Genomic DNA, 63,149 nt, shown 5'->3' on the forward strand with positions numbered 1-63,149 from the left:
GGGCTAGCGTAGGTCAACGATCGGCGAACAGAATCACAAGGGCGAGACTAGAGGGATAAATCCAGGAAAACAGGCAAAGATCAGAAACTGAGAAAACAGACAAGGCAAGGCAAGACTAGGCTGGGCTAGGCTAGGACGCTAACGAGGGCTCTGTAGAGTAGCTATCACTGCTGGCGATAAGCGCATACAATACTCGGCAGTTGAAGGGAGTGAGATAGAGTGTTAAATAGTGAGTGAGTGATATGAAACAGCTGTGTGCAATCAGTGCTGTGTGCAATCAGTACTGTGTGCAATCAGTGTAATGAATGATGGGATATGTAGTCCGGGGTGATATGCAACGGTGTAGTGCGAGAGTCAATGAAGTGGAAAGGGTGACCTCTGATGGCTAGCAGACGGAAGTTCATGGACCGGATACGTAACAATAATTATAACTGTATCATTTCCAGCTATTATTGCAAACATTTGATGAATGAATACATTTACTGTATTTGTGCATTTTTAAACATTTATTGTTTAATAATAAATTGTTTTAAAATATTTATATATGTATATATATATAAAAATGCTAAAATTAAAGAATTAAAATCAGAAATTTGAAATCAGAAATGTGAGTAAAAAATTATTAATTTAAATTCATTCAAAATATTAATGATATTTTTTCTTTTTTCTTTCTTTCTTTTTTTTTATTTATTGACTACTGTCCTGTCTGGGCAAGCAAAAAAATGTGTACTGTTTTTATACCTCATACTGTGTTATTTCTTCGGTAAAAGTGAGCTATTTTTTCTAAGCCATCAGACTTGCAACTTTTGCTTGGTGAATAATAACATTTATTTTGTTTAATAAAAAATTATGTTTAAAAAAAAAAAAAAAAGAAAAAAACGAATACATGGAGAGAAAAAAAACATTATAAATTGTAATTCATTAAAAATGTGAATACAATACTTATATAAAAATATATACTGTAAGTAAAATACAATAAATGTTGAACCTACTGGCCAGTCTGGGCAAATAAAATCTTTACTGAGACCTGAAAGTAACCTTCAGTTTTTACCTGGTAAATGGACCCGAGCCACATCTACGTATCAGAAGACAGAGACTTTGAAGTAGCCTCTTCTGACTTAAGTCAAAAGTAACACCTAGCAACCACATAGCGACACTCTATAGAACACTCAGAACCCCTTAGCATTGTTGCAGCAGGTGTTGCCTGGACAAGCACTGCTCGTGTTTTTTATTATTTTATTTTATTTATTTATTTATTTATTCAGAAAAAATATTAAATTCTAGTTATTGGGTGCTTTTGGCCAAAATGATTACTGATCTCTCAAATACAAAATAGGGCTTGTGAAATTACAAGCCTTGCACAATAAATGGCATTAAAACTAAACACATTTTGACTGACAGCATAATAACAAGCAGACAGTACAAATGTGTGTGAGTGTGTGTTTAATGAGAGGGGTCATGCTTCCCCAAAGTGCTTGGATTAGTTGTGCAGGAGCCTTGTATTACATTTATTAGTCTTAATACATTCATGGAAAGACGCCACGTCCCCACAGGTCCATCCTGGTGCAGCTCAGAGACCCGACCAGTCCCAGGAAAACAGGGGAAAGGTCACACCGGCGGAGGCATATCTGGGAAATATGAAAATATCTCACTTGTCACCTTCCCCTCTAAGAAGAGGAATCACTGTAGGAAGGGACAATTACATGTCTGATTACAAAATCAGACCTAATGTAGGAATGAGAGCCACCCATCAGGCTTCATTGTGTTCTGTGTGAATGGGAGATGCCAGTTGGTGGGATATATACGTGAATATTTATTGTTTTGGAGAGTCCTTCCCTTGCAGTAGTTGTATATCACCAGCTCTAACTAAACAACTGTTGGTGGAAACTGGATCTCTGGCTCTTTACTGTCAGGCAGAGTTGCAAATCAGTGCTTGTTTACCAAGCCTGCTGCAGAGAAAGCTGATCTTTTGTTTAGCCATTTGATGAAGTTTGCCACAGGCTGATGTATTTAGGTCAGAACGCGTGGCTTGAGTCATTTGTCTTGTCGTTCTGCAGGGAAAGGATGAAGATCAGGGTTATCATGCCAATTGTGGACAAATATTTTGGTAGTGTCATGACCTCTGTCCATGACCTCAAAACACATGAACGTGCACACAGGCAGATCAGAGGTTAACAAGCAGTATGATGAGAGACAGTGTTGATGGAGCATTGAACACAACGCTGTCAGATTACCTCATGTCTCATTCACCGGTGAGTAAACTTTACAGTATAAAGTGCGTACGTTGACAGGCAGGTAGGACAGCCTATCATAGACCTCAGGCCGAGGAATATGATTGGACGAAAATGTTATGGCTCTATGCCTTCCACAGATGATATAAATATATATAAATACATTTAGACCACTTAACTTAGTGATTGCTATTGGGATGTAAAGAGACTTTCAACCAGCATAACAAAATTTTTTTTTGAATCAAATCACATACCCTGCCTTTAACAGGATGAAATAAAAAGCAAATCTCCACATAGTTCCTGCATACATGTTTAACAAAATGTGTTGATTTTTCTTGGTGTTTTTGGTTATCGCCTTTGTTGCCATTATTTTATACATGGGCAGTTGCAAGGTGAACCTGTTTTGATATTTGTGGTGAAGATGCCTATTCTAATAAAATTTGAATTACATTTTTTTTTTTCAGGTTTATGCATATAACAGTACTCTAATTAAAGTGAAATATTTCACTTAATTTCAATAATTTCACTTATTTTCTAAATACATGTTATTGATCTTATAGTGAACAATTCATGGATGCATTACATTTTTAACATTATTTTTTCCTCATAATTTTTAATCATAACTCAATCTTTAGGTGAAACGACAGACTACTCTCAGAACTTCAGTAAATTTTGAACTTCCTCCATGCATTCGGCAATCAGTGGATAGAACCAAGACTTTTTTTTCTTTTTAGATATCCGTTTTACTGATCTTTAAAAGAAATGATCTGTCGCTACTTCTGTTTCATCATGACGTTAAAGGTAGAAAAAGATGTACTATCTAACTGCTATTAAGCTATTCTGTAAATTTTAGATTTTTTATTTTTTTTTGCTTGGCTTTATTATAGAAACAATATAAAATCCATTATGCAATGCCCATATTAAAATCATTTAATATTGCAAACAAAACTGTCTATAATATCAGTCTTTCTCTCACACAGAGAAATATGTATGCATGAAATATATAGCTGCCTATATAACACCAAGGTTATGATATTTGGGGATCTTTCAAAAAGTTTATAGTATATTTTTATTTCAACATTGATATATTATTTCTATAGTAGATTTTATGCCAGAACTATAGAATACTGTGTTGCGCAGTAACGATGAAGGACATTCTATATCAATAATAGAGATTCTGAAACGCTGCAACAACAGATTCTAAAATAACGATGGAGAACGGTGGAAGAAAATGTGGAAGAGTAAGATGCTAGAGGATGTGTGTGTGAAGGACGGTCTGTGAAGCGGCAGGGCGTGACTGTCAGGAAGACAGTGAGAGTGACAGCAGCTCCAGTGGGCTGAAGGTATTCCAGCTCCATCTTACAGCTGCTGTCCTCGCTGTGATGAGGACGTGGGCACTGCCTGCATAATCACAATTAATGGACTAACAGCTGGAACAGAGTGTGTGTGATGAAGTCAGTGAGTACAGAAGTGTGTGAAGTGCACGTCTGTCATATCTTCTGTGAGTGTGTGTGTGTGTGTGTGTGTGTGTGTGTGTGTTTGATGATGGCCTTTTGTCAGCTAGTCTGGAGTGTGTATGCAGCTGTCAAGGGGTGGAAGGGATGCAAGTGTGGCTGTCAGTCGGTATCCATGTATCTGTGTGTGTGTGAATAGAGAATCCGGAATGTGCTTGTGTGTGAGTGTCAGGCAGGCTAGGGATCAGAACAGCCTCATATGAATGCAGTGAGGCTTCCTTAGGAGCAACAGGAGGCAGCGTGAGAGAGAAACGCAATTTGCTATTATGTTTTGTAATATTTACCTTGATTTCATCACAGGTAATTGCTTTAGCAACACAAATACAATGGTCATGATTACAAAGCCTTTCAATCTTTTTTTTTTTTTGGCGAGTATGACAGAGAGAAATGGAAAGCCGAAGCTAATGCAAATGTAGGCGAGTAGGCGTGTTAGTACCCCGGTCACAGGAGCGACTGGAGTCCCGCTGGAGAGAGCGTCGAACCACCGCTGCACCGCTAATGAAGATCTGAGCAGCGGGCTGATGGGAGTGTTCGCAATAAAGATGCAATTTATGCAATTCGAATCTCATCATCAGTTGCTTTGTGTGCCATTCACCTGAATGTACAGCCCATTAGTTGTTTGTGGCAAAAATGGATCAATAAATAAGCGAGGGTTGTGGATGTGAGTCGGTTTGTGTCGGGTTGATGCTTTTGTGGGGCTGTGGGATCGTCTGCTGTCTGAAGCTCCAAGAGGAGATGTAAGCGGCTCTGACAGCAGGTGTTCATCTCCTGTTCTCACTCTCAACGCCCCAGAGAGGAAGCGCCCTGTCAAGAACACCAATCAGATTAAAGCATCCCATTCAGATGGGGACATCAGATAAGAGCGGTGACGAGAACGTTCTGTCTGACAAATATTTATCGAATAGTTAGAACTAAAATACTTGGAAATGATGATAGAGAATATTCCTTGGTCTCTAAAAATGTTTTTGCTGTTATTTTAATATAGTTGTAATGCACAATTTCTAAACATTTAGTTTTAATTGTGTCCAATTTATGTAAATATGCAAAAGTTGCATTGGAATTTTTAGTTCCCAGCATGCTTTACATATTGCTGGATCAGGAGAGTAACTGTAAGTGTTCTTCAATGTGTATTTAAGTAAAGGTAAAGACCTGATAATGTTCAGTTATATCTGACATTTAAAAAAAGTTTGTCAGGATGAATTTTACTCATTGTGTTGAAGAGTAGAACTTATTGTTAGGTTGTGGGCTTAACATGTTTGATTAAAATTTGTAGTGTTGCTTCTCTCTATGAGCAGATGCTGTATTAATGCTAGTGCAGTGACAACCCTAGTGAAACATAAATATACTAAAATGTATTTTAAATACATTTATTTCATGTATACTGCATGTATACTAAGTATACTACAAGTACATTTACACATTTGTGTACTCAATAAAATTACCCTGCAGTTTTACTTTTAGTATAAACTAGTAACAATTTGCTAAATTGGAACAACTAATTTTGTACTTAATGCACTTTAATTGTGCAGAAGTAGTGATGATGTCCAACTAAAGACATACTGAAGTATATTTGATTGTGCTAAAGTGGAACTATTGCAAGTGTACCTCAGGTACACTTTAAATATATTGCATTTAAAGACCAATATTACTCAAAGATCATACAATCCTCATCAATAGTGACATTAAAACACATTTTAGGCTTAGTATTAAGAAATGTGCATTGTGCACAAGTAGGACTCCAAATAAAGTTTAATTGTTTCAGTCTCAAGCGATATGTCAGTAAATATGTTAATGGATTTGAATTATACTTAGTATAAAATAAATGTATTTTAAATATATTACTTTTTACTAGGGAAGTAACTACTTGTCCATTGCAAACATTAGCTATGCTAGCTACCAAAATGACAATATGTTCATATGAATCCGTTTTTGTAAGCCATTAGTGTGTCATAGCCGTTGAATGTAATCTTTACTCAACACATGGGATGAAATCAACCCAAACAAATTGACCTCAGTTTTATTGAGTATATTCTATAGGTTTGTTTTTACAGTATACAGACTAAAGGATCAAATTAAATCAATTAGATTTGATTTGATTCATTTTCTATAGAATCTTATCAGATCTGAGCCCCCTTGAAGTTCCCATCTGGCACTTTCATTGAACTGTAGGACTTTAATGAGCAACTTTCTGTAGACTTCTGCTTATTGGGGTATCCATCAATATGGACAATATTTTGGCACATTGTCGTGTTGATTGCGTGGCACAATCCTTTTCACAATCTCTCTCTGTCTCTCTGCCTCCTGTTGTTCCTTGGAGCATGATGGAGCGATTTCATTTTTCATCTCGATCATCATCAGAGAAATGCTGCTCATTATAGGCTTTGTTTAGCCTAGTCTTATGATAAATGGGAACACAACTTCATATTTTATGGGAAATCATACAGCAGTCCATCTGGTAAAAATCTGGTCGGTCTCTTTCATGCCTTAGTGGTGGTGTAGGAATAGTCCTGATGGTTTAGCTATCCAAAAAAGATCTCATCTGGTTCAATCTATAGGAAAAATATGAAATGTTAGAGGCTACCAACAATCCTGTTCACGAAATGCAATTTTCGCAAATAGCGCTGGATGAATAGGACGTTAAATAAATGATTTCAAGAAATAATCAGCAGTAATATGCCAGCATTACAGTGCTTTTCTTTTTTGAATGACTTTTATTTTCAATATCATTGTCCCAGTCCAAATAACACCCCATAATCATTTTACAAACATTTGATGGTGTTTATAGAAAGACAGCCCATTTCATTTTAACATCTTATTAATAGCAACTTGAGAGAGTACTAAATGTACAGATTCATTCTGATGACAGCTGCATTTACAGTGGCCAAAACACAGAGAGCTTTAGAACAAGAATCAAAATCAATGTCACCTGGAAATGTAACTTTACCAATACCTACAAAAAGAGAAAGAGAGAGAGACTCAAAGACACAAAATAAAAGTACACAGCACTATTTCGACACAGAGACTGTTAGTTCACACAGCATCCGTGTATGTGTTTTCATGTGTGTTTTTTCTCGTATATTGTGTTGTGTACTATATTCATAGATCTTATATAAAAGAAAAAAGAGGTACTCATCGATATATTAGACACAAATATAAAAAGTTAAGGTACACAAAGTACAAAGTTTTTATTTCTATGGCAACAACAGGACATGTGTCAGGTTGTTTTCGCATGGAATATTGAGCAATGTAATTGTACCTGCAGCAAATCAAAAGCCAAAGACCATCTCAGATACTCCCTGACTAAGCCTCAGTAAAGAGTTTCCGGTTTCTATAAATTTAAACGGTTTTTACGGATCTCTGTCACACAAGGAGGAATTTGGCGTAATCTCTCCTGACAGCCCTGTTTTTTTTTGGAGGGGACGTTTAGGAGTACGTTCTGCATCATATGAAACCTGTCATCATGAAATGTGCGTCGCTTAAGAAAAAAAAAAAAACTAACAGAACTGAAGCCAACAAAGATTTGTGTCCGTAAACATTAGATACTTGCCTTTTATAAAATAACATGTTCATAGATAGATGATGCCTGAGTATAGTACCACATGAAAACAAAAAAATACAACACATGACACAAAATAAGCCTTTACAATAAGCAGTGTGTAATTTACATGTCAACAACAAGGAGGGCTCTGATTTAGAAGTATTTGTCCTATAAAAAAACATCATATTGCACTGGATTCAGCAGGTTTCATTCAGTGAAAGTTCTGATAGACTCAAAATGAATGAGAAAGCACATTCAGTTGTAACGCACAGATGAAAATGCCAATTTTCTATTCCCCTAACCTCTGTCCCATTGGTACTGTTGTTCCCTTAGACAAGCCTTACAGAATATACAATCGGAAATGATAGGAGATGTACATAAAAAGCATGACTTACAGTAAAATGTGCCCATAAGTGTTTAAAAAAATGCATTATTCTTACGTGGGATGGAATGAAAATTACTATCTTCATTTTTTCTTTAAAGATATGTTTATTTAATAATATTAAATCCAGGCAAAATAAACAGACCTATTAACACAATTTTAATAATATGATATAATATAATACAATATAATGTGTCTATTATATTATATTATATTACTTTCTATAAAATTGCATTTAAAACTATTCAAACACTCTTACATAAGCTTGTCTTATGATATGGCAAACTGTTGGTAAAGTACAGTAGGATTGGTCAGTAGTGTTTTAAGGCGGGGCTTAGCACAAAGTCAATTAACCTTTTATTCAGCAGATTTGTGTTCAACTGATTCTGAGCTCTGTCAAGACTGAAGAACAAATCAACATTCCACACTCAGTCAAACTCCAGACATGTTTATCAGACTCACAGCACAAATCTTCTCCTGTGCCGGCAGTCACACGGGCCAGTCGTCTGTTCAGATTTATTGTGTTTTTTAATTGACGTTCAGTTTATTGAGCTGTCGACTGAGATGGTTTGGAGCTATTTTCATTCTCTGAATCATACTCACTCTTGAAACCCACAAAATGCCTGAAATGCATGATTTCCCATAAAGTTTCCTTGTATTAAAATATAATGCAAATGACCTGGAATTTCCTAATTATTAGGAGAACTACAGCTACAGCAAAAACAACTGTTTTTTTTAGGCTTGGCACAATAAAAATGTGTATATTTGTCTTTCTGTAACCTCTGCAGCAACTTATTCGATGTAAACAAAAAATCTGTTTCAAACTTTTCCACTGATCCTGTGAAAAAGAGGATTAAAAAAAATCACAAGATAGAATAGAGGTAAATATATAGAAAACACATTTACACATGTACATAATACAGAGCTTAGTGTTCCAGTATATAATTAGTACTTTTCTAAATATCTAACATGATTGGCCAGTGTGGTTCACATGATCTCCTAAATTGGTCAATTGTAGACAGTTGTGGAGGGAAAAAAAGTAAAGAATTGACAAAACGTCATATGTATTGCTGTCTTCCAAGGATGAAAACAGGAATCACAATTCTCTACTGCTTATATAAACATTTTGAGGAACATCTGAAAACCTATGATTAAATTTACTCCAAGACGTTTCACTTTCAGTGACAGACTATTGCAAACAACTGTTTTCCTCGTTCACAGTGTTTGCCTTTGTACAATATGTAATTGTAAGCATTAAACATCTGTTTTGGGATAAAATAACAGTTATCCTCTCTCTTATTTTCTTTCCTCGTCATATACAGAATAACTGTCCTGGTCTGTTCATGCACTGTTTCCCACAGCGGAGCTCTTTGGTCTAGAGACACACACATTCTCTTTCTCACACACACACATACACACACTAATCCAAAGTGTCATTTATTCCTGCTGACTTTATCAATAAATGAAACTGATTGGCAAGTTTCATGCTGTTTGTATATTACTGCATTTCTGATTGCTATTAAAATGATTGGCACTAGACGTTTCTGCTGATGGAATATTTGCCTCTGAGTCAGTTCTGCTCTAATAAATCAAACTGTGAAAAACGATAAATAATAAACTATTAGCTTAAATTAAAACATAGCACACAATAAAAGGGACATTCATGGTTTTGTTAGTAAGTAAACGCAAATGAAATCAAGTTGGCACAAATTACTAGGCACGAAAATAAAGTAACACAATATTTTGTCCTTTATGAGTCTATGCACGAGGCTGATAATTGTCTGGTGATTTATTCAAATTAAGCTTTGTAATTAAAACCTAGAGGAGGTTTATTACCTATTTTGTAATGTTTTAATAGATAATTGTGTTATTTAGGCTCGACCCACAAACTAACAGTTGTTATCAAACACCTCTCTGAGGGTCTGTGAGTCCGTAAACATGATTAACCCGTACATGTAATTTCTCATCAGTGATAAAAAAAAGAAAAGAAAAGGAAACTCAACAAGCGTCTGAAGCATGGCTTTGGCAAATCAAATAAGCTGTAAATGAATACTGAATCTGGCTTCCACATTGTTTGATAGCTTTAAAAACATTTCAACTTTTCATTGAACCTCCGCTCGCAGATTAACAGTCCCAAGAGTCCAGTTGAATTGGGTCTGTCTGACTCATAAGTAACCTCGTTTGTATAAAAATAGAGACTATTCCTTTAAAACGGGGCCTAGTAACAATGTAGTGAAATTAAAACCTGGGTATACTATTCCTCACTGGGTTCATTTTTTTCCCCCTCTAAATGAATAGTGCTCCATATAAATATTTTTTTGGACATTTGTAACACATTTCCTCAGCTATTTCAAAACATATTTCAAATACATATTCATACTTTTTATACAAAAACGGATGACAGATTTATATTGGGAGACAGTCACTGAAATTACTTGATGTGTCTGTAATTTTCCACAAAACTGAACGCGTCCCATCTATATATGTAGTGGCACATAATGGCATTATTGGCACAAAGTTCAGGAGAGTCTTTTCTCCACACAAGCAGACGTATCGTGTCAGAGAGCGTCCCCGCAGCCTCTCCTCTCCAGCACACCCACATGTGCAGTAATACACGTATATAATATATCAACTCTAGGTATATCATCTCTAAAATGATCACATGTCTATGGAAAATAATTTGGGAGTGGTATCCATAGCACTGCATCAGTCTAGAAAAATAAACATCTTCAGTCTGCTTCTAGAGAGATCCGACATTTGTACAAAACTGCCTGTTCGTCTCGCTTCCCGTCTCTGTAATTGCTTGTCGTTGTTGTTCTTGTGGTTTTGTTTTGCTTTATTGTGTTTTAGTCTTTTGTGTTCGATTCACAGGTTTTCCAATGAGATCCTGAAAGTAGAAAAGATTCCATTTAAGTATTTAAATATTAAAGTTATATGACTTTTTTTAAATAGAATAAGAACTGATAGTGTAACTTTGTAAATAAACTACTCTGAAGGTATATAAGAAACAATAATGCATTAACTTTATACAACTTGAAATGTTAAAAATATATTAGTACATATAGAAATTAATATTAACCTAGATTAAGTAATTGGTAACACTTTACAGTAGGTTGCATGTGTCGTTAGTTAACTACATTATAGTTAACATGAACTAACAATAGAAAAACTTCTGCTTCTAATCTACTTCTGCATTTTGTAATCTTAATTAATGTTAAAGTCAGTATTTACTAATATAAGGGTTATTACAGTTAACTAAAACTAAAACCGGGGGGGAAAAATCTGTTACTTTAATAAATGAATAATAAATGTTAACTGAAAGTTTAATTCAGCTATTTCCCAAAGAAACATTTTAGCTTAACTTGATGTACTAAAATAAAAGAATGAAAGAAAATAAAAACATTAAATAAAAAATAATTAAAACTATGTAGACGGATAAAAAACACAATAAAAATGACAAAAACACACAAAAACCAAAATTTTTCACAACAATTAAAATAGAAACAGAATGTATAACTAATTCAATCTATTAATAAAGACTACCGTAGTATATCATGATAGTAAAATAACACTGACTAATACAATATGAAAATTTAAAAGTTGTAGCTGTTTAATATTATTTAGTGGAACTGAGCTAACATGAACTAACAGTAAACAGTTGTATTTTTATCTGAGCCACAAGTCTGCAACTCATTTCAGTTCCATGACTAGTGAAATATCGCTGTTAAACCCTGAGGAACGGTGATTTTCCAGTAAGTACACAAGCACTGGAAAAGCATGTCAGAATTACACCATATAGACTTCAGAGCCATTAGAAATACAGTACATACCAGGGCACAAATTGAAGACGTGGGCTCAACCCAAAGGTAGTAAAAGGGCCTCAACAGGAGATCTCGAACCATTTCTCAGACACAAAGGCCACAGGGATTAGCTGCCTTTCAGTGGGCGACGGTCTGGAATAGACAGACAGATCAGCTCTTCAATCCTGCAGATATAAGCACTTCTGTCCCACTCCCTGATTCAAGACTCTTTTTTTATGTGGCGACTGCATTATACCACAAACAAAGCGCCCACAGTTACATTTCCCCTAAACCCTCTCATCTAGGCTTTTCTATTCAGAAGCATACAGTATTAAATGAAGCAGCACTGAAATTATTCATACAATTTAAAGCTCATACTCAATCTTTTATAAAGACAAGGGCAATGGAAGGACAAAAACACGAATACACAACTGTCACAACATACTTATCTGAAAAATAATGACTCTCTGGCAGATTCAACTGGTTATTTTCAAAATGCACATTAAAGGCTAAATTATTCTATTATTGAAGATTGTAAAACATATTAAAAGCAGCACTTTAAGAATGGTGAAACGATCACATTCTTGCGTTCAAAAACAGTTCGAATGGAGCAGAATGCAGGGGTTTTAAGACCACTGACATTTAAAAGTTGGACTATTATTAACTTGACAAGCTGTCATAAATAGCTCAAAAATAACTCATAACTACAGGAAAAAACAGCATGAGACATGATGCAACTGCCAGAGAGTCTGTCTTCGTGTGAATAGCTGTGCATTATACAGGATGAATTTAAAGATGCAACTTCTCTAAGAATGTTTTAATATGGAAACTGTCTGTCAGCTAAAGTACAGTTCAGAAAAAAGGTACAAAACTCTATTCTTACACTGTAGGCACTAATAAAGGTACTACTATGTACCATTTAGGGGTTAATAAGGTAAATTATTTTTATTTATTTATTTTTTTACCTTTTTTAACTTTGTACCTTTATTCTGAGACTGCACTGTTATATAAAAAAGATATACGAAAAAAGATCAATCAAGTAGAAAACAGAAAAGTTTTCCTTTGCATTTTTGAAAAGTTTTGCAAACAGACAACAACGTATTCCAAATGTTCCGTTCACATGGATCTACGAAAATGACTAAAACACTGTATTATGCATACCAGTAGATGGCGATGTCACTTTGTAAAGAAACATTTCAATTTATTTATTTATTTAATATAGTTTATATTGTGACAATACTGGTATCGTTTTTAAAAACTTGCACTTTGAAACTGGTTTTCAAAAGTTTCCATTTTCAGGTGTCGTTTAAAATGCCGTTGTCGTGTGAATAAACAGCCAAGACGCATAAAAGGTTTTCCGTTTTCAGTCGTGTAAAAGGCCCCTTTTTAAAATGGCAAATAGCCTCAACTCAACTAAACTCAAACTTTATTTATAAAGCACTTTCAACACCACAACTGGATCCAAAGTGCTGTACAGAGAAAGATAAGAGAAAAACAAAAAATAATAATATAAAAACAAATGAAAAAAAATAGTAAAAGAAAAGAAAAATAAATAAATAATAATAGTAACAACAAATATCATACACAGCTAAAAAACATTGTCAAAAGCTAGAGAAAACAAATGAGTTTTAAGCGAACTCTGAAAAACACCCAAGGTTGGAGAAGCCGGGGTCAAATGTGATGTGCACTTTAAACAGCATGTTATACATTGGTGCATAATGTTTCTTCTGCTGTGCTTTGGTCCAGTGTTCAAGCTTTTCAGAATGAACATTGTTTCTGACAGCACTAAACCTACTCTATGCTACGAGGAATGTACAGAATGTACGGACTGGGCTGTCAGTGCAGTCTCTTCGTTGTCCCAACTACTTGGTCAGCAGTAGTAACATCCAGCCCAGTTTTTTTTTTCTGGAGAACATATATTAATGTTGGACTCTTGCCTGTTTCCATTGTAGGAGGTCTTGTAGATGGGTGTGTGCTGAATCATCTCGTCCGTGTACACCGGTATGCCGGCCCGCACACACTCGTGCGAGCACTGTAAACTGTCGTTGTAGGCAGTGAAGATGTCCACCTTACTGGGCACGCGGGCGGGCGTGAAGTCAGTCAGGTTTTGACAGCTCTCCTCTTGCTGGTTGATCTTTCTCTGATGGCTGCTGTGTCGGCCATTCCCGGACTGCGCACAACTACAAAAACACGCACCAAATTCACAAAGCCAACATAAAATCATACCTTGAACCGCTGTGTCTGTCCTACATTTAACATGGACTGGGGAGGCAGACACAGACAAATTTAGCTCTGTTCGAAACCTAGTGAGCCTCCTCGCTGTGTTTCCTAAATAGGCATTCTGATTGAAATGCAACCTCATAAATGGCTGATCTGAAATGCTCTACATAGGCAGCAAAGTGCAGCAAAATGGCTTGACAAAAGTTGATTTCAATGTGAAGATCAACTCGACATTTTAGCATGAATATACATAGTACACATACATTTGGGGTAAAATAGTATGTTTCTAATGATTATTTTTGAATTATTTTATGTATTTTTATTTATTTGTATTTTAAAAATGATTAATATTATTACCATTTTTCTGCAGTATCTTGGATAATGAACATTTATTTGTTTTATAATTATTTTTAATTAATTAACATTTTATTTTTATTGTTTTTATTAACATTTTTTTTAAATAATTTTCAGTATTTTATGGATCTTGAATAATTAACATTTCACTTAAATCATTTATTATTATTATTATTATTATTATTACAACTACTACCACTACCAACTGCTTAGCAGTATCTTGGATAATGAATATTTGAGTTTTTAATTATTTAAAAATAATTTTTAATTAGTAACATTTTATTAATATTATTTTTATTACCAAAGTTTTTTTTTTAGGAATCATTTTCAGTATTGAATGAATATTGAATAATGAACATTTCTCTCACATCTGAAAAACAGTCAGCTCCTAATTATTTATTATGTTGATTATTATTATAAAAAATTTTCAGCAGTATCTTGGATAATAAACATAAATATTACATTTTTATTAGTATTATTTGAATTTGTAACATTTTTTTCAAAATAATTTTCAGTATCTAGAATAATGCACATTTCTCTTACATCTGTTTGTTTACGTTATGAAAAGAAAGCTCTCACATTCATGTTGCAATGCACTCTGGGATTGCTCTCTCTGCAGAAGATTCATACAATTCCAAAAGAAGGTATCTTAGGTACCTTAAAATGCTGCCTACGGAGGAAGCTCAACAGGTTTGGGAAAAAGCTATTGTGTACAAGTGTCCGGATTGCTTGGCGCAATAAGGGGTCACTGTCCACATTGACAGACAGAGTGATAGAGAAGGACAGATTGAAAAGATAATAAACAGACTGAGGGACAGGAATAGGGAGAGACAGACAAGAGGAACACAGACAGAAAAATCACTGAGACACAGTGCTGAAAGAAAAGAATGTTTCCTACCAGTTTTTAAGGACTAGAGTAGTGATCAAGGCTGCAACGATCATGATGAGGGACACAGTGATGGTGATGATCTGGTGAACAGCCAGACCTAAGAAGAGAAAAACAAAAAAACAAAGACAGCATAGTTATCAATGTCTCCATGGCAACTAATGTGAGCTCCAGTGCCTTTTGTAAGGTATTTGATTACAAAAACACTGATTCTGCATCTTAACATGCTCCGCTCTATCTATGCCAGCGTAGCTTCTTCTAAGCCCCGTCTGCCACCGTTACAGTAATTCAATTGTTCATTTGACCATTTCAAAAGTCTGGAGCATGAAACAGCTTGACTGGGAGAAGATGGCAAGCACACCAGCTGGCTAAAGGTCAGCAAACGACAATTAAGGCAGAGCAAGAACTCTCTGTTCCAGAATAAAGAGCATCACAAGAACTATGAGCTACGCTGTCTTTCCCACTCCGTCACTCCCGAATGGATAGAAATGAAACCCCGCGGGGAGCTGCAGTTACAGACTTTTAGATATAAAGAGTGCCACGACTTCCATTTCTTGCTGGAGCTGATAAGAGTGAAGGAAGCAATTTTATGGATTTCCCCATCAATATTAAAGTGTTTGTGTCTGCGAGGAACAGCAGCATCCATATTTAAGTATCTAGGATATGAGAATGCGGCATGGCTTGGCACATTTATGTGAGTGGTTAGTTTGCAGGACCTAAGGGAGTTCCACGGTTCCAGCATTAATTTATTCACATAACCATTTCAGAGTTATAACACTAGTTAACCTTACTTCACCTAGCACAGTAGCTTCACATGGGGCTAAGTGTCAAAGTCAGTATGCGACAGAGCATATGAACATAGACTAATTTGTTATAGTTATAATGATATCTTTAATGGAAAAAAAATCCATAAAAATAGGGGACAATATACTGTACGAGTTTTTTTTTTTACAGGTGTTTTACTAGATTTATTTTTTTTTAATTACTTGATAATGTCCTGTCCCTTTTTTGTTTTCCTTTTCTTTACAGTGTTGGTTAAACTTGTCTGCTCATTTCATGTTTTTTTTATATTTTATTAAAAGAAAACTTTCAGAGTTTATTACTCTGTCATATAATAGTGATTCATCTGTAAATGCATTTATGCCGCCTTTGTACATTACAAATACAAGTACAAGACCAAATCTGTGAAAATGCTCCTTATTGTGAAATATGAGTAGTTGGCATGAAATACTTTTAGGATATTGACATTTAAAATAATTTAAAATATATTTAGCTAATTCTTTTACAATTATTATGTAAGGTGCTATGATATATTTATTGAGAGACTAAGTGCAATATTTAAATTTATGCAACAAGCAGACATTTAAAACAAATAGAACAAAAGCAGTGTGTCAAAGAGCCAACAATATGAATACATAAACATTTATTTATATAAACATATCAATATATTTATATAAATATAGTTTATTCATCACACCACAGGACCCTTTAAATTAATTAATAAAGGCAAAAATTTGATTAAGCATGTGAAAAACAAAATATAAATGTGGCCAAAATATGCACTTATACATCCTTATTTTAGGTTAAAGGCACATTTTATGCATCAACTAATAATATTTTGCTTCTGTCATGAACATTTGAAGCTGAAAAAAGATTTACAGTAATGCATGTTGACTAGATCATGCTGCGTGAAATATTTACTTTCATGAAGACATCAGCAGCATCTGAACAAAAAATAGTCTTCCTTGATTTAATTTTGGATATATTTGGGGTGGCCAGAAAAAAATAAGAAGTGAACAGTGTTTGTCAAACAAACTTAGAAATTTCTTTTTTTTATCCTTTGGAGAAAAATAAAAAATAATCCATTCCAACACAGTCCCCAGTTTGCAACCACCAAACCATCGGACTGTTTGCATTATTCAGTATATAGTAATAAAAGTGATATATCATTTCACAAATAGCATCCTCTTCCTAATGCATTTGTTTTATTTAGCTAACAGGGCAGCAAATATATGTGCTACAGTATGTGTGTGTGCGTCTGTCAGTTTCCACATCATTTTGATTTCTAGTGGCCTTGTGTTAGCCGTGTCTCATTTTAGAGTCAATTACAGGAATGTCTCAGAGCTGGCAGGAAGGGCCAAGTTTCGCTATACTGTTGCTGTACAGAAAACACTGGACTGGCTTACTTAACCCTGCTGACCTCTGGGGTGCTGAGCCCCTCAAGTTCTGGCTGAATAATCAATACTAGAGAGTGAGAGAAAAGAAAGGGATATAAACAGTAGTGAGAGAGAGAGAGAGAGAGAGAGAGAGTTAAACACTTCAATTTTGTGCACATGTGTGCATGTTTATAAACCTGTACATGTATGTGTGTATGTGACGTTTAACATCTGGGCCAGTTCTGACAGATTACATTAGCCTTGAGGGCCAACAAGCTCTGCTGAGCTGTGCTCCTTATGGTACATTGAGAACGGATGAAAATTAATTCCCAGCAAACTCCTCATATTAACTAGTCTTACTTCAGCAACCATACTAAATGAGCTGAATAAATATGTCTAGGAAAGTAAACTGTAATGTGACAAAACACTTATTAGACTGACAGTCAAGGTGCTTCAAATTATTTTTTGTAGCTGAACAAGAACTGCAAATAAAAGCAATTTTTTAAACAGCATATCTATAAGCAATTTAGCCTCATTTCAGTTTTAAGGCTTGTTTCAGATCGTGTATTTTAGTCAGAATTATTGTGTTAGCTTTCTATTTGACGTGCACAAGCGTGCTCTCGTTCAGTGAAGTTTAACGGACTCGCTGTCAGGCGTCATTCAAGTTTTAAGTACTATTTCTCACACCACGTATTAATCGAGTGCTGCAGGGATGGCATATCTTTACAGGCCAAAATTCAGAAACGTGTTAACATTTTAGCATTTTTGGTTCCATCATCCTAAAGTCAATGGGTTTTTGGATAAATGCCTGAAATAAGGTCTTTGCTTAACAAAAGCTCAAGATATTTTCACTTTTTATTCGATGACTTATAATACATAAGTAATTCCCCTTGTGATTTTTTAAGCTCTAAAAGTGGCTTGTGCTTTTGCAAATTATTCAAACTCAAACTTTCAGGGACAATGTTTTTAAATAAAGACTGATAAAGTTGTTGGAAAAATTGACGATGAACAAAACTTACTTTTGTTGGTCACAGAGCTTATTTTCTGCAACAATCCAAAAGGCATTTGCAAAATTTGATTGGGTTTTCCTGAGGCAGGAACTGTGATGCTAACTTCTGAGTTGGCATACAAAAATATTTAATTACTGCAGCACTTTGTTTTAGTCAGAAATATTGTGCTCCCTTTCTGTGCACTCCATTTGTTTGACACGCATGCATTCAATCAGACTTGCACTTGCTTGGTTAAGTCTGTGACGTTTCCTGTCATTTCTAACATTTACGTATATGGAAGCGCACACATCTGTCAAAGCACCTAAAAGGGCAAGTCGTGTTACTTTACACTTGTGAGATTGGTTGAAGCATTTATATGAAAGCGTTCTCATGTTTTTGAACATTTTGCATCATGCACATTTCCCACAGCAGCCCAATCTGTGACCTCTATTATTTACGTGTTTTGTCCATAGAAATGCATTTTTCTACAGTACTGTAAAATGACGGCACTAGCAGATGCCGCACAGTGTGCAGACCAACTAACTAATAATGAAATTTGTTCTTGATTATTTATAATCAATCAATCTGTCTAACAAGGCTGTATGAAGAACTGATCCTGAAAAAAATCTGTTCCAATGCAGTTTTGATTCATTATAGGCAGGTTCCTTGTTTGACCTAGAGGAGAATTTGTTATATGAACATAGGAGTTCAGGCACTCATTTACTTCATATTGATGTTCTGACCCTTCTTGATTGCTTAGCTGGCACTGTGACTGATGGAAGCATGCAGATGCATCTGGGAAAAGCTCGCCTCACTTTCCCTCCCTGTGTTCTGCGTCCGGGTCAGAGCTGGATTAAATTTATCTCAGTCCCTGGCCTGAGCACTGCTCCTTGGCATGGAGTCCCCCAGCTACGCCAACACATAAACATATCGGACAGCTATTTAAATTTCCCTCTCTCGCTCCGTTCCTCTCACTCTGAGATGGAAGGCAGCAGATTGAATTGAGAGAGTGTGTCGGGTGATATATTCAGGTGTTTATGCATCTGTGAAATTTTATGAGACGAGCTCTTCGTCCTCGACCTTGCTCTGAGTCAGAACTCTCGTTGGTTTCTTAGCCTGTTGTTTTATGTATTGATTTCAGCTCGAAAGATTCATTCCCCCCGTTCTGTCACACCGAACCCATCACATCTGTGTAATATAGAGCTTTATAATACCAGAGTAGACGAATGCAAATGTACCCCCATCAGGGCTCTAGACTAACTTTTTGCACTGGTTGCACTGGTGCGCGTAACTTTTTTTCTTAGGTGCACCAGCACAAAAGTTAGGTGCACCCAAATTTTCGACCGCATCGCATTTAACACCGCAGTTTTACAAGTTCTAGTCTTACCTGTGAGGCATACAGTGGAAAGGCACAATGTGGTCACCTGCCTCTTGCTGCAGAAGGGCTATGACACCCCCTTTGCTGCCCAAATTAACAGCAGCACCATCAGCACCCAGAGCTCTAGAGCCCTGCCCATTATATTCTTATTACAGCCACCCAGGCAGAGAGAACAGGACGTACATCACCTTGTCTCACCTGGACCTGCAATGAGAGAGATAGGCACACCAATTCCAATCAGGGAAAGTGTCAAAGGAGGAAAACAGCCTGGCGCTGAGGTACCAGACACCCTCTTTCCTGACTCTGCCAGTGATGGAGTCACCTTGCTTCAGGTGCTCGGGGTGAGCCTTTGTTTCCCTGGGCGCCTTGCCAATAATCAGGACAAAAGAGCCCAAACCTCAGAGGCACTGTACTTCCAAACTCCCCAAACCGCAAAGACGTAGAGTCCTCACGCCCAGAGATACTATTAAACATCTCTACTAGAACAAGCTGAACTGTTCAATTCTTTCGGGGTGTTGTTTGTTTCAATTGTATCGAAGAGTTCAAGGTCGGCTGATTAACATAACCCTGTTAGCCTCAATTAACAGCCATTCAAAATTGGTATCCTTTTAAATACAATATGAAATGCAAAACTGACTGTATATGGTTTCTTAATAAACATTCCTGGTCTTATCGTGTAGGTGTCATAAGTGCTTATAATTCCAATGAAAAAAGAAACATGTTTGTTTTCAGAATCTTTCTTCAAAATTTAATAGCATATTCAAGGTTGTATGAATAGATGAAAAAATATTAATCAGTCAGGGATGTGTAATGTGGGGTTTGGGTTTTGTTTTTGTTTCATGTTCATGTCCATGTCTTTTATTTTGTAATTGTTTCCTGATGTTAGTGTCATGCTTCCCTTGCCTCATGTCTCTCTGCCTTGTGTATGTGTCATGTTCTGATTGGTTGTTTTAGTCATGTGTCTTGTTTCCCATTGGTTTGTTCTTGTCATGTGACCCTCTTGTTTCCTATAAGTAGCCATCATGTTGCCATTGTCTGTCGTCGTGTATTGAAGTTGTAACCCGCTGTCGGTGAGTCTAGTCTGTTTGTGCCTCGTCAAATCTGTTCATGCCTAGTCAAGTCTGTTCATGCCTCGTCAAGTCAAGTCAAGTCAAGTCAAGTCTGTGTATCTAGTCTTCGTTTATTGTTTGGATGTTTGAATAAAACTGCACTTGGGTTCTCACTACGCTCGCCTTCAGTGGACTGACTCGTTACAGGATGTTGTGTAAAACAAAAACTGAGTGGGCATTTATAGTTTAATTTATAGTAAAATTATGCACCCCTCAAACTGAAATGGCAAAAAAGAAGTAGTCTTTATAATTAGTCATCAATACAGTTTAGGTTTGTAAAATAGTTTACTGTATGTTTAACATTTTAGTAAAATAATTAAAATATCATAAATAATAACAACTGAATTTATATATCTGATGTATCTGAATTTAAATGGGAGAGATTAATAGTTTAATAAAATGTGTAAAAGCTTTTGTTAAACTATTCACAAAATATCACAGTAGTCGGTAATAATCTGAATACATTTGGGGGGGAAATAATTATAAACTATATAACTATGAATATAAAAATACTATAATAAAAAAAGGTTTGTAAATACGTTTTTGCACTACAAAAGAAATATATTGCTGTGTTTATCCTCCACTACATTCCCTGCAATCAATAATACTATAAGACATTTTTCATAATGCAATCAAATTCTCATAGATAACAACAAGTCTTGTTTTGAATATGGAAATACATTGAACTGTGTCATTGCATATGCCGTGTGTTGCCTTTATGATAAAAACGAAAAGAAAAAGTACAGCCAGGATGTACAAAACACATTAACAAAGATCCACTAGTGGCCAGTGATATATAGCAGAGTAAACTGGTCCAGATAAAAAAATTAGGCCTAACAAAGTGAAATGTCATGAGACTACCATTAAAATAGGACAGTAGTGGAAAGAAAAGTTTTTTAAAAATCTAGGACAAATATAAAACCCAAATAGCACCATTTTAACAGACAGACCTTGAAAATATATGCAAAGGAAACACATACACAGTGGGCAGTATTTTAACTGAAGGTTATGAGTTAGTGCTGCTGGGGCCCCATAGAGCAGAGACCACAGAGGCAGACACTCCTCTATGCACCTAAAGGACATTTAGAGGTTTGCAGTGGGACATTGTGCGGATCTGTCAGCTAAATGCTCTATTAGTGCAGCCCAGGCCTGGCATCTGCAGCTACAGATGGCTGTAAAGGGCTAGTGAGATGGAGTGGAAAGGAGATGCCTTCACTGAGTGCTTTCAATCATGTTGTGGTTTGGCTGGAGGAGTACTCATGGCAAAGCAACAGCTTTGACTGCACATTCAAAAGGCAAGAACATGAAAGCGAAAAAAAAGACCTTCAGACTTTGTATGCAGGAGTATCCAGATCCTTCAAACTTCAAATGAACTGCTGTGCGACTGCCAAGTTTAAATTGACTTTACAGGAGCACCAGTCTCACCAAAATCACACCTTGGAATTTGTTCGGTGCAAATCCCAGCGGTAGCACCAGAGATTTTCAACAGTAATCTAATAAATCGATTTAGTTTTAATGGGAATGCAGTAATTTCATTATAAGTGAAATCTCAGAGAGAAAGAGAGACAGACAGCAGGAGCATGAGGAGACAGAAAATCATTTTTTCCATGATGACTGAGTGCTATTAAAAATGTTCTTTTTCACTGTGTGTTAAAAAAATTATTAGTCTATGCATATATTCTCTGTGCATGCAGAATCTCAGGGGTTTAGGAATTTATTTTTAAATCATTTTCCAAAAGCAATTATGCATTTTCTGTAATATGGGGATTTGCAGTGGAAAGCCAAATTCACAATCTAAGTCCCTGTGAACCTTTTAAAGGAGCTTTTTTAGTACCTTTAGCCGCTTTAATATTTGATATATTATGATTTCAAATCAGAACAAACATCTTTAACCGATTCTTTTTGCACATTTTGTGTTGCTCTATATAAGAATTTCTATGCCCAGTTTTTAATGTTTTTAAAAGAAGTCTCTCCCCAAGGCTCACTAGGTTGCATTTGTTTGAAATTTTTTTTTTTTTTAAATGACTGTTTTGTATTTTAATATAGTTTAAAATGTAATGTTATTTCTGTAATGGAAAATCTTTTTTTTAATTGTTTTTATTGAGAAATCATTCTAATCTGCTGATTTGGTGCTCAAGAAACGTTTATTTTTAATATCAGTTGATCTGTTTAATATTTTTGTGATAACAGTTAGTCATTTTTTCAGGATTTTTGAAATGAACAGAGAACAGCATTTATTTCAAATAGCACCCTTGCTGAATAAATTTAGTAATATCTTTCATTATGAATCATCAATTAAAGGGAAAAAATTACGTTTATCATTGGCTCACCGTCAAAACCTCTTTCTTTCTTCTGTGGAACATAAAAGAAAATATTTTTAAAAATGTATTTTTTTTTAAAAATGGAGTTCACTGCTCTTTTGAACTCCACTGACTTTCATTGTATGAGCAAAAACAGTTGAAACATTCTTCAAAATATCTTCTTTTGTGCTGTACCCTATGTTCCAAAACAAGTGTGATGTAACAAAGCCCACAGCACTACACTGTCGCTTTATAATTCAGCGCAGGAACAGAACCTGTTTAGTTTCCCAATTTATGCTTCATGGCCACTGAATTTTAAAAGTTTTAAAAGCATCTACACCGAAAAATTGATGTGAATGAGAGGGTTCCACTTATGAATGGAATCGTAACTTATTCATGGGCAATAATCAGTGACGGCGCTACACCGGGGCTAGGGGTGGCTATAGCCCCGTCAGAATTTTTAATAGCCCCGGTTTAGCCCCATTTCTTTATGAAGTAACTCTGACGTCATCAATATCATTTATTTTCTTAGCACCCCCACATATTGGTCTAGCCCCCCTTTAGCACCGGTAGAGAAAAAATTCTGGCGCCGTGCCTGGCAATAATAGGAATAGCAATACAAGCACAGGCTTTCTCATGTGTAAATCCTATTTGCTCAGTACATTATTTTAAAAAACAGTTATTTCTGCACCAGTTCTCCTCTCGCAGACCAGTGAAAATGACTAAATCTCCATCAGTTACATCCTTGTGCTCTTTGTGAATTTACGTTTGATTGCATCAGCTTTCTCTTTGCAGAGCTGTTAACTCCTGCTGAGTGCCCCTCTCTCATTCATCTGTGGAAACGGGCTTGATGAAAATCTTTGCCAACCAACCGACAACCACAAACAGCAAATATCCAGCTCTAATTTGGATTGTATTGGATCTGTAGAGGAGGGAAAAGGGTTTGAAGTCTTCCCTCCCCCGGGTGTTAACCTTCTTCCCCCTTTGCTCTGTTTGTTGTCCTCCCACACGCTCCACCTGATCGCGGGAAAACTCTCATCGCACCTGCTGATGGTTCACGATTGCCAATTAACGTAGATGTCAAGATGTCAATCTCACTTGACTTCCACTGAGCTACAGCGTTCCCAAACCCTTACTGCAAGAGCAGAGCAAAATGGAGAGGAAAAAGCGAAAGAGAAAGACAAGGAGGATCAAAGGCAATTATTCTAAATGCCTTTTCCCAGTGTCAAAGGCTCCCCTGCATAATTCAATCGCTCTGTACAGTGCACGAGGGAGAGGTGGTCAAAGTAGACTTTATGATTGTATTACTTAACAGATAATGAAGTTGTCCTGGATGGAACTACTTCACGGCTGTCTGTCAGAGCGGCCCTGTGAGCTTATAACGTCTTTAAAAGGTTTACCTCGGTGAAACTGAACGGCCCTATTGGATGAACAGTTTTGAGAAAGACGGCACTTCTAACATAATATAGTTCATGTATTACAATGCAGGTAAGACACATCCCTAAGGGGCCTGTGAGTGAATTTAGCACACCTTCGACAGGGAAAATGTCGCCTTTTAATAAAACTGGAGCACATCAAAGCAATAACTTTAAAGGGGTCATATGATGCGATTTCAATTTTTCCTTTCTCTTTGAAGTGTTACAAGCTCTTGGTGCATAAGGAAGATCTGTAAAGTTGCAAAGACTAAAGTCTCAAATCCAAAGAGATATTCTTTATAAAAGTTAAGAGTCAACCACGCCTACCTAAAACGGCTCGTTCTAACATGCCCCCACATGTCTACGTCACGATGTGGGAAGATTTGCATAACGCCGCCCAAATGTTCACGCAAAGAAAGAAGGCGTAACTTTTATTCTCGCTGTAGTATTGCTGCTGCCGCCGCCGCCATGTCGTGAAGACGCGTGTGTGTTTGTGTTCTATGTGTTTCGTTGTGAAAGCGAAACTACTTTGTTTGGCCTTCCAAAAGAGGACGATATTTGCTTCGTCATGCGTTCAGTTCTGACTCACAGACTGTAAGTACGTTTTCATTTTAAGGATTTTTGCCACTGACGATTCAAACGCATCGACTTTACCTAAAGTTAGTGCATCTGAAAACATCTCACAAACCCTGTACTGCTGCTACAATACAAGGTCATCCAATAGATGCTTTGGGACCTAACATTATGTCTGTATTTCACTAGCCACAAATCGAACAAACTTCCATTACAGCCGATTTTGAGGGTAACATTTTACAAGTAGAGTGAATGGAGGTGAAGAGCATTTAAAAAAAATTTTCGTTATCTTCTGTATAATGATAGTGTAGGTCTTTAACTATTAAAAAAAAAGTCATAAAATGATTTAATGTTTTATTGTTATGTTTACACCATATTATCTTTTTCCAAGTTATGCAAGTTATGATACATGCAATTAAAAACATCTCCATGCACCATGGTGGGAAAAACTGAGGTATATATTTGAGGTTCAAAACGTAGGATTTTAACTATATGTAGTGTGTGTTGTAGTATGAGAGAATTATGGGTATTGTAATTCTGGTGAGTGTGTGTCATGCTTATCAGTCGGTATGTTGACATGCATTTTAAAAGTTTGATTTCAGTTAGACTAAATAATACTGTATATGTTTTTAAAATGTAATGTCTAAATGAAGTCATACCTTTTAAGTATAGCCTATACTGTATATCATATCATCAAACTACACTGTAAATAAATCAAAGATTATTGGAGCACAGAAAGACAGCATTTCAGCTTTCAAAAAAAGCCTGGTGAGTCAAAGCAATGCAAACTAATTCATTACTTTACATAAAATAGTTACAATGTAATGTAATTAGCTACTAATTAGTTACTTATTATAATGAGAAATGCAACATTGTAACACATTCCAAATGATGATTACAACTATACCTGGGTCTTGCATATTGTCCCTCAGTAAAGTAGAACTTACTGTTGTTTTTCTACAGGAGAAGGATTAGATGTGGATTAAATGAGAATTTGCATTTGGGTGGAATGTAGAAACGATATTTCCGGCTCTCCAGTAATTATTATAATTCTTATTTTACCATTGAACACCCTTCATTGAGCAGAGCGTTATTAGGAGTTATTAGGATGTCACAACATAATTTCACTAAATTAACTAAAAAATTATTTTTCCAACCATTAACTTTTAAGCACAGTCCGGCCTGGATAAATGCATACTTTTGTCTTTTACTTATTAAATGTTCAATTAACCTTTGAGCCTGGGGAGGTGATAACGAGCTTGGAGTGCTGAGCAGCAGGACTGTAAGGCATTTTAATCAACTCGTTAACCTGATGTCTCCATCTGTGATCTTCATGGTAATGCTAGCATCTTAAATGGAGACAAAGGACACGCACACACGGTCACACAGGTATGCACTGAGGACATTTATAATACCGGGAGAAAGTCCGTTGCAAGTATGCAATTCAAAATCTGACATCTTTGCTTATGGGTGCTCTCCAGCACTCATAATAAAACCATGTTCTAAGAACATTTTGGTAATGTTCCTATTAAGGTATAAAAACATTTATTTTGTTATGTGAACGTTAAGGGAAGATTCCATTTTATAAATTTGCAAACATTTATGGGAATGTTACTTTTGAATATTCTTAGAACCTTCTGAAATGAGTAGTAACATAAAAAAAAAACTTTTTAAAAAGTAGCAATACATACAAAGTATAAAATAGTTGATTATTTGTGGGTTCTTTGGGTTGGCCATCAATGGAAAAAAGATGCTATTTGTAGAACTAGATTGTGTAATTACGGTTCCTACCAGCAGGGGCTAACTGGGCCAAACCTTGACCCCTCTGAATGCACACAGACACATACACACACAAACGGATGGGTAAACAGCTGAATCATATTTGGTCTGCAGCAATAAAATCTTCCTTGTGCTGTATCAACAGACCTGCAAAGTCAAGGGTGTCACCAGCAAGACTAATACGTGACTCTAAAATATAGTCTAGTCAGCAATGAGCTGATGGAGAGAAGCGGACTTGATGCATTGCACACAGTTGCGAAGCAATGGTCCTTGGGGAAAAGCCTGATATAGTTCATCATTTAACTGAGTGAAAGGTTTCTAGGCTGTCTTGGATGCTCGCTATTAAAGGAAAATGAAAGGGATAATTTGTTCAAAAAATAATTTGTCATCATGTACTTGTTCCAAACTTGTATGACTTTTTTCTTGGGTGAAACAAAAAATATATTAAAAAATAAATAAATAAATAAAAGATATTTTGCAGAATGTCCAAGCTGCTCTTTTTCAATATAATGAAAGTGGACAGAGATTACAGCTGTTCTCCCTGGTTTTCAAAAAGTGCACAAAGTTATGTTGACCACGGCTGCATTTATGTATTTAGCATAAAACTGTATATTGTGAAATATTTGTACAATTTGAATTAACTATTTTATTTGAATATATCAATATGAATGTAGAAAACAGTTGTGCTGCTTCATATTTTTGTGGAAACCATGATAGACTTCCATTGAAAAGTATGGAGTGAGATTTAAAAAAAAAAGAGAAATTAATACTTTTAATTCTTTTGCATTAACAGTAAAGACATTCATAATGTTACAAAAGATTTCTATTTCAAATACACTGAACTTTCTGTTCATCAGAGAATCCTGAAAAATGTATCACGGTTTGCAAAAAAAAATGAAGCAGTTTTCAATTTCTCAACTGGTTGCTTGAAACATTCTTTTAAATTAATTCTTTTGTGTTCCACAGAAGAAAAGAAAGTCCTACCGGAACAATATGAAGGTGAGTAAATGGTGACATAATTTTCATTTTTGGGTGAACTATCCCTTTAAGAGCCCTGCAAAATAAAAAATAAAAATAAAAAATCCCCCGATAGTAAAGCATCTACAATACCATAATGAAAGGAGTTAATGCTGTCTGTGTCCTGGATTTTAATCAGGCATGTGAAGAGTTACACTGACCTCCCATGCACTTCCCATGCTTTGAAATGAACTCCGCTGAACACCCGCTCGTATGCATGTCTAATGCTCCAGTTTTGTATTCACAGCCCATTGCTTATTTCCCCCCCATTACTTTGCATGTCAGAAGCAGTTTGGTACTGGTGTTTAGTACAGGTTTGCGAAAGGCTAAATTTACCCGGGCTGCTCGCTGAATGAGGAAGCGGAGGGATTTCACCTTGATAGGTATTTCGTTTCATCAGACAGGTTCGGCTGTAGCTTGACAGAGATGGATAATTATGGCATGCCTTAAGGGCACTACATAGGACTCACTTTCAGACTATATATGAAAGACATTCCAAGGCAGCATACTACATAATGCATTGATACTTCAGATACTGTAGACCTAACACCATCAAGAGACACCATGCAGCATTTGATGTTTACTACTCTTTCCATGTGGACAGCGTAGAACAGAGTGAAGGATTGTATTCATCAGGGATTTACTAATCAACAAGCTATTTTTTCCGTCTGCAGTTCCATCAAGTTTTAATATTCTCAGGTTGCTTGTTATTTGTTAGAGTCACTGGCGAGTGACTTGCCATATTTTTTTCCCCTTATGGCAAAATAGCACTTAAAAGACAGCTACGGACTGTGTGCAGCAAACAAATTATTCAATTTTCACGCCTCAGTTGTATTAAAACTGCAATTAACACCGGTATTCTTCCTATTCACCAGATAATTAAAATATGCAAAAACACTGCAGCATTGTCTGTATGGGCCCATTATACTTGCTTCCACACACAGAAGCAAAAAACACAAACCAGTCAAATTAATTTAGCAGCAAATATTAGATTAAACTGCTTACTGCACATACTGTGACAGCACGCTACGAATGTGAACCACTTCCTCATGGTTGCTGCAAAACACAAAATAACTATTTACATTCACTTTTATATAAATAATTTGTATTAAGCAAACCATTAGCATAAAGTAGCACTGCTTAATTTTTCTTGTAATGTGAACATCTTTGAAACAACAGAAATTCAATTTGGTCAGAGCTAAATTTTTGAGATTTTACAAGAAAATACTATTTCAGCTTTTCTACTTAAAATTTGAATGTGTTACTTTCCATTTCATTGCAATTATTTGTGAAATGTACTAGCAGTTTCTGAGAGAAAACGTAAGAAATTTTCAAAATACTAAATTTTATTCTTAGCAACATGATTTTGTGTGTCATTATTTTTTTTAATGTATTGATGCTAACTGAATACTATTTAGCAAAACCTCAACGATGTTAGCCATCTAGTTGCCATTGCCTACTATTTAATTCAGCAGAACTTGCAACAACATTATTTAATACATTGCAGAAAACCATATATTTTATGTTTAAAAGCCATAAAAACGTATGGCCATGGTCAACAATCTTAAGATGATACAGTGATACTGGTCAGCAATCAGGCCATCCTTCCAGTTTACCAACTTTCCTTTTTAAAGGTCAAGTCATGCATCACTAATGTCACCAATCAGAACCGCAAAACTAATTTACCATAAATAATTAAAAAATAACCCATTGGTGAAGTCAATGTTATGGTGTCAAACCCAGTTAGGCCGTTCAAAGAAGCACATTGCAATTCTATTTGATGCTACTGATGGCTCAGAAATGACACAATCATTATGGTTTTTGAAAACACAGAGAGGCATATGTGACCCTGGACCACAAAACCAGTCTTAAGTCGCTGGGGTATATTTGTAGCAATAGCCAAAAATACATTGTATGGGTCAAAATGATTGATTTTTCTTTTATGCCAAAAATCATTAGGATATTAAGTAAAGATCATGTTCCATGAAGATATTTTGTAAATTTCCTACCATAAATATATCAAAACTTAATTTTTGATTAGTAATATACATTGCTAAGAACTTCATTTGGACAAATTTAAAGGCGATTTTCTCAATATTTAGATTTTTTTTGCACCCTCAGATTCCAGATATTCAAATAGTTGCATCTCGGCCAAATATTGTCCTATCCTAACAAACCATACATCAATGGAAAACTTATTTATTCAGCAGATGATTATATAAATCTCAATTTTGAAAAATTGACACTTAAGACTGGTTTTGTGGTCCAGGGTCAGGTCAAAATTATCGATTTTTCTTTTATGCCAAAAATCGTTAGGATATTAAGTAAAGATCATGTTCCATGAAGATATTTTGTAAATTTCCTACTGTAAATATATTAAAACTTAATTTTTGATTAGTAACATGCAATGCTAAGAACTTAATTTGAACCACTTTAAAGGCGATTTTCTCAGTATTTAGATTTTTTGGCACCCTCAGATTCCAGATTTTCAAATAGTTGTATCTCGGCCAACAAACCATACACCAATTCAAATTATGTATAAATATCAATTTCGAAAAATTGACCCTTATGACTGGTTTTGTGGTCCAGGGTCACATATATGAGACATATTGGAAATAATTCTATACAATCTCCTCTACTAGTGTTAGACTATATGGTTGTGAACTCTCAGTTTGGTGTGATTGATATTTTGCGTTCACCTAGCCTTTTATAAAGATCAGAAGAAATTAAGGAGAATTATTTGAACAGCACTTTAGAGATTAAGGGAAACCTCATGCTGGCCTTTAGATGTAATGACACTGCTGTCGTCACTCCAGATTGACTTCATTTTGCTAATCATTCCTGTGGTTAATGAGGCCGTGACATCTGATTGGAGGTTGACCTTTGTGCTGAAATATAATTCGACATGCATGGATGTATGTAAGTTTCCATTCAGGGGAGTCGTAAACTTGTTCTTGCTTGTATATTACTCACCATGAATCTAATTTTATGGGAGTCTTTATTGGTAATATCTTTCGCAGCTAATGTAATCTATGGCATGCTAATGTGCAAAACTTGCGAAGATGAATAACTTTGCAGTACTGCAGATCTGTAGTGTAGAATTAGGGGATTCAAATGTATTTTTCTGCAAATCGGCAATGTCTCGGTTTTAGCGGTCATGCTATCTGTCTTTTAATATGGCTGGCGCTGAACCACGCTTTTGTGTAAACTTAATTGTGTGTTAAACTTTTGCCCACTGTGTACACTATAACAGATCTCAGTGCACGGCATACACAGATAGTGTCAAGCCAATTTGTAGAAAGTGTCAAGACACTTCCCCTTTTGCACAGATTTATGGAGCACAATAGTTGATCTACCCAGAGGACTTCACACTGAATGGATGACTAGCCTAATGCTGTGCAATACCAAACACAGAGGACAGATTGCAGCCTAATGGCAAACATGAGAGCTAATGCCAATCATCATCCTTCTAGGACAGAGAATAGAATAATCTCCCCAGGATTCACAAATACTACTGACGGATACTGAGGTTGCCATATGTAGGCTACTCTGTCATGCAGTACCAAGGCCTAGATTATGCAATGGAGCCAAAGATGATAAATGTAACGGCAAAAGTGCATTAAAACCATCTTGCTGCCTCTGTGCCCAGTCAGTTAATGACTAAACAAGCAACATTTTGTGTATGAAAACTGGTTTCAGGCTTCCGGGGCTCCAGAACATCAAGAAAGATTTAGAGATGATTACGATTCTTATTTCTCAGTAGAAACTGAGTGTTGAAAAAATGCACTATATTGCATAATATCAAAAACAGCAAAGGATGCAAAAAGGAAACTATGCTGCCTTCAAAACTGGCCAAGTGAAATCAACTGGAAATCTAAATTTTGAATTTAAATTATAATTGCCTTTTAAATTCCAGTTAAATTCCTAAATTTGAATTGAAAATTGCCGTTCAAATTTAAGTGTTAACATGAATTGTAATTGAAAGAAGATTAAAATTATTTCTGATGGATCATGTAACAATGAAGACTGGAGTAATGGCTGCTAAAATTCAAGTTTCTGTTAATTGAATTAAATAAATGCAGCCTTGATTTATAAGAGACTTATTTCAAAAACACTGTATTCTTCTGCCTACTTAATAAACTTTTAGCCACAAAAAGCAAAAGTGACACATCTCCACTTTCACAAAACTTTTAAAATAGCCTATTAACCAATATGACAAACTTTCAACACCAGCAAATTGTGTTATTTTCTCCATATTTGCTTATTTTCCATAATTATACAGCAGCTGAGGTTTTTCATAGCAAAATTTTAAGACTAAACCAATATTTTCACCAAAAAAAAAAGCTAGCTAGATGCTCTTGGCCCTTCGACAATTCAACCACCTTCTTTGCTGTAAATTGCCGAGCAGTTGTGTGCCAATTACAGCTTCGTGAGTATTTTCCACCCTCAGTTTTTCAAAGAACCCACACAGTGTATTTGATGCACTGCATTGTGGTTTGAGACCCAAAGACCATGTTCATGAATGACCTTAAACCGGCCCCTAAAAATATCTCTTTGTGTTTTGCCGCCTCTGAATTAAAAAATACACAATCAAACATAAGCTGATTAAGTATCTTACATGGATTAAAAAACAAAAGCTAAACGAAGAAACAGTCGCCATTCAGATTTATGCCCTACCTGGTGTGTCCCCAAAAGGTTTCGGTGGTTTGGCAGTCACTCTGGAGTTGCTTGGCTGTGTGGTGCTGTGCCTCTTAGGATGCGCGGTTGTAATCACCGCATACGTCCTTTGGGGGCTGCGTATGGTAGTGCTAGTTACGGTAACTGTGGTGGTGGAAGGGGCTAAAGAGGTGACGGTGGCATTCGGGGTCACTTTCGCCTCCTCCTCATGCCCCTCGTCAGCCCCTGTAGGGCCCCAGTCAATAAATCCTGCCACTGTGGTGGTTCTCCCCTCCAGGGAGTCATAGCCGTCCCCTTTCAGCTGCCTCCGTGAGCGAGATAAATGCAGATTTAAATCAGATTTACTCCCCTCTGGTAATGCAACCGACTTCCCTTTGTCAGAGGGGCACTCCGCGCAAAGTTGTCGTTTTTGGAGTGACCTGCGGTTTTTCCGCCCCCACAGTTTGGCGCCCCCCAGCTCCCCGTGATTGCCTAGTGATGGCAAGGGAGGGGGAATGCCACGATGCAAGACACCCAGAGTCCTCAAGTGCTGGCCGGTAAGCGTGTCCCGAGTGGGCAGAGGGTGCGGCTGCCAGCGGGGCACTGATCTGGGCAGTAGTTTGAGGGTGAGTCCTTGGCCTGCTTGTGCACACAGAGACAGATCCATTGTGAGATGGACAAGGATGAAGAGGATCCACATTCTACATCCCAGCATTCCTCCAGGTCTCCAAGCAACCATGGAACTGAAAAGCAGAGAAAGAGAAAGAGGGAAATTAGCCGCATTGGAGAATCTTAATCAGTGCGTCTTTTATACATCACAGAGAGAGTATGCAGGCTCGGCAAAATTTACACAACTTCTTTACCTTAAAGACTGTCTTATTAAATCTTTCAAGGACTGACTACAGTAGATTGGGCTTTACCGCAGTCTTGTAATGTCCTTATTTCCAACACCATTTTCCAGTCTAGCGATTTTCGCTCTAGGCTTCGTTCTGCTCTGTGACTCACTAAGTTCTCATAAATTGAACTCCAATATTAATTAGATGTGTGATTCCCCTTTAACAGCTAGATGCTAAACGCACACTTCAATGTTGTTTTCAAAGACATTTACTTTCAAAGTCTTAGCCCGCACTCTTCAATTACTTTGCTTTGTAAACAAACGTTCCACTGGCTGAATTGGTCTCATGGCGCTAGCAACGTAAAAATCATAGGTTTGCACGCTCTAATAAAACGTATTGCTTGAATGCACTGCATACTGCTTTGGATAAAAGTGTGCCAAATGTCTGTTATTTATTGGTATCTCATAAAATTTGAGTCTGCAAGTGATACAATGTTGGGCTACAGATAAAATACAAGCGCAACTATAAAGTGTATAAAAAATAATTAGATGTATAAAAACTCATTTATATTATATTGTGAAAATTTTCTGAAATTACGTAAAAAGTCCAAATTCAAATTGAATTTTATTCAAACGTAATATATAAAACTACCCATAAACTATATCCAGATATTTTGTTCCTACATGTTACCTTCCTTTTTGTCTTTTGAAAGCAGAATGAAATACAGTAGTCAACATTTGAAGTGGATCAAAAAAGTTAATCAAAGTTGTCCTAAAACAAGAACGCATTTTGGTTTTAGGTTTTAGGACAACTTTGATGAAAGGTTTTGATCCACTTCAAATGTTGAGTAATGAAGTATGATCAAATTTGGTGGTTTAAATAATAATAATAATAATAATAATAATAATAATAATAATAATAATAATAATAATAAATAATATCACATTTCATTATTATGACAGCCCTAAAAAAGCATTTTGTACAATTTTTTTCATATACACCCTAACACCCCCTTGTGGTCCCCTGGGGGTCCCAGAAACCACTTTGAAGACCTCTAGTGAAATAACAAACTCCTCAAACCACAAAATGTCCAACTTCCACTGTGATGGCTTCTTTTAGCTGAACTACTTCTTGAGGGGTGCTGTTTTTTCAATTCCAGAACCTCAAACACATTGAAATGAGCTGTCACACTCATATCTAGAAGCCAAGAATCTGTATTGATCCAGACAGAAAGAGAGTTCATCAAGGCATATCTGTAATCTTTTCTGTCCTTTGATAATATTGGTCACGGTCAAAGGCTAATTTAGAGGGATTAAAGAGCCCACACATGGCCACACATACTATCAATGGCCTTTCTGTTGCTGTGAGTTTAAAGATGACAATTTTATAGTTATCTGACCCACTGGTGAACCGTCATGTCTGAAGTCCAACACAAAGTAAAATATGAGTCATACTTGAAAATTATATACTAAAACGGTTTATAAAGCCACGAATTGAAAAGAATATAGATTCCCTTTTAATCTAAAGAGCACTTTCCATTTACCTATACTTAAGAGCTTGTTCGATATGCTGCTTCATCTGTTCACGAATAAGATGGATTCCTCAAGCACACTACGAGAGGGCCCTTGCTCTCCATTTTCCCCTCTTCTAGCCTCTCTTTACATTTCTCTCTCACTTTCCATTCGGGTAAAAAAAAACATATTTGTGGGATCTAGTCTGACTGAACTGGGTCAGGACCTTGGGTTGGCCACTCATCTGAGAGATTTTACCTCACTAATAAGGTCCTTCAATCCCATTGGGCTGGGCCCCGGGGGGCCTGACTCACACTCCCTGTGCTAATGTGTTCCATTAGAAAGTAATTTCTGTCAGGAACATCATTGTATTTACTTAAGGAGACGTATCGGAACCGATGTTGTGCTATTAATGATCACCCGTCCTCTGGCTTTTGATGAAATTAGGTGGCTACATTGTGAATTCAAGGAGGCTGCTGTGATACTAATGAGGGCTAAATTAAGGGTCACGCAAGACAGGGTGTGAATGAGAGTGAGAAACATTGAGGACAGCTTTGCATGAACAACCCCTCCCTGCTCTTTACTTATAACGCATCAGCTACGATTCGGGTCACTTCAGCATGATGCAACCCATTTAGATTCTGCATTGTAATTCAACACGCCGCTCACAAAGCAAAGGTCTTGTTTATATTTAGATTTTTAAAGTAACCAATTTGAATTCACAGACTACAAACAGACATTTTCAGGGTTCAAAATGAGCTTTTTTGCCACTCAAGCCAATTAAGATGACATAGGCAAACCTCTTCCAATTACTTGCCATTCATATGAATATTCTCTAAATTTGTGGTGACATTTCAGCAACTTGTGACTGATTTCATTGTATCATGAATATAAACATATCCTGTCTTACAGTTCAACCCAAGTAATGTTAAAGTTCTAAATGAAGATACCGGCCAACTGGCGAATTATTGTTTTGTTTATTCAACGAATTTGCATTCTGCACATGTTTGCGAGACACTGAAAATTAGTAAATATATTTAAAACACATAAAAATAAATAAATAAATGCAATAAATTAAAACTACAAGGGGCAGAGACAGGAATAAAGTAGATGAATAAAGAAGATTTTCCTTTTGAATATTCATTAGGCTAATGTTCACTGTGTTTGCAAGCTTGCATAAGATTTGTGCATAGTTGCTTAGATTTAACAGCAGCACAAATATAGACTCAGTGGGAATATATCATTTCTTTTCTCATCCATATTCATGATAATGGGAGGAAATACAAATATTTTTATTTAATAAATGAAAGCGCTAAAAGAACGTGTTTCCTGACACAAGCAAGTTAAAAGAAGCAGCTCGGGAGTTCCTAAAAAGTTAAATGGAAAATATGCTATCTGAAAAAGCCTGAAAGAAAATGATAAGACCATCTCCTTTTCCCATCTCGCTCATATCCGCTTTGTTCAAAGTAAAGGGAATAACATTATAAACACCGACTGAACTGATCATGAGTTTCACCAAAGTCCTTTAAGACCATCTTCATAACACCCCAGACAGCTACTTCTAGTCGCATGCTGCAAAATACATGCTGCACACCTTTAGTGATATTAGCACTAAATTTTATTAGCACAAGTTTACAAGTTAAACTTTACTCACCATCAGGCCATCCAAGATGTAGATGAGTTTGTTTCTTCATCAAAACATATTTTGAGCAAATATTTAGCAAATTTTCATCCTTATGATCATATTCTCCAGCATGATTTGAAATGATCCAAAGAGCATCTTGAGCTCTAGAACATCTGACTGTCTGATCAATGTTAAACTTGATTAGCAACCAAGAAATAGTGCAGAATTTAAAATATTTCTGTTCCTTTTACACTGTAACATTGATATTTTTGATCCTAAAACTTTATCTTATTTTACAAGTCTAGATTAATTTTTCAGTCTCATATTTTCGACTCAGACTTTAGGACTGCAGGTTACGAAGGAATATCAAATAATAATGGTCTAAATACACATGCAAGCCCAGTATATATCCAGAGGGATTATGGTAAGCACTGTCCCAGGTTACTATTAATGAGATGGGAGGTTTTGGTAGATGAGCATATGGCTGGTGGAAAATTCAGGAACATCCAGTACTAGTTACTCGGCTGTCTTCACATCCGATGAGTGAATTTATTCACACAAGACAATCAAGTGACGTGATCTCGTTCCATTACGAATCCTCACACATACTCTCTAGACACAAGACGAAACTTGAGAAACCCGACCAGAATGGTTTCTGACGGCAAGCCAAATGCTCACTGACATATGACTCATGGGCCGATTTTTCAGCTGAATTACACTTCAGAGAAGTGTTGCAAATAAATATGGATTCCATGCCTGCATTTTGGATAAGCGGTCAGCTTATATCTGAGTCAGTCTGATCCTCTTACAGCCGACTGAATCCTTGGATCAGTCACTTGGTTTATCCTAAGCAGAGTGAAAATAATGAAAATGTAATTGAACAGGTAGAATTATCTGTATTTACAAATATTCCATACTAATCTATTTTATAAGATAACTAGCCTGTTGTAATTGTGAAATCAAAAGGGCTAACTTACTACCAATAAGATACCATAAGATATTGTGTATGTATAAAATACATAGGCTCATTAAAACATCCACCTATTGTCTTGCTTATTTTTTCAAAGGTAATTACGTTAATAATCGTAAGTATTTGTAAAATATACATTTTGTATGATGGTGAATGAATTACTCAAAAACAATCCCACAGCAACACTCTCATTTAGCTGTAAATTATGAAGAAATGGCTATTTAAATAGGCAAAATTATTTACAAATGAAATCCAGATGGGACTAATAAAAGTAAGGTCGTATGCACTCTATGTTTGACTGAATGTAATTATTATTAAACCTTGCATAAAGCATAAAATATAGGCAGAGAGTGTTTCTCACTCCAAATATACATTAAAAAGTGAATATCAATACTAATTAGACCACACTGTAAAACATACCGTCACTGAACACAACTGCCCTTGTCTTTCATATATGGTTCATAAATGAACTGGAAGGATTTCACATTTCATATTTAGAGACTAGCAGTAATGAACAGGCAGCTGTCGTCCTCGCATTGGCCCGTTAGCACAAGAGCGTATAAGAGCACTGCATCAGAATATGCTTCCTGCTGGATCACTGGGATGTAAATGGCTGTTTCACATGCTCTGATCTATATGCTACTGTGTGTGTGTGTGTGTGTGTGTGTGTGTGTGTGAGTGAGTGTGTGTTTGTGTGTGTTGTGACTGTGGGGGAGATATCTCCAACAGCCTTGCACTGACATTTCATATCCCTGCCACAGTGATGACAGAACATGACTCCCTCTTCACACATACGCCCTCTCAGCACAAATACACACACACACACGCATAGACACATACAATGCCTCAGAGAGAGAGAGAGAGAGAGAGAGAGAGAAAGACAACTAAAAGACAAAAGGCTTGTAATGATAAAATTTCAGAATGCCAAACTATACCAGTGAAATTTCACAACTCTCAATAACACAGCAAAAATTAAATGCTATTGAATAATAATAATAATAATAATAATCCATCATTTAATGAATTACTGTTTTTATGAAATGAAATAAAATAAAATATAAAACATATTAAAAGCCACATTAAATATGTCATGAAAAAAAAGTAGCTACTTAAAATAAAATATCCACTTTTAAAAGCTACATTAAATATGCCAGGCAAATAATGCTAATTTGTTAATAAAATAAATAAATTACAAAATTAAATAAAATATATTAATTAAATAATTAAATTAAATTAAATTAAATAACAAAACATTAAAATTCACATTAAATACACCATGAAAAAAATGTAAGTTGTGAATAAAATACATAAAATAAAATAAAATAAAATACTGTATTTATCTGGACAGCATTACTAGTCTGCCTTAGAAATGGCCAGTGGGAAGCTATTCAGGAAGGATCTCCTAGTAATTGTACAGATATAGAAGCATCAGAAGCAGGCTGGAGAGACATGACAGGGGTGTCTGCGTATGTGAGAGTGTGTAATGAGGCTTAGCCAAGGAAAAGGACAAATCCCTGCTCTCTCGTTGGGAGAGATGTGACGTCATTGCAAAGCTCTGCCATTAACTCACTATAGGAAAGATTTCACACATTAATCTGCTGACAGGTCTTAGGTAGTACAGCAAATCAGTGAGATTATCTTCACAGTTTTTCAAAGACATGCCTGAGCTCTTCAGTGTAACAATGTTACGTCTCCAAACACAGACTTGTGAATCAGCAAAAAAGGTGCAGTACCTGCAGAAGTAAAACATAAAGGTCCCAAAAGTATGCTGGGATTACAGTGAACATCTCCTTGAGTTGTTTCAGAGACATGCTAGACAGTTGAGTCTGTATGGAGCTGAGACTCAAATCAAATGAGCAGCAGGCCTCTCTTCAGCACCTTGGACAGCGCCGTGGCTTCTGACTGCAGTCACAACAGCACAACAGTGGGAAGAAAATGTCAGGACAAGGCATGGGTGGGCAATCATCACAGTTCATAATGTCAATCGTGGATCAGCAAAGATGGTTAGAGTAGAGAAACGGCTTATCTGAGACTTATTTTGAGGCTCTTCTTTCCTTTTTCATCCAGGAAGTCAGTCTGAGGGAGCTGCAAAGTGTACCTTCAGTGTGACTTTCAAAACATCATAGTCACATTCAACAACATAAGACAGCAGATTTACTACATTACCCAACTAACCTACCACATTCTGTTACTGTACTTACATCATACCATGATTTAGCCAAGTAGTACCTGTTCCTTGATCAACACAATTCCAATCAACCAATCAGAATTTAAGATTAGGGTTCGGAGGTTTGGCCTTTAACTAAATTCATCAACCTATAATTTCAAGGTTAGGTTTTAAGTTTCATGGTTACACTACAAAGTAGTCAAATGTTCTCTTTACCTTAAGTAGCTACTTCTACTTGATCTCAGCCTAGAGAGGGACTTCCGTTGGTTTCTGTTTGTTTACTGTTAGTGAATGAGTGTTGCCTGGTGGCTGCTTCACAATAAAGCTTTCTGTTCCTCTGAACGAACGGCAAACTTCGACCTGAACTGTTCAGACCACCACAACCTTCAAGAAGCAGCTGAAGATACTTCATATGCAAGCACAACCATAAACAAAGGAACTTTCTGTAATAACAACTTTCTTTCTCTTCTTCTCTGCATTTCAGCTTGTGCTTCTTATATGCAAGTCGTTTAGATAAAAGCATCTGCTAAATGAATAAAGTAATGCAATATATAGTATAATATACACTACCATTCAAAAGTTTGGGGTCACTAAGAGTTTGTAATGTTTTGAATGAAGTATCTAATGCTCAGAAATTTCACAAAATACAATAAATATAGTAATATTGTGAAATATCAATTTAAAATAACTATTTTATTATTATTTTTAATTCCTGTGAGGACAAAGCTGAATTTTCAGCAGCTATAACTCAACTGAAAACAGCTGTGCTGCTTAATATAATAGTGGAAACCTTAATATAATTGTGGAATAATTTTTTTCAGGATTTTGTGATTAATAGAAAAAAACAGAAATTAATGATTTAGTTATAAATGTAATGTATCCTTGCTGTATAAATGTATTCATTTCTATAGTTTACTTACTATTTTAATAAGTTTGCTTGATATCAGTGTCATACAAGACCTGCAAAAGATGTTGATTTACTTGACGGAAATACAATTCATCTTCTCATGCAGACAATTAGCACTGTGGAAGACACTTCTTTTATAAGAGAACAAAACTCTAAAACTGTCATAAGCCATCATGTGGTATTTTTACAGTGAGAGAGATTTTTAATAAGCATCATGGCTTGTGGCTCAATAGAGTGTAAGTGTTAGTGAGCAGAGAGGGTCGAGCAGCCCTCAAACCATCAGATCCCCCAAACGCTCAGCTGCACACACATGCAAACCTGTGCCAAAACACACACACACACACACACACACACACAGACACACACACTTCCTGTCCATTCAGCCCGCCTTTCCTGGGTTGTATAGCGAGTATCTCCCTGAGCAATTCTCCATGCTGCTTTTCACACACCTAAAATAGAACTCAACAGATACAAGAAACCTTTCATTTGCATTGCGATAGAAGAAGCTCATGAATAGCTCGGTGAGGGTCCTTTTGCTCTCTCTCTCTTTCTCTCCCTCATGCATTTCTTGCTCCAGGGGCAACTCTACGTGATCAAACATGCCTATTCATCTGACTGGATGGAACCGCCTAAATGCAAAACCAGAAAAATAGATACAAAGAAAGAAACAGAAACATCAACCGTTCTTCTCTTTATCTGACAGAGATATTTGCCTTTTCCAAAAGCAGTCTGATGGAAAACGTCTCGGTTACGTATGGTAACCCTCGTTCCCTGAAGGAGGGAATGGAGACGTCACGTCGGATGACCGACGAATTAGGATCTCGCTTAGAGAGACCAATCTACTTCGAGTGTAAACTAAACGAGCCAATGCACATTGGCATGCGATTATTGCATCCAGCTGCCACTGATCACAGCGTGAGTATAAGTAGGCAGCAGATGCAGCGCATATTCAGGTTTTCGCTGAGGAGCCGAGCCGGTGACCCGGCCGCTCAGCGGTGGTACAGGAGCTGTGGCGACGAGGGTTAACATACGTAACCAAGATGTTCCCTTTCAGTCGGTCACTCTCGACGTCACGTCGGATGACCGACGAATTGGGATCCCTACCAAAGGGCCACAGCTACTGCCCCTTCCAGTGTCCTGTGGAAGCCACCTGCGCCCCTACTTTTTGGCGTAGGCCAGGGCCTGCACAAGAGGACCAGCTACTGCTACTATGCCACTACCCAATAAGTAAGACTGGATAACACTGGGAAAACGTACCCGTTCTACTTGGTCATCCGACGTGACGTCGAGAGTGACCGACTGAAAGGGAACAGATAACTGATGACCTCCAATGCATTCGCCTCATCCCTCTCTTCTTTCATTACGGAATGAGACTTTAAAGTTTGCTTTAGGTATCTCCCCTGGACTCGAACAGAGAAAAGGATGGATTTTTAGTGCCTGACAGGAATAATACGGACAATCGCATCTCCAAACAAAGTTGATGTGAAAAGACCTATAAGAATAATGAAATAAATGTGGTTTCTGTGGATTTATCAGAAAATGGAATGGACAGCCCACACGTCCTCGCTTAGCCCGGATCACTGCGTACCTGTCTATATAACTGGCATCTTTAATGCTCAGTGGCTCAGTGTAATTCTAAATGACAAGCATCAACGTTTGTTTTATTCTGGTCCTGAAACCACAGGCTATATCTGCTCTATTAATAATCTATGCTTTCAGCTCGGCTGCACTATGAGGTCGGCTCATGCACGCAGGCACGAGGGCGTGGGATCAAGACAGGAAACACACTGTCTCACCTGCACAGGACATCCTGTAACCTGCCTGAGATGCCCACAGGCTTTTCTGAGGCTGGCCAAACAGCAAGCAGTGAGAAAGCACCAACTACCATCAAAAGAGAAGGGAAAATGCCTGTGCCACTTTATGAATAGGGAAAAAAAGAACCTACATTACCATTCAAAAGTTTTGGGGTTAGTAATTATTTATTTTATTTTATTTTTTTATTTTATTTGATTACTTAAAATTAAAATTTTTATTCATCAAAGAGTCTTTAAAAAATGAATCACAGTTTCCACAAAGACATTAAGCATGTTTACTACATTAATAATAATAATAATAATATACAATATAATAGGGCAATATAATAATATTAATCGTTTTGCAACCCTACAATACAATATATATATTGTTTTGCATAATTTGACTTTTTTTTTTTTACAAAAAAATACATATTTTAAAAGCATTTAATCATGTATTAATTTCTTAAAATTAAACACATTTAAAAATGTAATAAAACATTATTAAATCATAAATCTAGTTTTGATCTTCATTAGACTATTCAATATACATTTGCATTTAGTCTAAATACAGGCTACTGTACGACTGAAAATGTATTTTGTTGCCCCAAAATACATTTTGTAAATATATTTTGGTATGACGGTTAAAACTAAATATATTTTCAATTTCAAAAAAAATTTTTTTTTTTATTAAGCTTTTAAACCTGTTTACAGCACATATTTAGTATATTTAAATATATATTTTTGCCTGCTTTGCCAGCTACCTTTTGTTTTGTTTTTTTGTTTTTTGGCTGCTGAAAATTCAACTTTGCCATCACAAGTATAAATTACATTTTGAAATATATTAAAACAGAAAATGGCTATTTTAAATCTACTGTAATAATATTTTACAATATTACTGTTTTTACTGTATTTTTAATCAAATAAATGCAACCTTGGTGTGCATAAGATTTCATTTATAAACATTAAAAAAAAATTACCAGCCCCAAACTTTCGAACAGTTTTACAAAGATCAGCAAATCTCCAAAGCAACTGTGCATTTAAAGCCTTTTATGTAACTTTTTCTGTCTGTTTCTTTGTCTTTTATTGTACTAAAGAAACTACTTATTTTGTTTCTTTGAATCAAATGCTGGTCAGGACTCCCAAATGCCACCCTAGAGAAAGAGAATGAGAGAGATAGCCGAAAAGGATTCGCAATAGATAAGAAACATTGACTTGTTCTTTTCACTGCCTTTAATAAGAGTTTGTACCTTTAAGGCAGAGTGGCCCAGAATAATAATGGTTGGACGAGAGAGGTCAACACCGCTGCACTTTAAAGCCTTAAGGTCGGTTCTGGCTCAAGCGTCTGAGCAAAACGCCTGTCCGGAGGAGCAAACAGCAAATTATGAGCAGGGCTGGACTCCATTTTCTTCTGCGCTGCCTGTGCACGCTCAAGCCAAGATTAATTCTGCCATTACTCTTCACGAGACTCACACCACACACATATGGAGCAGTAAAGACAAGGCACTAATTAAGCGACAGCGCGAGAGAAGGAGAAAGAGAGAGAGCTTCCCTAAGCAGATCTGTAAAATGAGATTACTGACCTCAGATCAACAAGCAAACAGTGACAGAAAAACCAATAAACATAAAGGAAGATCGGTGTATGCTGAGATGATGAATGTGTGTGTGTGTGTATAATGTGCCCTTATGCCAACGTGATTTGATGGTCAAAGCAATTTACGACTCGACATAGCAGAAAATTCATTAATACATAAATTACACACAGATGAGAGAGCATGCAACTAGCAAGTAATCATGAACAATATTCACCCTCTGTGTTCTTATGTTACCCAGAATACTCTTCGGCTCTGACCTTCACACCAAAGCCCATTCACACCAAGAATGCTAACAATAAAGACAACTGTATTAGCACACCAATTCAAAATAAAGTTCTGTTTATTCTAAGCATGTAGCTGAGTTATGTTGTCTGCCACTTTAACTCTTTGGACAGCTGGATAAAAAAGCTTGTGAAAGTGATACCAATGATATTGTTTCTCTGTGCCGTAATAGTTATAATTGTGGTGTGGACGCTATTCTTTTAAATGTAGAATGCCAGTGAATTTTTCTCTCTCTTTTTTTTTTTAACTGGCCATGAAACTGTATGTGTATTATTTTATTAAAAAAAAGGCAAAACAAATAAAAAAACACATCTAATTGCAATTATTATTATTATTATTATTATTATTATTTAATCAAATTAAAAAATAAACAAAAAATCAATAAAGAAATATCTCTATAATACTACTGAACTGTAGAGTTTATTATATTATTTATTTATTAATTTGTTTAACAACAGTAAAATTGAGAGAGAGATTTTATTTTGGTTGAAAACTGTGAAACTTCTCTTTTAAAATGCATTTCTTTTGTTGATAACAAATGAGCCTGATTTATTCAGGTCAGAGGAAGAATGTAGAATACTTTAATTACACAATTATTATTTTTTTTTCAATAGATCATTTAATAATAGAATAACAAACAATTTTAACTTGCTCGACTAATTAAAGTTTTTCATTTGTTTCATATTTCTTTAATGTGGTACATTATTTCAGTAATAAAAATAATCTGTTGTAAATAAGGGTATATATAATATTATTAAAATAACTTCATGCTAGTAGATCTAAAGCCTTTTTTTTTGTAGCATACCAGAATCTGTCATCTGATAGATAAATGATTCATGTTGAGTATGCTGTATTACATATCTGCAGGAAAATGGAGTAAATAAAACTGACTTCCATTCCAAAAACAGCTGGAACCATGATGCACAACACAACGTCATACTGCATCCATGCATTCAGCTCAAAGCCTCAAATATCAAAGTATTGAAGTCATTTTTAGGAGGGATGGCTATCTGGAATGCGACGGCAGCCATAGTGCGCCAGAACGACACACCAGCTTATTGGTGGAGAGGAGACAGAGTGATGAAGCCAATCAGCAGATATGGGGATAATTAGGAGGCCATGATGGTCAGAGGCCAATGGGCAAATTTGGCCAGGATGCCAGGGTTATACCCCTACTCTTTTTCGAAAAACATCCTGGGATTTTTAATGACCACAGAGAGTCAGGACCTCGGTTTAACGTCTAATCCGAAGGACGGTGCTTTTTACAGTATAGTGTCCCCATCACTATACTGGGGCGTTAGGACCCACACAGACTGTAGGGTGAGCACCCCCTGCTGGCCTCACTAACACCTCTTCCAGCAGCAACCTGGTTTTCTCAGGAGGTCTCCCATCCAGGTACTGACCAGGCACAGCCCTGCTTAGCTTCAGTGGGCAACCAGTCTTGGGCTGCTGGGTGACATGGCTGCTGGCCATATTAGCATATCTCTGCGCACCCGGTTCGCGCAGACAGGATACGTCATCAGCACGTTGAACAAAATGTGAGCTCTGTGAAGGAATACCACCGTCTTCTTTTCTTAGAGAGAAAAGATTTAGTTTTGCCCACATGAGGATGTTCAAATCTTCCTCATATTGAAGTCTTCAGTAGAAAATTAATTGGTTAACCAAGCATAAAGCCGGTTTGATGGAATCATATTTCAGAAGAAAGCTCCCCATTGAAGGCAATTATGGGACCGTGTGGAGAGGGCCGTGGGGGAGCTGGAACCTTCACTTCAAGCTGAATCTTGCCTTAAATGTTGTCTGGTTTCAAGGTCACGACTCAAGTCTCAAAATGGGCATCAAGTTTCAAAGGGGCGAGATTCATTACAACATTTAGGACCTTTTAAAGGTTCTGAGTATGGAAAATCAGTAAGTGCTGGATCAAAGCAAGTCAAACTTCTACTGACCCCCTGAGCCGGCTATTTTTACCTCAAAAGTGTCCATCAGACGACTCGGCATGCCTCTTGGCCAGACTCATCTATTTTCTCTCCATCACACTCCTCTACTACTGCTATCTGCCAAACGCTATACCACTTTGTCATTACTGTTCATGTCCAATCAAATGTGATGTCAATCAAATCTCCACAGAGACAAGTTCTCTCAATTCATTTTGGCTTGCCAATTCGGATTGAGATTCAGCACAGTGTTTACTTTCACTGTATTGGAATAGTACTATAATGTTTATAATGTTAATAGTGTACAAATTATTTTTAACAATATCTTATTAATCCTTGATTTTTTTTTTTTATTGCTCGATGTTGCATAAATAAAATGTTTTATATGCTGGTGTTGGGGAAAATCCAAAATAATGAAATAATAATGCTGAAAACAATTTTTACTGCTTAATTTTATTTTATTGTAGAAACTGTGATGCACTATGATTCCAAAGTTTGTAAGTATGAAGAAGTAGAAGAAATATATACTTTCTTTCAACAACGATGCATTCAATTAATTAAAAATGACAGTAAAGACAATGTTGCAAAACATTTTTTTTTCAAAGAAATTCTTTTGAACATTCTATTCATCAGAGAATCCTGAAAAAAATTATGCACCATGGTTTCCACAAAAATATTAAGCAGTAAAAATGTCTTCAACATTGCTAATAATGAGAACCATTATCAATAATTAAGCACCAAATCAGCATATTTGAATTCATTTCTGAAGAATCATGTGATACTGAAGACTGGAGGTATGGCTGCTGAAAATTCTGCTTTGCCATTACAGGAATAAATTACATTTATAAATATATTAAAATAGAAAAAAAATTTAATTGTAATAATATTTTACAATATTACTATATTTACTGTATGTTTGATTGAAAAAAAAATGCTACTTTGATGAATATAAGAGACAAAAAAAAAAAGCATTAAAAAATCATAATGATTCCAAGCTTGTGATATATACTACTAATTAGTATATATATAATGGTATATACTACTAAATATACATTTTTCCCCCAACATCAGCATAATCAAGCTTATGATATATACTATTATAGTAGTATATACAAAGGTATATTTTCCCCAACACCAGCATAATCAACATTTCATTTACGAACTATTAACCTATCCCAAAAATAATTAAAAAAATAATAATAATAATCATGGATCTCTTTCAATGTGGTTCTTACAGTAAATTTCACCCAAGACATGGCAAAGTGCATTGATCCTGCCAGATTTCCCTCTGTTTGCTATGTGTTGAATGTGAAAGAATGGCTTTATTGGTATATCCGTACCCTCTGTGTGCAAAGTCTCTTAAAGTGAATGGCTATGCAAACAACTCTTTGCGTACCAGCTGATATGGACTCATCGGATTCACTGGTGCACAGAGCGCTGTAATTTTGATCTCTTCTGTTAGTTCCTATACCAACAGAGGCCCATGTTTGGACTAACATGATATATTGCATTTCAGCACAAATTAATGCCACGTCATGCTAAATAAACGATCCCTGCTTGACCTCAATAAGTCAGTGTATGTAAAACATCCAGTTAGCTTCCAGAACTTTCTGTGGCAGTTTATGTGTCCCTGGTGTCCATATTGCTGTCATGCATAGTTAGCAATTACACTGTCCAATTACATTTCTAAACTATCTGAGACTTGTAATTAGCATGTAAGCTAAAGTTCCCCTGTCTGCTTGCTCTGATGTGGAGCGCAAGTCATTATCACAGGCAAAAACACGGACCAGAAACTCAAACTCAAAGACTGAGGGTCTGGGGACAAAGTTTTCACTTACTCAAACTAGGACTGGGTGACAGCAAAAATTAACAAATTTGTGATGATTTTTCTAGCAATATAAAATCATGAAAAATAAAAAGCAAAATAGTAGACTGTTACCGCTTGGCTTAAAAAACGTAAACTAATGAAACTAACTAACAAAAATAATGTTAATTTGTTTAATTTTGCTGGATCTTAAACCCATTATTTGTATTATCAATCAAAAGAATGATCACTGAAGACTGAGATTTTTCATATATTAAAATATTTTAGTAAAATCAAAGAATGTAGTTAAACATTGATGTAGGAAATACTGATAAAATATTGATTAAATATCATTCTTTCTAGTGTTAATGCAGTGGAAAAATAGCAAGGAAATAATCTTATTTGCATTAAACATTTTGAGTTTATTTGGCAACAGTAGCTGTTTGGTCAAAATGGAGAAAAAAAATCACCCAGAAAAATTACACAGAATAAATAAATATTGGCATGCATACATTAAATATTGTAAAACACCTGATAAATACTGAGACATAATTTTTTCTAGCTTTACTGCCAATTCCCAATTCAAATTTACAACCAATCATAAATGAAACTGAAAGGCAATGTGACTAGAATAAATATTATTCAAATTTGAGGAACGGCCAGAGATGGATAATGAATGAATATAAGTTTCTGAGCCATTACAGTTAGCTGCCACCTCTGCTACTAGCAGATTCACAAAAGCAGATTAGTGGAACAATTATGACATAATTTGATCGTAATAAATTTAATGGTTTTCATTCCTCTTGAGTGGATGAATAATGGACTGATGCCACCAGCATCTCCCCCAGGACAGCTGTTTGGCTGAATCGTGAAATGTCATATTTCTACATTCTGTTTACTCCCATTAAATCCAAAATGCCAAGACAATGCTCAGATCAGATCCAACAAATACTACAGTGAGCGCCAAACAGCAACCTGAGGAATGATCCAAATTTTAATCCAATAATTATGCTGATTGGCAGAATGAAGCCATTGAGCGGATTAAATTGGTTGAAATGGAGATCGCCTCTCAAATAAATGTGAAGAATAAGTGGAACTGTGCAATAAACTGATTTTTAAGGCTTATAAATTGATTTGTGAAAGATATGAGGATTTGTTCAGAATCTAAACACATTTTGTATTCAATAGTAAAGACTAGAATATTTTCAGATGCAATTTTACGCTTTGTCAAACAAATGTTCTGGTTAAAATGAACGTTAATGCCCCCACTTAGTCATTTATACACAAATGATCCAGCAAAAACAACCAATTCCTCATCGGGGTTCAGTTGAGCCAAGGTAAACTGGTTTAAACTGCCTTTGAAGTAAACAAGAAACTGTTTGCTGTCCATTTCGTAATGGACAATAACATACTGTGTCCAATGCTGGATTACATATGTTCGTGTTTGTGTGTGTTATAGTAGGTCAAGTAAGTACAGTCAAGTGGCACTTTAACACAGTAAACAACAACAAAAAAGTACACACACACACACCAACCGACTCTCTAGCTGTGTCTAATACAGAACATTGCTCGGAGGAGAGGATCAGCTGTTATTATGGATGAAAAGATCTGCATTGCATCTGTACTGCAGGGATCTTCCAAACTAAAAGTTTGCAGATAAAAGAGCCTCAACAGCCACAGGCATTTAAAGACCCATTATTAAAATCCCTCAGCACAACTGTGTACACGACCCACAGGCTCAATAAAGCATGCGCGCATGCAGTGTTAAACAACGGAAACCATACGCTTCTTCATTACTAAATGTGTAGTTTCATTAGTTAGAGGCATTGACTTCCTCTCAGGCCAAACCTAGACATCCTGGATGTTTGGAGAAATCCTCAGAGTCCTTTTAAACTCATATAAAAGTGTTTACTGTTCATTTTCAAGAAGTGTGTGGAAAAAAAGGAGAGGGAGAGAGACATGGCCCTGGAGGGATAGCAGGCACTGTTGGTCTTGTGCCATGACGGATAAATTTGAGGCTTTATAGAAGCGGTATTGATTGAACAAAGGTGCTACATGAGTGTGTGTGTGTGTGTGTGGTTCAGGTGTGCCACTTCTGCCCTGTTAAACAGGCAGTGCTGAGGGATACTGGGCACTCGGCTGCCATGGTGACTCGACTTGGACAAGTAACACTGACTGTGAACTCTTAAAAATATAGGTTCTAAAATGGGGTTCAAGCAGTGATTTCATAGAACATCCATTTTGGGTTCCACAAAGAACCTTTAGTGAACAGAAAGAAGCATTTTTGCTTAGTGTTTAACAGTTTAATAATCTGAAGAGCCTTTTTCACTAGAACATTTTGTGCAATGGATGTGAAAGGTTCTTAAAGGAATTGCACATCCCTGCATCTTGAAAAATAAAATTTTGCTGATTTGCAAAAAAGTTGTAATATCACCTAATTTAATTATGTTGGTTTCAAAACCAACATGTTTTGGTTTTCATTTAAATTATATATTAGCTTTAATGCACTCATCAAAATAACAAAAGCAGTCAAATGTCAAAAATTTTAATGACAAAAAAAAAACAATCAAAATTGTTTTACTTGAAGTCTGCAAAGGAGTGGAACAATATGTTCAAATACTCCATTTAATGCCAATAACTTTACATAAACACAAGTTGATAAGTAAATAAGCATGTTTGCATTATTTTCTTTCTCTGGCCATAATTCTAACCTTGAAATCAGGATTAGGCATAAAATAATGTCTTCAGAATCATTCATACATGTACAAATAGGATAGCAAATGAACAAAGTTGTAGCCTGGAAGATAGCAATCATGTCTTTGTGGCAGTTTTTCTGGTGATTAAGGAATAATACAATACTTCTTCACTTTACAAATCTAGCGTAGCGTTAGCTCTGGCAGGTCACGTTAGTCAAGCTCGCATCAGCTGACTCTCAGCTGATCCCCATCAACCTATGGGAATACGAAACCTATCTAAGCATTCATATATAAGGTCCCTCAGTATTATCAGCAGTTTTCGCATTGCTCAATAGCTAATTACCCTTCTCCAGGAAGTCGTGGCCTAATGGTTAGAGAGTGGGACTCGTAACCAAAGATTGCGGGTTCTATCTATGCCTTTGAAGTAGTCAAAACCTTAGAATGACTATTCCTGGTTGAAATCGTAGAACTTTTTCATTCAGGCCTTTAAAAACTCTCCTGATTAAGATACTTCGGCTTTACTGACATTTGTGCCATTAGCTGTGGTATGGAGTTGTTTCTGACTTATTGAACCCTTGAAGACGTTGTTACATAACAGTTTAAGTGGGGGTGGGCGCAATCAAATCGTCCTGCCATTATATCAGACCATCAAGAGTGTCAAATGAAGAGCAGAAGCACTCCTCGCACTAACCAGGCATACTGTGCGAGCGAGCGAGCTTACATCCGGCAAGAAAAGAGTGGTATAAAAATGGCAGAAGTGTCATGCTATTACACGCTACAGTGTACATGGTAATGAGATAGTTGTGTGCTGCCATTTAAGACATTGACGGCTGTACAGTGTGCACTTAGAGAACCTCATCTGACAGGGAGAAGAAGAAAATGTAAAAATATGATCAAATTAAGTCGTTTAAACATTTCAAAAAAATAAAATTTACCCAACGGCTTGTGTCAAAGCAGAGACAAACTAATTATTTCCAGCGACAGAGCCCGTAATGAACCAGCTGCTGTTCAGGTCAGCACACGGGCTGATATTCCCCATATTCCCATATCACTGTTTACTGTCCTAACGGCTTCCAGGTCAGTGAACTGGACACTGAGATACATGCCCAGTCTGTGGCATATGAGGACCCATTCGCCAGACTGTTTTAATATGAGAGCATCAGCATAATCCTGCAAGGTACACTGGAGAATCAAAGCTCTCGAGAGAACGTCGGAGCTGTGAGAGGATGCATAACCTTGATGTGAAGATATTAAAGTAGTTGATGGAGCAATTAAGAGATGCGGCTAATGATCTTCATCAAGGCTATTCAGCCTACTCGCAATAGTGAGGAATTTTCCAAACTGCTAAAGGGAGATTCCCCGCTGTCTGGTAACTTGGCAGCCGATCCACCTTAGACCTTTCTGGAGTGCAACAAAGCATGTGCCTTATTGCCACTGTGTATTGTAAAGCTAAAAAAATAATGTAGATATATATAATGCATGGGGGAGGCTAAATTCGTAGTAGTTAGTTGTGTTTTTAGCAGCAGATCACCTAGATGTGAAAAAATCCCTCTGGTTTACCAGCAGTTTCATACTTAATTTTCTCCTTATCTAACACACTGCTAAACTCCAATAGCCATTGCTCACAGTTTTGCTCAAATGCTTTGTTCCCTACCGCATTGATTTCTAGATTACCCGAACTTTCATTCTTATTGATGCTTTAAATCAAAGCAGCACAGAGAAAAGCCATAAAAAAACAAGAAGAGATACATTTCTGAGCTACATTTGAAAAATGTAAAAAAAAAAAAAAAATTCTTGACTATGTAATTTTCTTGACTAAATAACTTGACTATAAGACTACTCTCAACCAGCCACTGGACCGTATGACATGGCTCTATAAAGTAAGAACACATCTAAACAGAACATGCAACAATATATTGTGTAAAATGTGCACTTTATCATATGTGACTATGGTAAGACAGCACCTTCTGGAGAACCTGTGAATGCACGATGTTGCAGCATCCTACATCAGGTAGAGAATGAACAATGACGCTCGCCTGGCTCCATCGTCATTCCCACCTTAAACATGCTCTCCACATTATGCCCCTGGAACAGCTGCTAAACAGATGTAATGGCAAGAACATCTGTCAAATTCTGCCTCTTTAAAAAAACAGAACTTGTAGTTGCTCAGTTTTCATCTTTTTTTTGGAATGGGGGTCATAAATGCTAGGAAACTAGAGTAATGAACATTTGAATGAAAAGTGCTTCCACTTTATGGTTCTTACTCGTGAACTGTTGTAATTCCTGAGCGTATAGTGTATTACTTAACATTTGGCTGACTTTTTGTCCATGCGGAATGTATAATAAAGATTTGTTACATGAATGTCTGTTTTGGATTGAATCCTACTCTTGCTGTGTATGTGCTGTAAGTGCTAAGAGCTCCTGTTAACCATAAATAAATCCCTGGCCATTACAGCTTTTCTGATTCTGATTCATCCCGACTTTCCACTGACAAATAGCACACCATCTGAACCTTATGATCAAAATGTCACTCTAACAGTGAGAGATGTGATTCATAAAATGGCATAAATGTCATGACCGCACAGAAAATGTTGTTCTGGCGTGGTGTACTGTGGTATGTGAGGGTGTGTTTAGCTGATACTCGACCTAATTTGCGCGCGTCAAGTCTTTGGTTATCGCATCGCGGTTATTTGGCGACCCCTAGCGAGCGCTGCGCGAATAACTTCAACTCGATTCGCAATCTTGTTTAAGTACGAGCCCTCTAGTTATTCATACAAACCAGCATCACTTAAAACGTTTCCTCGGGAATATTACCAACGCAAAGCTGTGAGGTTTAAGTAAGACGTCGCGTTCAAAACAAGAGAAGTGAAAACAGCATGACGCGCATCAACTTGCCACAAAACTCTTCACAGATGACAGGATTTTGGCAATGTTCGTTTAATGCATTCAGCCCTTAGCTGAGAGATCTCAAAAGGGATATTTATTACCTGCGTGTGACACACCGTTTCAGCCACATTTTTCCAGACAACAATTCCGAATCAGTCCTCTTGGTATTCGTCCATTTATGCGTTCCAACAAACGTCGACGCTAGAGCGTAATGGTCACCTTAAGTTAGACACCTTACTCCAAATGTTACGGATGCTAGCATTCTAATGTTATATATCCCGAGAAACCGAAAGCTTGAAGTAGCTCCACGTCTCTCCAGAGCGAAATATTCACGAAAAACAAGGACGCGTCTTGTCCCCTTTTTTAGTTGCTCGCCGTTTTTCTCCTCAGAAGTGCGCACGGATGTGCAGAGCGACCCAGCGGCAGCGTGGGCAGCTGTACGGTTCAGTCGCTTCTCAACAGCCGCCTTCTTTTACATTCACAAGTTCGTCTTGATTATACTCCACTGGGAAAAAAGTCAAGAAGCTATGGGAACCAGACGGCAAGGTGACAGCGTCAACATCGCCCGTGCGCTGCGCTCGCGGTCACCGCGCACTTTCTCTACATTGTTATGAGACCGAGCGCAGTCAAAAACGCAAGCTAAAACATCGAGATTTCCGTGGCGCAAAACCATGTCCTACATCGGCTGAAGAAGCTCTTTGATAGTTCTCGCAATCTTTTTACAGCTCAGATAAATTAGTGACGCGAGAAAAAAAAAAAAACAAGAAGAGTGAGGAATGAAACATCACTTCACGGACGCGCGTGATGAGTGGAGCGCGTGAAAGCGACTCTCGTCATTTGGATAGATAGATAGATAGTGTTATCACCACTGTGCGCGCTATCCACCCTCACTGCTTCTCTTTCTCTCTCTCCCTCTCTCTCTCTCTCACATACTCTCTCTCCTTTCCTCCTCCGTCTGACTAACAGCCTGCCAGTCCTGCTTTAGCTGACAAACCCGTGACGTCATTTTAAAGTAAAATATGTAACATTTTAGACATCCTTCCCCCTGTTTCCCTCAGAGGAGTTCATCCGAACCCAATTCTATCTCAGTCTCTGCTCGCCGATATAAATCAGTCTGCATATGGGCTATAAAAAAGCTCAACCAGTGTACAGCACTTTCCACTGAGGGGGAGATCAGTTTCTCATCCCAAGGTTAATACAGTGTCTAGTGGGTTTACTGAAGCAGTAGAGCCATATTCTGCAAATTACATGAGAGCGTAATGCCACATTTTTCTTCCTTGTGAAACAGAGAAACTCTTTTTTTGTTGTTAAGATGATTGATCTTCCACTCCAATTTACCATATAGGAAGAAGAAAGAGACAGCAGAATGATGTTGAATTCCTGTTTATTTCACAGGAATGGCTTTAGCCGGCTGAAAAGGAATATAAACTCTGTCTGTAGTCTGTCAGGCAGCGGGAAAGCTCATTAAGCCGGTGCGTTTGAGAGAAGGGCTTTGTGAAAACAGCCCTGATGAAGAAAATACATTCCTGGAAAACGCTAGCGTGTGTAGAGGTTATGAAGTGTCGCATTTTGCCTTCATTGTGGGGACCAAACAGTCCCCACAAGGATAGTTAAACCTATCACAAACATTGTGGTGACCAGCTAACGGTCCACATGAGAAAACGGCTTAATAAACACAATAAATAATGTCATCATAAAAATCTAAAAATACCAAAAGGTTTGCTCAAGGGTTACGCCTGAGTCTAAGGGAAAGAAAATATCATTAGCTCACTATAAAAACAATAGAATAACATCAACATAATAGCAGGCTTATATGCGTATCGCTTTCTACAGCAGATAAGCAGAGTTTAAAAGACGTATTTCCTGAACGCGAGGCATGGAAGGTTTACAACATCTGTGATCATCTAGGAAAGCTGTTTTAAATTGTGCCAGTATAAATGGGGTGTGCGTGGAAACAGAAAATGAAGAGATAAATAAGCGTCATTAAAGAGCAGTACGGCATATCAAATCCAGCCTTAACAGCAAATGTTCAGCAGCTTCCAGCAGCTTGGCATTTTATCGCCATTACTGGAAATGCATTTTGGAGAAGCTACATTTCTTAGCATCTGTAAAGAGGTCATTTATGCACTTAGAGATCTTATACCTGATATATTGGGGGGGGAAGGATAAATTAGTTGTATAATCTGTCAAATCAATGCATTTAACCATATATTGCATGTAATTGTGTTATTTAACACTTTTGTGTTCAATTCATGCTGAAAAAGAAACAAAATCACACAAATTGAGAATCTTTATTCTGCGTGTGGAACGCTACCAGACCGACAGTCATTTCACTTGCTGTAAAACATGAAATCCTAGCAGTTCTTAGAAAACAGTTGCGCAGTTTTGCTGAGTGAGTTATTCATAACGTTCTGTATGTATCAGGCTGGGTATTTACTCACAGAGGATTACTGTGTAATCCTTACACTGATGATTTAAGCCTCCAATGTAAAGGCCCTTAAATGCTGACTCAAAATAGTATTTGGTCAACGACATCGACCACAGCCATTCCAGGTTCAATAACAATTTGGACACTTCGCTAACCTGCAATAATTAGATAACTGTAATGAGTTAAACTTGTCAAGAAACTGAGGTCTTCTATGTCTTGCTTTAATTGAGCTATTACTTCAGCTTCAGACAATTGTATTATCATATGCAAATAAAGGGGAGATAAGAGTGTATTGTCTTTGTTAATTAGCCGAAACGCACTGCATTCATTTAGCTGCTTCTGATTTGAAAGGCCGAGGGTCAAGACCAAGGGTTAGTCTGAGTTAGTGTATATTGTCAGGAAGGTCAAAGGTTAGGGCGTCGAAATGGGAATTCTTTGTCTTGAATTTTAAGCACAGGTTATGCTAATGAATGAAAGTTTAGTGGATTCTTTTATTTTAAACCTGCAGCTGCAGGATTTTTCAGCTTTAGATGTTTTATGATGATTAGATTTTTCAAAACAGGCCTAGAAAGAGATTGCAGATATTGAATCACTGTTCTCTGCACTGTCCATAGGAGCCCAATGTGATTTACACAACTAAGACATGTTGATGGGATCAACATTCTGTCAATCAAATCTCTTACCCTAGTCGGGCCGCCCACAATACATACACTGATCGCCTGAGGCATATTGCAAAACAGACAAGTCAATCTAATTCTATGCTTCTATGCAATTTTCAACAGTCTGTGCACTAGTCCATCTGGAAATAAAGTTGAGGAAGGTACAAGGTTGATTCAGTGAGTGCTTTGCTGTTCATGTGGGCTAGACAGACCTAGCCTGCAGGTGTGTCTTGGCCAGAATAATCTGCAAGGTTGTTTATCCATGTCCTAATTGTGTAAAGCATGTTAAGCATCCACAGATGATGGTTTTAACCCAAAACCAAACAGCTATTCAGTATTCTCAATTTTCAGCCTTTATGTTTTTACCTCAGTACCACCAACCTATCTGACCCTATGCCCCATAATCCTAAATCATCATTCACTGTGACCAAAAGGCCAAAGCTGACTTCATTCAGAATCAGAAATTCACTGCTGGTACTCTCAATGTCTCAAATATCTCTCAAATACACTGAAAACCATTGTATTCTACTTTAAAACTCACCCCATCCAGAAAGTCTGGTTTTGAAAGAAGTCTCTTATTCTCATCAGGGCTGCATTTATTTGATTAAAATACAATAAAAACAGTAATATCGTGAAATATTTTTAGAATTTAAAATAACTGATTTCTGTTTTAATATATTTGATGGCAAAGCTGAATTTAGGCAGCCATGTCGCCAGTCTTCAGTGTCACATGATCCTTCAGAAATCATTCTTATATGCTGATTTGGTGCTCAAAAAAAAATCCTTTGTTGAAAACACCACAATATTTTGGTGAAAATAGTGACAATTTAAAATTGGGCCTTTTATTTAGATTGGATGCATGTTCAGTTTATAGGCTATATTACAACATATAGATACAAATACAGATCATTTTGTCATTGGATCAGATACAAATTCATATACACATAATGGCTTCACTTAAACATTACATAGGTTTTAGATTCAGTTGACTAGTAGCACCTAGTTAGCATATGCCAGACCTCAGTTCCTCAACTGTCAGTTCATTAATGAGATACTCAATGCATCAAGGCATGTTTAGATTTAAGAGTTAATCAATGCTCTATATTTAGAACTGTAAAACGACATGATGATTTATTGATCCTTCTCCTGAACCCGCACACAGTTAATTTAGTAGAGGAACGCCTTGAAACCAACATAATATTTGGCCAGGGTCAAATCAATATTCGGGTACAATATGACAATCCTTTTTTCAAAAGGTATAGGAGTAAGTAGAACACTTATAATTCAAAGACAAAGTCCCTGGTCATTCCTCTGTATTGAAAACACGAGCTGTATTTCTTTTTATTTCTATAACTAGCAATTGTTTCGTTCATGCAACAGAACAGTGAGCCTTGGATCTTTCAAGGAACGCTCTGCTTTATGTGCTCAATATTCTCAATATTCACAGCTGTTAATAACCCCTTGAAAGGTGGAATAATTGCAAATCACTTTGAACACAACATGAGACACAAATAGCTGCCACAACAATAAGACAGTGGCCATGACAACCGGACTGAACAGAGGACATCTCCTCTATCTGATAGTGAAACATTGGAGATGAGAAAAACAAGAGGGCCTATATCAGCACAATGAGCTGAGAGACCAAGATAGTTAACAGGACAATGGGTACCCAAAAGGGCTTATTTGCTAGTTTTAATCATTACTCTGGCAGTCCATAAAACTCTTTGAAGTTTAGGTTTGATAGATCGGTCTCCAGAAAGTACTAGAATGTTCCCAATGATGATGCTGGAGATACTAGACCTACTAGACTTAAAGGGATCCCTTGTGAAAAAGAAGTACGTTTTAGCATACTTTTAAGAAGAGAACTTAATCCGGAAATAATATACTTTAAAAGAATATGCTTACTGAATGTATTGCTTAGTTAATTAGTTCAAATGTATATTAAAATGCAAGAGTGCTTTTTTGACCCACTTAAGAACTTTATATGTAATTTCATAATTATGTTGTCTTTGAAACATGGTTAAAGTTTACTGTCGCATGTTGGCAAGAATTTATGGTAAACTATATACTTCTGTATCATTTCTATTAAAACTTGTATGTCATGTATTTAAATATATTTATGATGACACATTTGTAATGATGAAGTTGCAATTTAGTGAATTTAAAAATATTAACTTTAAATGTTTTATCAAATAACACTACAGTTAAAATCATAATCAAGTACGTTAAATGTGTTTTAGTATATTAGTCAATATATCAAAATAAGCGTATTTCTTTAAAGCATGACAAAAGATTACTAAAACATTTAAAACTTTCTTTTGACATTACAGTCCACTTTTTAAAAGTGTACCTAAGTGTGTTAAGAAATTGTCATGGAAAATGTACTCTCTTTAAGTACACTTAAGTGGCTTTTAATTTGAAATTATATTAGCTATTAATATATTATATTTAAGTACACTACAAGTGCATATTCAATGTAATTAAGCACACTTCTTGTTCACAAGGCATAGTTCATATAAAAAATGATAATTTAGCTATTATTTATACCATGATATTGTTCTAAATCTTTAAGACTTCTTTTTTTCTGCGTAACACAAAAGAAGATATTCTTGAGCATGTTCTTTTGTCCATACAATGAAAGTCAGCGGGGTCCAAAACAACATTGTACGGACAAAAATACAATATTTTTTGTTCCACCAAAGAAAGCAAGTAAATAACATGGGTAAATAATGACTTTTCATTTTTGAGTGAACTATACCGTGAATAGGTCTATAACTTTTCAGTAACACCTCTTTTCCACAGCACCTTGAATCAACAAAAACTGTGACTAAAGAAAATTGTGTGCACACCAATAAAGTAGTCTTGAATAGGAACTTGTGCAACAGATGGTATTATTGAGTACACATCAGAGAATCCATTTTCTATTTCAGGTGTTCATGGTGAAGAATACCAAGTGAAAATTTGTTTTTTTTTAAAAGAGTCTCAGCATCTTTAACTCAAAGAAAGCTCATTCACACTAGTCATTCTGCGAACAGTAAAGCTTTCAGTTCAACAGCCACTTATCAACAAACCTCTTAAGAGTAACAGGCCCGCAATAAGCCCCAACTTGAGTCTTACCCTCCAGACAAAAACACACGGACTGTTCAAATGATATTTGATGCACAGAGCTCTCGTTCAGGCAGTCAGAGACTTCTATAAGAGGATGATGGGAAGAATCACAGGTGATAAGACGGCGCATAAGAGGGACAAAATATAAAACAGAATGACAGGGACAGAGTGAGCGAGAAAGAGGAGCCAAATGAGGAGGTGTGCACCCTGGCCTTGTGCATTCATTCACTGCTCATCTATACTCCGAAGGGCAAGACATGATGTATTACCACCCCCCTCGAAATACACTGCCATCTACAGATGCACAATTTGGTACACACTGTAGCTGAATATTTACTTTTGGATATTTGTATTTCTGTCTGCACACATCAGGTCAGGTGTATGTTTGATGTACAAGCTGAGAACTCATAAACATGTAGACACCGATATGGACACATATTACATACAACCTTCGGCCGTATAAATGGAGAATGTCAGCCAGACAATTTCAATAATCTCATCTCCAGGCTGTGGAGGTGGACCTCACATTTGCCCAACATCTGATGTTGTCTTTGATTAAGATTCCTGACAAGGCCTCTAGAGTCTGGAGTGTAACACAGTTCTCACCTGGGAAGGGTCTGAACGCTGAAGTGTAGAAAAAGTCATTGCTATGGAAACAGGCATAATACTGAAAGAGAAAAAATTCAGTTGAAAAAAAAAAAACAGAAGGAGGCAGATTACAGGGTGCGTTCGGGTCAGCAGAGTCTTTGGGAATAAAAAAAAAATACGCGAAGAGACCAAGAGCCGTTCTGCCTGACCTGTGTGGTCACTCGGAACGACTGAAAAATGGGATTATTGGTAACACTGATCTGGCTTTGATCAATGTGCATAGGTGACACTTTGATATACTCATAGTCTAGTTACTGGGATGGAAAGAGTTTATTTGTAGAAATGCTCGAAAGAAGAAAAAAAAACATTAAGTATAAAAAATGGAAAATTCACACTTCGTGCTCCAGTGTATATTTTACAGAGTATACAATTTATGCATAGGCACATACTTCAAAATATAAAATACAAAAAAAAAAGACCAAAAATATCCACAATTATGGCTCATATGATGTCACAAGGGAAATCTACCATTAAATAGTCCACTGCATTTCCAAAAAAAATACAGTAAAGAAATCATGTAAAAGTTAATGTGCAAATATCAAATCATTGTTTAACGTAACAGAAAATGTAACCTATAAAACAAATGTGACAATTTGCTCCAAACTTGATAAAAAAAATAAAAATAAAATGTATTCTTTGCCATTAAAGGAATAAATATATATATATATATACACACACACACACACACACACATAAATATATATTTATTGAAAGCATAGCTGTTTACTTTGTGATGACAGCATGCAGCGGATGCATCTATTTCATAATGCTCATGGAGAGGTTTTCTAAAAGTCTTTGAAAGCAGCTGAAAGCAGATCCCATTAAAACATGCAGGTGGAACAGGTTGCTGTTATTTTATCTTTTATAAGACAGCTCTTATGTAAGATTCAAAGCTACCACAGCAAAAACATTTTCTTACACAGTATTCATCTAAATTTCCAGTAAAATATTTTAAACATCCTCAAAACAGGATCAATTTACCAGAGAAGCAAAGTTGCACACAATATAAAGACTTGAAATTTCAAATATTTCCTGCATCAAATTATTTTATTTTAAGATATTTTTTTCTAAGCATAAATTTAACTACATGTAGTTTGCAGTAAAGCCTTCTTCTTTCTATTCAATCTATACATTATGATATTTTAAAGACCTATAGTAACTGACACTTACTTTCACCATATGAATTTTGTTGAAAACGTTTTATTGTTGTTGCTACTGTGACAGTGCAACGGCAAATGGGAGTGTTTAGGCGTTTGTTATCCGTAATGGGCTGCAAATTACTGCAATTACACATCACACTTTTAATTTATCAGGAACAATTATTTTATTATATACTCACTGTGAGAGTAAACGCTTAAAGCTTCCTAATCTGTAATAGAACAATATGCATATTCAATGTAATTTCATTATGGGTTCAAAAGGTGAAATTTGATATTTACATCCAAAGCTTACTATGCGTCACAGCAAATGATCGACAGGAGCTGATATCACCAGCCTGTATGTGTTCGTTTCATGCACTCGAGCCAGAGACTATATCACGGAAACAGGGGAGGAAGAAATCTGTGCATCTATTTTAATTCAGCTGCAGGGGAAACACCCATTAACCCTCTGTCTTGTCACATCCTCTCTTCTTCTCTTCCATCTGACAGCTCACTTGTCCTTTATCACCTCAAAAATGAATCTGAAGTGTGTGCTGAAGAACACAAAATACACTGACGGCGATAACAAGAGGTTCCCTGATGTATCTGAGCAATAAACATGCTCATTCGAGTGCCTTCGGCGAGATTGCACACGGTTATTAGGTGTATTTGTATATTTAAATAAATCATTGGTGACCTTTTTCATCCATTTGAGGGGAAGCATAGGACAGAATAGATGCATTTAAGTAAAAGAGAGAGACAGAGATTGACACGTTTTCTCTGAACTCGTGTTCCCAACATGTGCTCACACCGCTGTGGTTAATGGGTTGTATAGTGCTTCTTCTTACCCCTCCAGTGGCCCTGGTGGTCAGGTTCAACATGCCGGCAGCGGCTGCTCTATCTCTGGGTTCTGCGCAGACTGTCACCTGCGAGACCCAAGTCTTTTTCCTGTCCTGCCACTTTATGAGATCTGAGTGTGAAAACACCAGCCCTTTTCCAAATGACCCCAAGTCTACCTCTGTCCCTTTCAGCCCTCATCTTACCATCTGTAAATTTCATCACACCTTAACGTGTGTTTTGTTACAGGAGGTGTCAGAAGAGAGAGATATGTGAGGTTCGATTTTCAAAAACAGACCTTAAAGGCAAATGGTGTCATTTCTGTATCACAGGACTGCAAAAACAATGACTGTTTTCTGACAAATTTCCTGAAAGCTCTTCTTTAAGTGCAAAAAAATACAGCACCTTTAAATAGCATGAATAGCAAATCTAGGCACAAAAATCATGCAGATTTAGCTGTTTCCTTCATATATAATAAATAGCTGCTGCTTTGGGCATGTACGCTATCTTGTAGCTTATCATGCTGTATATCTCGATAGAGAGAACTCATATGCAAAAAGCTCCTGAAGGTTCACAACAGCGAAATCAGCTATATTTTCAAAGAAGCCTGACACTCAGCTCATACATATTGAAGATTTCTTGGCAGAAGAGAATCTGTCGTGCAATTAAGCGTTCGCTAATCAAGATGTTTTTCTTTTTATTTAAGTTCAGTCATTTTAAAGTTCGAAAGAAACTCTGGTCTGTTAAAATCGTGTCTGTTAAGCTTGATGTGACAACATCCACCAGTATCCTAAGGCGTATACTCAATACTCAATATGATGTGTATGCAATAGTTTGAGGAAGATTTTATGTGATGATGAATTGTCTGAAACTATTGGACTAATGCAAATCCTTGTTAAAAATAAACTTTAGATCAAGCTATATTCAAAAATAAAATATTTAAAGGGTTTTAACATAAGAAATAATATATAAAATTAAAAACATATTTTTAAAATATATAAAATATACAGTATATGATAAAAATTCTTATT

The 63,149-nt window shown here is 36.5% G+C and overlaps 1 protein-coding gene across 1 annotated transcript; it reads right to left on the bottom strand.

Annotated features, from left to right (window-relative positions):
* Nucleotides 1–9,949: 9,949 nt before the first annotated feature.
* Nucleotides 9,950–53,606, bottom strand: LOC107731270 (adherens junction-associated protein 1-like). The gene is made up of 6 exons (XM_016542312.1): nucleotides 53,401–53,606; nucleotides 32,319–33,040; nucleotides 14,938–15,025; nucleotides 13,403–13,645; nucleotides 11,496–11,618; nucleotides 9,950–10,552 (listed from the first exon to the last, which is right to left on the bottom strand). Exons 1-5 carry the CDS (start codon nucleotides 53,427–53,429, stop codon nucleotides 11,546–11,548), a joined length of 1,155 nt encoding a protein of 384 aa, XP_016397798.1. The 5' UTR covers nucleotides 53,430–53,606; the 3' UTR covers nucleotides 9,950–10,552; nucleotides 11,496–11,545.
* Nucleotides 53,607–63,149: the final 9,543 nt, after the last annotated feature.

This window comes from Sinocyclocheilus rhinocerous, unplaced genomic scaffold (assembly GCF_001515625.1).
Source record: "Sinocyclocheilus rhinocerous isolate Xijiao unplaced genomic scaffold, SAMN03320098_v1.1 scaffold1600, whole genome shotgun sequence".
Lineage (NCBI taxonomy): Eukaryota > Metazoa > Chordata > Actinopteri > Cypriniformes > Cyprinidae > Sinocyclocheilus > Sinocyclocheilus rhinocerous.

Coding starts and splice junctions, on each gene's coding strand:
- LOC107731270 (XM_016542312.1), bottom strand. CDS start 53,429: ATGTGGCTGAAACGGTGTGTCACACGCAG. Junction 33,041..53,400: donor AAACGGTGTGTCACACGCAG/GTAATAAATATC, acceptor TCTGCTTTTCAG/TTCCATGGTTGCTTGGAGAC. Junction 13,646..14,937: donor ACTCTAGTCCTTAAAAACTG/GTAGGAAACATT, acceptor GTGTTTTTGTAG/TTGTGCGCAGTCCGGGAATG.